This window comes from Sander vitreus, chromosome 6 (assembly GCF_031162955.1).
Source record: "Sander vitreus isolate 19-12246 chromosome 6, sanVit1, whole genome shotgun sequence".
NCBI lineage: Eukaryota > Metazoa > Chordata > Actinopteri > Perciformes > Percidae > Sander > Sander vitreus.
This window is the reverse complement of record NC_135860.1, coordinates 23604785-23676873: the sequence shown is the minus strand read 5'-3', so window position 1 is coordinate 23676873 and position 72089 is coordinate 23604785. Positions and strand designations below refer to the sequence as shown.

Genomic DNA, 72089 nt, shown 5'->3' with positions numbered 1-72089 from the left:
TCACAAGTGTTGTTAAGATGTTTTTTAGGGGGCCCAAGATTTGTAACCTTCCTGTGTTTGGTTAAAATAAGGTACACCATAGCATATGAGCCAGAGAGCAAGTACTTCCACCAAGACTGTACAATCCTCTTTATATTATGTTGACATATTCTGGTAGAAACCCAAAATACAAGACAACCTGAAAATGAGCATGATATGGGACCTTTAAGCCCAACTCCAGTATAATAGAGGTTTACAGTACAGAGTATCCATCCCTCTTAGCATTGTGGCACCCCCATAAATGACCAGCCAAAACTGAATTTGTTACACAACACCGAGAGGAAACAGCATGAAATCAGGTAGTTCTCAAGATCCCATATTAGACATCAAACAATGTTCTCAGGGTTCAAACAATTTTCCGTTTCAGCGACCACATGTCCATTCACTCCTGTTATTGTCCATTATTCAAGGAAGCTGTTTAACCCATGTCCGTGACTATGGGTCAGTCATTCAATTAAAGAAGTAAATCTTAAGGAATCAAGCTGGAATAAATCCCGCTTCCCAGGTGAGTCCAATTCAAGTTGACCGGCTCAGGCTGCGGTCACAGCAGTGCCCCTATTCACTCGTTTGCTGGGTTTGGTTCACTTGGCTGTAAACGGACACCATTAGCTGCTCGGGTTGTTAAGCCACTTTAGGCCAATTAACTTTCCTTTACACGCAAGACGCTCAGCTGGAATGCGCATGTTTGAGTTTTGAGAAAGAGAAAATGGGGAGGAAGACAGAGATCGAGATGTGGGCATATTTATTTCACATTTTTACATTTACACTACATCTTTTGATCTTGCATTTAGCTTAAATTTTATTATTGTGTAGTGTTTGTTTACTAATTAAAGACTGGCATGGCCATCTATTGGTGCAGAGGTTACCACAGTTAGTGCTATGGTATAGATGAGAAAGCCATAGGGAGTGAGTAATGTTACCGTCTGGCTCAAGGCCGGCAACAAAAGCGAGGTCACACACAGATAGATTAACCAAAAAGTAGTTTATTTAACTAAATAGACTAATAACACAACTTAACTCACATAAATGTAATGGTGGGGTGTGTAAGTGTAGAAGACATTAGTCGTGTTTGCCATGTGTGGATGAGTGAATGAATGGAACGATGTGTGTTGTAAAGTGCAACAAACCAAACAAAGAACAAAATGGTGGATGGACGCAGCAGGACCAGCTGAGAGAGAGTGAGACTCCCAGGAGGGCAGTCTTTTATGCCTTCTGTAAGCCACGCCGAGATGGCCATGTGCAGACGACCCTCCCAGCTCCACCTACCCGCCCACTCCCAGTACCTGCAGACAAAGGAGCAGAACATGACAGGCAGGCAGATTGGGAGGGGTCGTCACAGTAAGGAAGGATAGGGGAATGAAGAAGGAACAGAGAAGCAGAAAGGTCAGTTGAGGTGAAATTGAAAAAGTTAAAGCAAGTTAGGGAGGAGTGGGAAAGGAAGAGGAGAGGAAGCGAGGCGGAGAAACAGAACTTTTGTGTTTTCATTGTGTATCCCAATTTGCAATATTTTCAGTCTTACTGGAGGATTTTTCAGCATCCTGACATGCCTACACTGACTAAATGTTCCCTGGCACTGTTCATTCAATATCTAAAAGACATAAGGGGAAAAGCGAAATGAAGCAGGTTTGGAAATAAGAGGTGAAAGAGGTGATACAGATTGTGCTTTCAGATATGTGTCTTCCTACTAACACTTTATTTCTTGCTTCTTGTGGAGTGACATCACTGAAATAGGATGTGAAAGTTGAAACTGTAAAATAGAGTCGGGAAATCTGTAATCAGGGACCAAAATGAGAACACAGACAACAGATAAAGCACTAAAAAAATGATGTGGCTTCCAAATAACAGATGAGAGAGGGGAAGACAGTGAGAGTGAAAGAAGAAAACACTTTAATGACTCAGTGAGAAATAAATAAAAGAACAGGCTGAAACAGCAAGACAGAGAAGATGGGGGAAAGAAGATATAGTGTTCTTTAGGAGATTATAGCCTTACCCCCAAGCCCTGCAATAAAACCTTAACAATGAAAAAGAAAAATCTAAACTATTTACCAAATGTATCCGCAGCACTGTTTAAAGCCCAGTCTTAATTCTACTGCTGGATGCATGTCAAGTTCCTACCAGACAAGCAAGAAGAGGCTCTCTGAAACACTATATACACATAAATGAAAGGGGAAACACACCCTGTAATAGCCAGCACATTGCAACAGATTACATGACATTGGTCTTGAATACTTTAATTACAGACCAACAGCACAAGTGCATCATGCATATGTAAACCACGTAGATACACACTGAAACCAGGAGATTAGAGGGGTATATGCATGTACAAATGACTTGACTAAGTGCAGGAAACAAAGTATCAGTGACAAAGTGTATAGTTGCAAAACAGAATAATGCAGCATTATGATTTGATACAATGCAATGCTTTAAACAGTAACTTTTTGTCAGGCATGTCTATACTGCTGCACTTAATAAGCCACAAAGAGAGCATTGTTACTGTGTGCAGTTTGTTTTCCTCCAGTACTTGGAACCATACTGAAGTACATTTAGGCAACAGCCTTTTTTTTGGCTTCATGCTGTTTTTTTTAAGTTGAATGCTTTCTCTTTTTCTTCCTCCTCTTCTTCACTGTGGCTTCCTCATCCTGGACAGTGAATACGCTTTCATGCATACATTTGTCCATTTTCCCATGCTTATCTAAATCTGATTCATGGTGGCAGCAGGTTACATTATGTACAGTACATCTCCCTAGCCACTCTCCCAGGCCAGATGAGAAAATAGTACTTAATATAATAATACTTCCAGCATGGTCTGCCGCAGGGTGTCCTCCCAGTTTGACCCATCTGGAATACCTCCACAGTGAAGTGTCCAGGAGGCATCCTAATCAGAGGCCTAAATCACCTTAATAGGCTCCTTTCTATTCAAAGGAGCAGCGGTTCTACTTCAAACTGCCTCCGAATGGCTGACCTCCTAACCCTATTCCTCAGGGTGAATCCTGCCACCCTGCGAAGAAGACTCATTTTTTATCGCTTGTATCCACAATTTTTCAGTTAGTATAGATCTCGTGATCATAGGTGAAGGTTGGAACATAGATCAACTTGGAAATCAGGAGCTTCACCTTCAGGATCAGCTTCCTCCTCACCTAAACAATCCTTTACAGCGTCTGCATTTCTGCTGACGCGGCACCAATCTGAAACTGTCTGTCTAGAAACCAACTTCCACCTACACCTTTGTGACATCAGCAAGACTGCGTCCAACACTTTCTGTAACTATCTGAAACTGACAATCCGACATGTATGCCTACTTAACGCAGCGATTAAGCAGGAGAGAAAGCAAAACTCTCAGGCTCTCTTTATTTATTCGTCACACAACAATTTTTAGGTTGAGCCCAGTGACACCGTGACAAAAATTCATTCCAGACGCTTGTATGCTTGATCACAATCTTTTGGTCACTACCCAATGTTCTTGACCATAGGTGAAGATCGTTAAATCGAAAGTATTACTACAGTATTACAGCTGATGAGCCACCAATCCGCTGGTCAATCTCACGTACCATTTTTGCCATCACTTGTGAAAAAGTACTATATGTGAACTGCCTTGCTTGGGGCAGTTACTTGCTCCAAACCTGAAGTTAGCAATGCACTGCTTTCCAAAAGAGTACCAAGGCCTCAGACTTATAGGAGAGACTGTCATTCCTGCCACTTCAAACAGCCCCAGTGCACACTGCAGGTCATAGTCTCATTAAGCCAGTTAGCCATTACATCATCTGCATATACAGCGTGTCCATAAAAATCACAAACAGACAAACAAGACACAACTTTGGTGAAGGCACTTGACTTCCTATTAAAAATACGGACTCATTTTGTTCCTAATGACGCAGAAGCAATGGACAACGTCTTATAGCCCTAAACAACTGTACACACACATACACACCACAAGTGCCACATAGTTACGGGTAACACCTGAAAGCAAATAGAGGATTTAAAAGGGAACCTGCCAGGAACCACTCTTTCACTCTCTTTGCCCCCAATTTTCTCTCTCATCATTCTCATTTCTATTCTCTTCTTGTCCTCCTTTGCCTGTTTCATTTTATCTTCACGTCTCAACTCCAATGTCTTCATCCTATTCTCTACCCCTTCATTTTTCTTTTCCTTTCTCCCCTCTCCACTTCACCTAACTCTACTTACCTCTCTCTCTAATCACTTTACCCCTTTGTTTTGCCTCCACTATCTCTCTCTCTCTCTCTCTCTCTCTCTATCTATCTATCTCTCTCTCTCTCTCTCTCTCTCTCTCTCTCTCTCTCTCTCGCTCTCTCTCTCTCTCTCTCTCTCTCGCTCTCTCTCTCTCTCTCTCTCTCGCTCTCTCTCTCTCTCTCTCTCCGCTTTCCTTTTTCTCTCTCCTTCTGTTACTTGAAGCCATATGGTCTGATTGTAACCATGTGTGTGTTTGGAGATTACAGTGGTGGCTCTGTCAGACTCTGGGAAACTTTACTATAACACATAGAGGTGGCACCGACACACACACACACACACACACACACACACACACACACACGCATGCATACACTTGCATCATGCCAGAGATAACTCAAGAGACAAAGAGGAAGCCATTTCAAAGCTTCTCCTCCCAGTTCATGTCATTGTGGTAAGTATTTTCATATTTTGCTTTTGTGAAGTGACAATAGCATAAACCACAAGGATTAGTGTTTCACAGAAATGGGGTGATGAATCGTCTGGTATACGTCCCTCTTCCTCTTTTCATGTGCTTTGGGAAAACATAATAGTGCCAAGCTGTGTGCATTGTGTGCTGCTGCCTTGCTCAATTAGAAAAAATGCTGTGTTTGTATTGCAAAACAAAAGAATTACGTAGATTTGAAATCAAAGAAAGCTGAGTTAAACAAGGACGAGGGGTAAGATCAGAGGGAGTGGGAGAGGACGAAGAACAGTGATCTGGTTTCCTCCTTGTAATGACTTGTAGGATTTTTAGGCTAAACAACACACTTTTCTCCATTAAGTTAATGGAGGGAGATGGGTGCTTAAGAAAACACTGTGTAATAGTGTGTTTGTATGTTCTTCATCTGAGAACTGCTGCTCCTTTGAGTAGTGTACAGTGGAGAGATGAGCCAAAGAGTTTATAGTTGGATTCAAGCTCCTCACCAGAGCCAATAGTAGTATCAGTGTTGTTTAAAAAGCAGAACCCCACTGTAAAATAACTTAATCCAACACAAGGTTTGGTCTTTCTCTGTGTATTTACTAAACACAGTGAACTTAATTGACCTCTAGCATCTCTGGACTCAATTAGGTGCTCCTCTCCTGAGACTGAGAGAGGGTCTGTGCAGGAGCCTTTTCCAAAAATTGTACTCTGCTGTACTATTCTACTCTTTGTACGGTTTGGTGTCAAGCTCTTAGAGACTTCAGCAAGGTACTTTGCCAGAACACATTGTGGGAGCACAGCTGTGACAGGATGCTCTCTTCATCCCTTCCTTCTCCTTGTGCTCTTGTAACACGTGCCGTATATGAAAATAGAAAAGTCACAATCATTTCTATCGCTCCTCCTATTCATTTGCTCTATCATGACTATATCAACAGCTGTGTCATGGTTGAACCTGAACGTGGGAAGGGAAGTCGGTTTGAGCTTACGGGGGTGATAACTGGATTCATAAAGTCCCACTGGATGAACTGTCTGTGAATGCATTGTTAACAAACAGACTATATTCCAACTGTCTACTGTCTGAATGGGTCAAAACTGCTCATCGGGGAAGTACATGCACAACCTACACACACACACACACACACACACACACACACACACACACACACACACACACACACATACACACACACAAGCATATTCACAAATGCACACTATAACTCGCCACATCTCATGTAGACTACAACATCATTACATAGTGCAATCTCCATAATTTAACGAGGCAACAGAAAAACATTACAAAGGGCCTATTATTGTAACTGTACACCAGCCAATTGGTCAACTGACCGTTCAAGTCACTCCATCCCTCTTAGTTATGGCGTTTTTCCATAACATGGTACCTGCTTGACTCGCCTCGACTCTACTCGCCTCACTGTTTGTCCGTTTTCCATTGCAGATTTTAGTACCGCCTCAGCGTGGCTGGTCGTCATAGCGGCGCCGCAGTAAACTGCTGTGACCTAACGCGACACACACACAGAACGTGGAAGGTGTGTTGTTGTTGCCACAGCCAGAAGACAAAATAAACACAGCTGGCTAAACTATTTAAAAATGGCGGGTTTGTTCAGGACACCCCCCTCTGTCGCTTTCACGTCACCTTTTGGTATCGGTTCAGCTCGCTTGGAACCTCGACTGAGGTGGTACTAAAAAAAGTACCTGTTAGCAGGTACCAGGGACTTTTTTTCGTAATGGAAAACCAAAAAAGGCGAGTAGAGTCGAGGCGAGCCGAGCAGGTACCACGTAATGGAAAAGCGCCATTACTGTTGCTACACCTAAGCTTTGCTATCTAGCTTCACATTTGCCGTTTACAGTAACTGTGGCAGATTTATCACTCGATTGGATTTTTAAGCAAGCAACACAGGTCCCTCACACATACTGTAGGATGTGCCAGTCCTGAACAAGGCCTTTTCTAACGTAACAATTAACTCCGCAAAATGATGTAGTAAGCTAATGTTATGCTACCCCTCGATGGACAAACAGTTAAATCAAGATATGAACAGAAGGAAAGCCCTTCACTGATGTTATCCTGTAGACAGAGGAGAGGAGATGATGTCCACGTCTGGTATTCCCTCTGTGTGTTCACATGCACACCATTCATTATGGGCCAAGACCACACACTGATACTTGAACCCAATGAACTATTGTGACAAAGTCTTCTCTAATTTAATTTATTTTCTTTAATTCTACCTTCTTTCTCTCTGTCTCGAGTTCTCAAAGTTGTTTAAAATTTCCAGTTCCTTTAGTGATTCTAATCCTGTCCTGTCAAGTAAAGAAATAAGTAAAAAACTAAAACATACTGTACAGTGCTATTTTCACCAGAGCAAACATAATGGTTGAAGATTCTGTAAAGATATGCTTTAAATTATATAAATGTCTTTCAGTGAGAGTGGTTATAAGTCTGTTTTGAGACGTTATATTATAAGCTAAGCTAATTATTAAATGCACTTAAAGTTGGAAGCACTTCCACCTTAAATGCGCTTCAAATAACAAGCGGTCCAGTTCAGCCCAGGAGGTTTAGGGAGCCCACACAGGAGTGATTGTCCAACCATATGGCACCATCTAGTGACCTTCTAGTTTAATCACATTTGTATGTTCATACCGCCAGCATTCCTCAGTCAGACCATGACTGAAACAGCACTGTGCACACAAACAGACTGCTTTTCCATTATCAGAACAATGTATATGTAAAAATAATAAAGAATGTTCTGACAAAATGCCTGCCTGCTCTGACCTGTGGCGGTGACATCTGACCCTCAGCTGTGAGGTGGTTGATCTGTCCGAACTAGTCTTAACTGTTTTGGCTCTCACTGGTCAAGTAGGGAGCTGCTTTGTTCTGCCTGGCCTATGTTCTGATGGACAGGTTCACAGTGTAGCGCTGAATATCCAGACTGGCAAGAAAACATCTCTTTTTCATATTCTGATTTTTTTTCCCCCTTCCTATTGAGTATTTCTCTGAGGCCTGTGGGAGACTGAGGAAGCTAGTGACACCCTGTCAGCTCAGTTGCTGTCACATACATGTAAAAGGAGAAGAAGATTGTTGTTTTACAGAGCCCTGGCCAAGTGATCATCAAAGTACACCTTTGTGGATGAAAGCATGTATTGGAGATAAAGAATCAAGACAAAATTGAACCACTCCAAGGAATGATTAAACTGACGTCAAGGGGATAAATAGATCACTTTAACTCATTCTCATAGTTTGTAAGGGCATTTTCTCTAAAAGGATCAGAGTGGATGGGGGGACAACTTCATACACATAAAAGACACAACTCTTTCTTTTTTTTTGGTCACACAAAAAAAGACACATTCTTAACCTTCGTAAGAGATGTCAGGGCCAGAAGAGACGTTAAAAAACCTGAATCCACAACATAGTAAAACATTCTGCAGGTAAAATAGTCCTTCAAAACAAGGTTGGTGAAATTTACACTGCTCTTGATTAACTATGTTCTGATGTTCCAGCATTTTCCCTTTATAATATGTTTTGGAGACAGGCGATGTATCAGCTTTCCTTTTATGTTTGTTTTCATCTAGCCAGGGGAATTTGTCTTGATGTTCTGGTCTGAGAGCAAGTATAGTATTGAAAAATACTCACGCAGAATATCTACAACAATATACTCAGTTTGATTTATGACATCAGGTAGCTACACTACATTTGGTCAATCATAAATCGAACAAGCTAGCTAGCCTACTAGATAAATAATGGCTAAAATTAGATAAAGACATTGCTTGCACAAACAACAAGTATTATCACCTTTTCTGTGGTAGGCAGCTGGTATTACTGAGCTTCACCATTCTTCATATTACCAATCCAGCTAGCGTCACTATTTCAAATGAACCCAAAACTCCCAGCAGCCAGAGATGCCTAATTCTGCTAATGATGCTTAAATTGTAGTGGCAGCATTGACAATGCAGAGCAGATGACTGTACACAGTTATATTCAGGTATGAACTGAATAAACCAGATTAGACTTGAGTAGCCTATACAAGTACAACACGTTATGCAACGCATTCAATCTGCGTTACCTTTTGCATATGTGATATATATTATGTATATATTATGTCTAGTTTGGATGGGTTATTATTCGCTTTGATTTAACTGACAGATGAAACATTGACACCAGTAGATGATAGCTGGAAAAGAAGAAAAAAATGTGTATATGTATGTGTGTGCATGTGTATTTGTGCGTGTAAGTATGTATATATGCATGTATGTGTATGTATACTTGTATAAATAAGTGAATAATTATATTGTTTGTATACAAGTACAAAAGTAGAAAAATGGGGTAGGGTTTTTTTTAACTTCTTCCTACTACTTTTTGGACGTGGGAATCCTTATTTGAATCATTTACAATAATTTTGAAAGAAACGTTTGAGTATTTTGTTTTTGTTGGTTTTCATTGCTTGTGCTGAAATGTACATGTTCTTATTTATCTTTTATCTTTTTATTTTTAACATTCAAACATTCAAAATGAACTAAACTAAACCAAAATCAATCTCCATTATCTTAAGGCATAGGAACCCTGGTGTAAAATGATCTTACCATCTCTGCCATTATATGTTGAGGAAAATCAATTAGAAAACTTAATTCACTCAATGCCTAGTCTGTTTAAGTAATGTATAAGTTACACATTACTGACTCTGTGTTTACATGAAGACATGCATAGACACCTGGCACAAACAGAACTAGTAGGCTTTGTCTAATAGTTTCAATGGTGCAAACTGCATAACAGTGAGCATATGTGAACATTGGCAGCACGGTGGCTCAATGGTTAGCACTGCTGGCACACAGCAAGAAGGCACTGTTGAGTACTGGGATTTAATGTACTTTCTCTGTGGAGTTTGCACATTCTTCCTGCATTCCATAAAGAAATGCATGCTAGGTAACTCCTGCCATTGCCTTTGACGTAAGCACTGGCATTACAACTGGAGTTGGGCTCCAGACTATGGCTGCCCACTGCTTCTAATTAGTAAGGAATGGTTCACTGCAGAGGTTACATTCCTTGTATGTGTAAATGTACTTGGCGAATAGAGGAAATATTATTATATTATTATATATCAAATCTCGGCCACTGATCTCAATCATTCTTTTTTTAATTTGTCTCTCACAAGTTCCCCAACTGTATGATGTACAATACTAAAGACTGAAGAACCTCTTCAAGATGAAACATTCACACGTTCTTGCTCTTGAATCCTTTCATCTTCAGAAAACAAATCACTGCCTCAGAAACTGAGTGAAATCAGTTGATTAGGGTATTTTTTTAGAAACCGCATATATATAAACTGCATATCTGTTTTATATATATATTTATATATATATATATATATATATATATATATAAATATATATATATATATATATATATATATATAAATATATATATATATATAAATATATATATATATATATATATATTTATATATATATATATATATATATGCTTGCAAAGCACTATTGATGCATTTGCTTATCAGAATCAGAATCAGCTTTATTGGCCAGGTTTGCGCAAACAAACAAGGAATTTGACTCCAGTTAATCTTTGCTCTCAAAGTACAAAACTCATTTAACATATAAGAATATAAAACAGAAGGACAGTGAGAAATATGTTTTAAAAAATACTGTTAAGTATACAGTATAACAATACAATAGAATTTAGAAATTTACAAAAAATATACAATAACAATTGAAGAGAGGGAAGGAATAGTGCAATATCAGTATGGTCTGAGATTTAAGATTTGAATATAAATATAAATACAGTGCAAGGCAGTTCAGTGCAATATTAATAACAATTATGTAATCGTAATATTGAAAATATACATGAGGTAGATGAGCAGAACAGTGTTGATTGACTTTGTTCAGTGTTACGGTGTGGGGGGAGGGGGGGGGGCTATTTCTGAGCGTTCAACAGAGTGACTGCTTGGGGAAAGAAGCTGTCTTTGTGTCAGCTGGTTTTGGCGAGCAGTGCCCTGTATCGCCTACCAGAGGGAAGAAGGTTGAACAGTTTGTGACCAGGATGTGAGGGGTCTGCAGAGATTTTTGCTGCCCTTTTCCTGACCCTGGACCAGTACAGGTCCTGGATGGAGGGAAGGTCAGCTCCAATGATCCTCTCTGCAGCCCTAATTGTCCGTTGCAGTCTGGCCCTGTCTCGTTTGGTGGCTGACCCAAACCAGACAGTGATGGAGGTGCAGATGACAGACTGAATGATGGCTGAGTAGAAAGTGTTCAGCAGCTGCTTAGGCAGATTAAACTTCCTTAGCTGTCGCAGGAAGAATAACCTCTGCTGGGTCTTTTTCTGGACAGAGTCAATGTGGGGAGACCATTTTGGGTCCTGTGAAATGGTTGATCCCAGAAACCTAAAGGAATCCACAGTGGACACTGTGTCGTTCTGTATGGTGAGGAGGGGGGGACTTCTCCTAACGTCCACTGTCATCTCCACAGTCTTCTTGGGATTTAACTCCAGGTGGTTCTGACTGCACCAATGGACAAGCTGTTCCACCTCCTATTCCCTAAGGGCTACAGGCCACATGTCAGCAAACCTTTATCCTGCTGAAGTGTCCATGAGCAAAAGAATAGCTTCCAAGTCCAGGGTCACCACGCTGTAACTGAACCAGGGCTCTAAGCTCTGTGAAAACAGACTTTCTTAGTTTATTAAAATAACACTTTCTCTGTGATCCTGTAATATTTTTCATTCATGAATGACACTTTGTATTGTTTTGTGAAAACCAGAGGCATCACTGCAGTACAAATGTTCTACATGACTCCACCATAGCTACATGAAGAATGTGATGCAAGGTCAGAATCAATTCTACAGAGGATCCAGTGGAGGTCAGTGTTGCGTGTGAGCTCACTGAGCCGTCTGTGTCACTGTCTTAGGTCACTTCAGGGCAGTTTGTCTCAAAACAAACTCTGAGTATCAGCTGACCTCAGTGTAACCTTTCTGGATCCAGATGTGAGTGTGTGTTTCTGTGTGTGTGATGAAAGGCGGGGATGTATGCAGTTTCCCCACTGCAGATCAGCTTCCACTTGAGAAAGCACTGCAGCAACTCCTCTCACATCACATGCACTACGTTCAGAGAGAAGAGGGAGAGGAAAGAGGGGTGGGCGGGGTGGGCGGGGTGAAAGAGGGAGGGTGGGGCTTTTGGGGTAACAAACGCCCCCTCTGATAGCCTACTTTAATATGCAATTAGCTCCAAGCGAAGAGGCAGGCAGGCATCATCAACACAGGCACAACTTGACGGTAACACGGCGCAGTCCATTCATTTTTAAACCAGCAGGAATGCTTAATGGAGCCACAGGCACTCCTCCTGCCGTCTGGACAGAGTTGGTTCACTTTACTCCGTCTGTTTCTGAACTTTTCACGGCCATAACACTATGGACCCGCCATGGACTGACACTGGCGCTCCGATACGGCATGCAAATACGTACTCTGACGTCGGCGATCATGTGGCTTTTGGCGTAGATCCTCCTTGTGATCGCCAATTTTTTCTTTCCTGTCGCCTGTTGTCTGCTCGATTATTGGACCGCTGCGAGAGTGTTTGAAACAGATTTGGCTTATTTCTGGGTCTAGCAGTCGCGTCGCTTTGGGATTGTACGCACTACCTGAGCATCGCGCCAAAACGGTGGGCAGGTAAGAAATGGATAAACTCTTCCTCTGTTTTCCTAATGGTTCGCCACGGCTTCCCCCTCAGAAGTCTCTCAAGTTAAAACGGCATGTTGTTGTTTTTTTTGTTGTTGTTGTGTCCCTCTCTTGGCTTGCTCTGCCCCTGCGTGGCTCCCAAACACCCACACGCCTCTGTATAAATATTTTAACTTGTCTAGCCGCATGAACTTTGCCTGCCCCTGTCGTTTACACCTGCGTGCTGAGACAATGTGTCCGCCAAGTTGTTAATTGGACGTTTTCCCCCCAGTGTTTAAGTTTCACTTTGATGCGTTGTGGCGTGGTGAGAGAAGGCAGACAGGAGAAACATCGTGTCTACTTTTCCTCCTCCCCGTGTCGACATAACCAGCAAAACATGGCCGTCCTTTGCCGACATGTTGTTACGTCGATGGCGAGAGGGGGAACATTTGGGGAGAGTGTTTTTCTGCGCCCCACTGTCACATCTCGGGCTGGCCGGTGGAAACGGCCGTTAAACTCCGCACCGCCGCCGGTGTACCCGCTCACAATCAGCGGCACTGAGGTTTGAGTGCAACTTTTTGAGTCCGACGTTGTTTATACTTTGATTTGTGCGACTCTGTGATGTAGGCGTAACGTTACCCCTGGTGATGCCTCCTTCCCTCCGATACCACGGCTCTTACTGCATGCAGACAGACACACAGTCAGTACTGTAGCATAGGAGCTGATTTATATCCTGCCATTGCAGTAGGCCTTCAACTGCTGTGAAAAGTCAGGTATGGTTCCTTTTATTCAGAATATCAACTTTGGTAATGAACCCAGTGTCCCGGACTGTAGGCAGTGTGTTGTGCTGCACTCCTCTGGAGGCAACACACTTAAGGAATAGTGTAACCAGTAAAACCATTTGAAGCGATTGTGGTTGTTTGATTTATGTCATTGCGTTGCATACTTAATGTTATCATGCACTGCATAAGATAGCATTAGTCAAGTCACGGAGAAGAGATATGAACATAAACAGATACAGGATGAGAATTGAACCCACATAATTATAAACATACTCCAGTGCCATAGTTCAAACATGGGGATTGTGCTTGCTCCTGTAGGCCAATGTATAGCATCTACCTAGTTTTCTAGTTTATTCCACCATTGTGTCATGCAACAGTCAATTTTATATACAGTAGCCTACTGTGTCTTCTTCTTCTTCTTCTTCTTCTTCTTCTTATTATTATTATTATTATTATTATTATTAATAATAATAATAATAATAATAATAATAATAATAATAAATAAATAGGTGTATTATTGGGAGACCATGCCAAAACGTTTCTTCAAAGTCACTGTAAACTTTTTGTATCCATCAGACCTGAGTCTGATTCTATTCTAACCTTACATAATTACCCTATATGACATAAATGCAGCATATACACCCACAGTAGAACTAAACACTTTGAAGAGACAATATCCTGGTAAAAAGAGCACTATTAGTACATACCCTAAATTGAGGTGTCGGAAGAGAAAATGTTGAATTGGTGCATTCTACAGAATACAACACATTTACAGGCCAATACACACTAGATGTATGTTTGGCCTGTAAATGTGTTGTATTCTGTGTTACATGTGGACATAATAATGGTTTGAAAAGAGTCTGTCAACGACATACTCGTAAGTACTGCTGATGATGACATTAAAATGAAAATGATAAGCAAGAAAAGAGTAACACCTGACTATGACAATTCCATGAATGGAGACACTCCAGCTCCCTGTGCCACTTACAATTAGATATAGACTCTGACAGCATGTACAGTAGTTGAGATAAAAGTAGCATTTTATATCTTACATATTGGTGGTTGTGATAAACAGCCCCTAACACAAATTTACTATACTGTAATTGAATGCACCTGTTCACCAGTGCACAGTCTTAGACCTCTGACAGGTCTACACACTCCGTTCCTACAGGTGGGCCAATTCATTGAAAAGCATTTTAGTGTCTGTTATGGATATTGCTTTTTTAAGTAAAGCTGTCAACCCATACATTCTTACTGTGTGTCTGATGAATATTTTGTTCATTAGACAACATTCCCCTCATACTGGGATGACCCACTATGTTGTATTTCTAAACATACCTTGATCAACAGCCCAACAGAGCTCAGTCTGTAAAAGACGTAAGTGATTTTGATCACAGTGCAGTTAACCCCCCCCGTCATACCCGTTACCAGCAATTCCTCTGGGTATAAACTTGGCTTCGCTCACTAAGCCATGCACTCTTCCTCTTTCCATGTGAGTAGAAATGTGGCTCATGTTTGTTCTTCACATGGTTTCCACGTGTGATCTGCCAAATCAAAGATAATGTTATATAATTTAGAATGACAACCGGCTCATTTTTATTGGTGGCAGAACAATCAAAGGGTTTCTGTTGATAAAAGTAGGCCGTCACGTTTCAAATCACATACAGTTGCTTAGCGTGTTGTGTAGCCAAGCTTTTTTTGCAGAACAACGTAGGGAATACAGCCAAAAAATAGGTGTATAAGGTGAATTATGATTTTGTTGCTTGCCCAAACGAATGAACTGTTAGCAAGTCAATGTACTGGAAAAGAAGTGGTGAATGTAAAGGAAGACTATTTAAAATCCCTATTCTTGTCCAGTTTGGGGTATATAGGAGGAGGAGTTGTTGAATTTACAGTTTTGACAGATGCAAGATTAAAGCAGTTTAAATATTTTTTTGGGAAATATTTTTTCTAGGTATTGCTTAAGGGATTAGAGAAATGGACAGATGTCTCCACGCTACCTTGTTGTCTAGGCTATAACGTTAGTGATTGCCTCATCATTACTACACATCTTTTGAAGAAGTGGCATAAAAGATAAATGTACTCTCATTAAATCGCCTATTTTTCCAGTCTTGCTCAGCCATGCAGTGTTTTCTCAATGTACTGTGACCTCTTTAAAATGTCACATCCAGCTGTGAGGTGATCCACTCTATTTGTTCTTAGAGGCGTTTATTCGTTTACTGTAGTCAGATGGTGGAAAATGAACAAGACTCAGTCTGTCAGATTCTTTTTAGAAACCATTGGTATGGTCTGACAGTGAAGAACGTGCACTACAGTCACACTTATAAATCACGTGCGAGATCTGATTCTTGACAGGTATCTTACCGCCAGATGTTGCATGTGTCAGCCATGCTATCGAGAGCTATTTAAATTGTCTGATTGTCCGTTTCTGACTGCTAACTGGAACTAAGCTGGAGCAGAAGATGACAGTGAAACAATGAGAAAGTATGTTTGTTTTAGGTACATTAAAGTGGAGAGGTAGTTCTATTTCAGTGCTGTGAGAGAAAGTATATGTGGTGTGTGTGTGCTGTAAAGTTGTCATAAGTAATGATTCTTTCTAGATACTATATGTTTAAAACAATACAGTCTTCGGTATACATTTGATATTAACATTTTCAACCCAAGGCTGCACAGATGAAACAACGGGCAAGAAAATCAACTTGTCCTCAACCTGTCACTATTATGGCATATGTGTGTTCTGACAAAATAAATGTTATATAAATACAGTTTATAAAATCAAAATAATCTGAAGCATGCTAACAGCATAGAACTTGCTCTTGACTTTAATGGCTTTTTTTTTTTTTTTAAATAATATATATATATATATTTTTATTTTATAGGAGTATATTCATGTGAACAATAATACACATGTTGCTTTTTTGCTTTGTATGAGACAAAAAAGTATTGGTCCTATATTTTTTGTTTGTCAGACCTCTTTATTTCATGTCTGGCTGTTATTTTTAGAGTCGTGCCAGCTGACAGATGGTTTGTTTCAAAAGTTGCAGTTTTTAACATTTATCAGAAACATCCAGCATTTCCTAACTGCACATTACACTGCCACATCCAATCTTGAGCTATATACTCATGGCTGTCTGTTCTCTTGGTGAAACATTGGAATGAGTCATCGCGGGTTGGAGGACCTATGGGTTGTTGTCATCACGACCGGCCGTGCTCAGCTGGGCTTTGTGATGACATCAACATCAACGCTACGCTGTGTTCCAGTGTTTTCCGGTTCAGGTCCCCTCTCGGCTGTGCCTCCCACCGGCTTCTCAGACGTGTTGTTAGGTGACTAAGGCAACCACACACATGAGCTCATCACCTGTAGGTGTGGCTGAGAGGGAGAGCGTGATGGAGGGAAGGAGACAATTAGAGGGGTGTAGCTGAGGGGTTACATAGGGACAGAAGGGGAGGGAGCATGAAATCAACACTGTATGAGAGAGTACGCGTGATGTCTGAGAGAGACAGAGTGATACAGTGGAAGAGACAATTGAGTGACACTGCACGCGAGTGACGAGAGAGGAAGACGGAAGTAAGAAGCGGATGGAGACTAAAGGTCCACTTGCATCTTAACTTGTGAAGGCAATTGTCCACATTGGTGTCATGTCAGTTTTTGATGTGAAAGGCTGCGAATTGCTAGCTCAAGACTTAGTTGGATTCCTGGAAATCTTCAATTGCAGCCTTAGTGGAAATCAAAGCAGAAACATTTCCAGGTAAAGTACACAACAGGTCACAACGCTCTTACATTATGATGTGATTTTTATGTGCCCATGAAGGCAATCCCTCTTACTGGTGTTCTACTGGAGATGGTGTTGCCAGTGTGTGCACATGGAAGTGATAACAGAAAACTGCAGTTAGCATATAAAGAATTTAAGGTACGTCTGTGGTATTTAACATGTCGGAAATCCAACCGGACTAAAGGTGTCGCAAAGAAAACCAGCGACGTCGAGCGAGCCAGAGAGTGACAAAGAAAAGAAAGAAGACACGAGAGACAGAATGTCGAAGCGGTGTGAATGAGAAACAAGAGATGGCCTAGGAGTGACAGACTGCAAGAGAAGTGTGTGGAAGAAAGAGCAGGTACACTGGACCCCATCATTAGTATCTGCAGTTGGTTGTTTCATAAGCTGTGTATTTTATTAAAGACTCCCCTGCTTTATTGCTGCATTGATTATTATCAAAGTCTATGGGTGCAAAGCAGTTTGTAGAGCGGTGTGCTTCTGCATGTGTAAGCATGTATTAAACTCCCCCGTGTTCATCATCCAGAGGGCTCATTTCTCGTTGCCACTGCAGTCTTTTAGAACTTGATGGTGCTTCTGCGGTTGACAAATTAAATCCTCTGCTGAAATTCTGAACACAACGACCACTACAAGCAAAAGTTAGTTCCACACCCTTGCAGGTCGTTCATGCCTGTGTGAGCATGTGTGCTCCCCTTGTCCCATCCCACTGTCCTCCAAAATTCAAATTCAATTTTTTTTTGGGGGGGGAGCGGGAGAGCGAGAGCTTTTTAAAAGGCCTTCTGCACTGCACCACGTCAGCCACTGGCACAGCAGAGACACACCCCTCCTGCCAGCGTGAGACCAATGAGGAGAGGCCGAAGCTATTTACAAGCCACACCCACTGCAGGGAAGGCAGAGATTGACAGGTCGGAAATCCGGCCCCGCTGGAGCACCAAATGCTCGCTGAGGCTCCAACTCAAAAAAAGAAAAAAAAATACAGAGCTCCAAAGTCTCCAAGCATTCTCATTTGGACTCAAGACAGACATCCTTCTCTCCCTCTCATGCATTCACGCACACATAAAAGGACATACTGACAAACCTAAACATTATAGCACATTGCATTTGCAGTGAATACAACGTGGTAACCGTTGGACTGACGTTTTGCTGAACCCCTTCCCACATCCTTTGTCACTGTTGACCTCATTTGGAGGCTGCTGGCTGGGTGCAAGATGACCCTTGCCCTACTTTCACAGTGCATTACTGTAACCAAAAACTCCCAAGAGCATCATTAGCAGTGGTTTAAGCTCTTAAAAGTTGACATGGTGAAGAACAAGGTTTCCGGTGGAGAGCAGTGCTCTGTTATACTAATGTGGCTAGTTGTGCATAAGGCCATTAGTGAGAGTGGAAGAGGAGAATAGAGCTGGACAGCAAAATCAAGTCAAGGGGGGCTATTGCCATGGAAGCTAAATAAAAATGTGCAAGAGGTATGGTTAACCCCTGTATTATTCAGTTTGCTGTAATGAAACACACCCCATCTGCTTTTCATTCCCACTCACAGCCCTGGCGTCAAGTGAATGCTCGCTGACGTGTTGGCCTTCGTCATTGGGGTCATTTTGTGAGTCTATATGGGGTTGCAGCAACAAACCGAATTGCCCTACATGTTACATGACTGTGTGTGTTGGAGACACATCAGGTCCTGATGTTCAGCCAGCAATGCAAAATCTGAGCCTACCATAGTTTGACTTTCATTTCGTTTGCTGTCGGTGACTATTAGGTTTGGAAATACATTCAGATGACGAAGCAGTTGGTAATATTTTACATGTACACTGGCTTACGCAAGGTGCTAAGAATGTGGACATGAGCAGAATTAGTTATATGGTGTAAACCTGCAGAAAAAGTGAATTTGGGATGGATTTTAAAACATCGCTGCTGTCCTGACACTAATGACCTCTGCTGGGTTTCGGCTCCTGGATACAAGCGCACGCACGCTTTCTGTTGGTTACAGTGTTACTATAGTAACGCAACCATCAGCAGCAGAGTGGGTGACACTTGGATATTTTTAAAGCTTGCCCTGTGTGTGTGTGTGTGTGTGTGTGTGTGTGTGTGTGTGACAATACACCTGTGTGTTCAGACAGGTCTGACAATGTGAGACTATATGTGTCTGTGTTACGTGAACCCGAATGAACGGAAGACTTGATTCTTGATCCAATGCGGTGTAGTCTGCTTGACAGTGTTTCCATCATACTGTATATAGGCCACTGTGTCTCTTATATTGTAGGTTAAACAAGGTCACAGCAGTGATGACCAGTCTAGCTTTCTGTTACTTAACGGACTAGAGCTGCAACTAACGATTATTTTCATAGTCGATTAATCTGTTGATTATTTTCTCGATTATTCGATTAGTTGTTTGGTCTATAAAATGTCAGCAAATGGTGCAAAATGTGGATCAGTGTTTCCCAAAAGCCCAAGATGACGTCCTAAAATGTCTTGTTTTGTTTACTGTCACAGAGGAGAGAAGAAACTAGAAAATATTCACATTTAAGAAGCTGGAATCAAAGAATTTTTACTTTTGTCTTAAAAAATTACTCAAACCGACTAATTGATTATCAAAATAGTTGGCAAAACAAATTAATTTAAGAGTTGACAACTAATGGAATAATCGATTAATCTTTGCAGCGCTTCCACGGAGTAAGTTCGGCAACTTGTCACAAAAGTTGATGGGTGTGTGATATTGCAAAAGTAGCCCCTGCCCCTTTTTAGTAGATTGAATAAAATAATTCAAGGGAAAAGTGCTGGTCTAAAAAAGTGAAAATGTGCAATATACACAATTTGCTGATGTGACCAAATCTTGTTCAAATCAAAAGAGCATATCTAAAATCTGCTTTGTCACTCTGATACATATATCAGCGTCAGTGTATCAGCCAATAAGTAACAAGAAGTTGCGAAAACAAAAATAAGTTTGAAATCATTTAGAAACATTGTCGCCATTAGTTTATCCCTCAGAGAGACCTGACAAGATTATTTCTCAACTGTGTAGAAAAAAAAAAAGGTCCCGCTCAGTACATATCTTGGTAACAGTTCTTTAATAACTCAAATTTAAAGAAGTTTAACATTTTAGGGCAATACACTTATTGGCTTTCATGCAAGGGATCCTTATTTAAAATGTTTGTTATGTTAAGTGTAAAAGAAAATAAATATGATATACTGATAGCATCTTTTGTATTACTCACTTAATATCCGCATCGGCCTCAGAAAATCCAGTATAGGTTGGGCTCCAGTGACAAAATAACCATTTTCATTGCTTATCCACGTTCAGTCTTTATCACAGCCCAGCAAAAGTAACGCTGCTCTGTTGCCAGGCAGAACCTACCAAGCACTCAAACACAGTGCAGCACTGCTTTGCTCTAGAGGAGGCACGTGATGAGATTTAAATCAATTCTGCGACGGTCCCAAATTCTGCCTCTTCCACCCCTGCTGGGACATGTTGTATTAATGGTGGTGGTGCTTCTCCTCACCCACACAATTCAGACAGACACATTGTCCTCCTTGCTGCAGTGGCTGACTTGTGGACCAGCAGTCAGAAAGGGAAAACTCACTCCATACAGCAATGCTCCATAAAGCAGTGTGCACTCTCTCTGCAATATGTTTTGATTACTTGTGATATGAAGTGTGTGATCGAGCTTCAAAGTTTTTGTTAATGTTACAGCAGTCAGTGTTTCTGCAGCTTTCTGCAGGTTTCTATGCTGCGTTCTTGTCTTGTCTTGTGCTGGTTATTTTAGAGCCCTGGTGTTACTGGCTGGTTTGTACTTCATGCATGGCTTCAAGTGCGGGAGCTGCAGAGGTTGCCATCCTGACTGCCTGCCTGAAAACTCTGGCACTCATTTGGCTGTGTCTCTACATTTCATGAACTTGCAAGAGACTCAAGTGTATTTGATCAATCTGGTTGCATTATATAATTTTATATTTACTGTAGGCCTGTAACAAATATTACATATTTGTCTAAATGTGTACATAATCGCAGTATTAAGTAGTAAGTTTTGGAAGGGGAGTGAAACAGAGGACATGATGCCTTACATATCTCCATGAAACACAGACAAGCCTTTAACCTCACATATGTCTTGCTTTTTAATGTGTCACTGACAATAAAGCAGCAACCTTTGACCTTAACGTCTGAGCCACAGGTCCTGTAGTTACTCTAGTGATCCATAAGAAAAGTTTTTCTTCCCAATAATTACATCACTATAAACATCATGACACGTTTAGCAGAAACAGTTGGCATGGGGTATGTTGGTTCAGATGTGTCACTCCCCTTCCAAAACTTCAGTTTCTGAGAGCACAGTCTGAGTCATATGCTTCCCCCCCAACTACACTTTGAGATTACATCAATAATGCACAGAAATGGGAACCGACAAGAGTGTGCTGCTGTGACTCATCTGTTTAGTGTTGTTCTCTTCCCACTGCTCTTTGGATAGATATCCTTCCTATAGCACCACCATATTTCTGTTGTATTAGATCATCTGTCTTCAGACATTAGACCGGCTCAGTGGTACGAATGGTTTGAATTGATTTCCCCTGTGTTCTCTCCAGTATGCATGCCAGGGCTGATAAATGTAGCTGCTGCCTGGCGCCATTAAAGGTAACTCCTTTTAAAAAAAAAAAAAAAAAGAAAAAAAAAAGATGGCTCCACTAATATAATGCACCAATCAGACAGCCAGACAACTGGCGAGTACAGATAGACGGGCAGGCAAGGGGCTGCCAGGCTGGGTATTCATACAAGTTTAATGAGCATCAAGACAGTAGGGAGTTTGTGGCTCAAGCACAGCGCTCACTCTGCACAAAGATGCTTACCGGCTGACTAGGGCCACGTCCACACTTACCAAAACAATCTTTTCTTTTTTTTACCCGTCTTCCCTGGATTCGTTACAAGGATTTTTTGCATCCATACGGGTTCAGGTGTGAATGACTCAACGCGCTAACTTCATATTCCAGGCCTATAGGCGGCGCTGGTTCTGCTACAGAAATTCACCAAAACACGGAGAAGAAGAGTTAACTTCCCATCATAACATGACTAGCTAGACTAACGTTCTCTTAATACATCCATCGACTATAATAACTTTCACCACTCCTCATTTTATAAAGGCCTCCGCAGGAAACGTGTCTTTGTTTACATTGTATAATGTGCTGTTGGATTGCTTTTTATTTTGCAATTCTGTCTGCCATCGGACTTGATTGCAGTGCGCTAGCTGGCAGAGCTAACTAGCGGCATCGGCAGTCAAACAAACATCAATGATCCAATGTCTTTTTGATAATCTACACGTTTTTCTTGCAGTAGCTTTTCTACAATAAGCCGTGGTAAAAGTTACTATAATCCGTTCAAGGAGTTGATAAGCAGACAGATTAGCTAGCTAGCTTCCACTTTATAAACAGCTAGCTAACCATAGCAGCTAACGTTAATGTTACGTCGCTGCTGTAGCGGTCAGCTACTTTAGCGATGTTTAACGTTAGCTACATAACGTTAGCAATATATCTTGTGTAGAATCCAGGACCGGCAGAGCAGAGGGAAGTGTCAGGGAGCAGAGACAAACTATTTAGCTAGATGAAGTGAGCTGGTTTGACCATTGAGATGGGATATGCTCGCTTAGCTTCACCACAGTCGTGTGTGGTGAGAGATCGAGGGGTGTGGCAATGACATCATCGATACGATAAATATCCGGCTTCACCATCCAGACGAAGCCAAAAGAGAGCCGTTTTCGAATTTTTTCACCCTGGGACCTGGTTTCCAAAAAGTGTTTTCAGGCAGTGCGTTTACTGGATTTGTGTGGACGAGGGGCCCAAACGATACTAAAAATGTGCGTTTGCACCAAAAAGCGTCTCCGTGTGGATGGCCCCTAGGTTAGACACACTGAAGAAAAGGTGCGAGACTTGACCAAGGTTATAAAAGCAGCCGAGTTTGAGTGCAATCATTTGTTTTTGTACTCGAAATAAAGTCAAAGTAATGATGTTAAAAATGTTCAGATGGCTGACTAATAGTCTGAAACATTAGTTTGAGCACATTTCTTTCAGCTCCACAGCTGAGATGTTTACAGACAAACAAAAAGAACAATATGTGTCTCTCAGGGACACCAAATGATTAATAAGACTGAAGCCTGTTGGCAAGGTTATTATCAAGGTATTATACAAGTTATTTTGCTAAAGTTAGTGTGACTGGTGAATAATTATACATTTTCCCAGTTATTGATCACACACTGTACTAATTATCTTTTCCATGATGGCATTCAGTGCTCCCAAGCAGCCAGTAAAGGCAGCAGGAGAGCGGCCCCTCTCCTGGTAGAGTAAAGAGAGGAAGAGGATTTTGGTGCCAGTGTAGCCTCAGTGATCAGCACTCTTTGCGCAGGCTTTTCTCTTTATTTGAGACACAGTCAGCTCACACGACTTTAATTCAACTGCATTCATCTGTTTATTGTGTAAGATAATGTTCCCTTTTCTGAGTCAGCCTCTGCTCAAAATCATGTCTTGTTGTAAAAAAATTTTCTATCAAGGACTCAACAAGGCACTTATTTAATATGCAAACCAGTGTCTGATGTCATCTAGTCAGTTGTGGCACATTTTTGAGGAGCCACTGGTAGCTTTTATGAGTTAACAGTGACATTGTTAAGCTATATAGCAGTTGTGTTTTCGGCTTACTAATATAGATGTTGCATAAATGGAACTGCTCATCCTTTCTCCCTCTACTTGTGTGGGTTCAACACACCAGTAGGAGGTAAAACACTCCAGCTACAGCGCTCTCTCTTCCGTTGTGCTCACAGTCCAGCCACTGTAGCCCATATGCACGCACAGAAAGTGTTCAGGCTGTGTCAGCAGTGAGGCGGCAGAAGGTCAGCAGGTCGTGTAAAGGGGCACTTGAGATGCAGCTGACAGATGCATCTCATTCAAAATTCTTAACTTCCAGCTAGTTTCTTCTCTATTCTGTGACAGTAAACTGAATATCTTTGAGTTGTGGACAAAACAAGACATTTGAGGATGTCATCTTGGGCGTTTGGGAAACACTGATCCACATTTTTCACCATTTTCTGACATTTTATAGACCCAACAACTAATCGAATAATCGAGAAAATAATCAACAGATTAATCGACTGAAAATAATCGTTAGTTGCAGCCCTAGGACAGATAATGAGTGTGTACCCTGCAGTGTTCACACAATGTGTGTAATCATCACCCAAAACAGGGTTAGTAGGATAATCACAAAGCTTGTAACGTTTTGTTTCTACGGAAGCAGTAGTTTCTATGTGCTGTTCATGATTAGCTCTGATTATTTGAGTGAAGCTGAATAAACCTCACAAACGCATGGGAACAGAATGGGAATCACCAGGCTTTCAAGGCACACGGCCTGTCGGTAATGTGTGCAAGATTTCTCAGTTCCAGTTTTTTTTCTCTCTCTCTCTCTAAAAACACTGGTGTTCTGGTCATTCCTGTATACAGTCTCTGTCAGTGACACTGATGTAGCAGCTACTTGACTACAGCTCTACGTCCACGGTTGCTATAGCGACACCATGGCAATGAGTCTGCATTCTAATGATGCCTCAGTGGGTTGTATGAGGAGTTGAGATATCTCGGGACAAAGAGTCGACTAGCGAAAGACACCCTTGGAGCCTTGAAGGGTACAGTGCCATGTGATTGATGCATAGCTGCCTGGCTGGGGGGCCCAAATGAACCATGTGACACGTTGGTGTGACTAAAAACAAAGATTCTCTATAACTAAAGATGGCGCATTACACACTAGGCCTGGACGATAAATCGTTATAAAATCACGATCTCGGTTCACCCCTGTTCGCAATTTAATTTTTAAATGATTTTTTTTTTCTCCAATTAATTTATTGAAAGCATTTGACTGACATGTTTTAATTATGTAAAGACATGTTCAGATAGAGCCTGTATCAGGGCCATATTTAGGGTTGGGCATCGTTTGAATTTTAACGATTCTGATTCCAATTCCAATTCTTCCTTTGGATTCCGGTTCTTATCGATTCTCGATTCCGATTCTCTGAGGGGTGGAGATGAAACGGGTCACATGCTTATTTTCACAAATAAGAGGAAAGTTTTATTTTGATTCAATGTTGGTTTGCAGTTTTACCGGGCTTTTTCAATGTAAAATAAAGCCACACTAGAGCGCTGCTTACTGTGCTCCATGGCTGCAACACAACAAGCGCCTGGCTGCTACGGAAACCAAAACTTGCGCATGTTAAATTGGGAAGCGATGATCGGATTTGAAACCAAATCCATTAAACGATTCCAATAAAGAAACGATTCTACTGGAATCGGAATTTTTGAAACGATTCCAAGTAGGAATCGGTTCTCGATGCCCAACCCTAGCCATATTTAGTTCAGTGTGTTATATGTCACTATTTTTGGTAGCCTACTGTACTTCAATGGCCAGTATGTGCTTTATTTTCTTTATTCATTGAAGCCTCTATGTTTACAGGCTTGTGGTGATGCACAATGTGCTATAAGTGCCAAAAAATATATGTTTGGTACTGCCAATTTGTTTTGTTTTGTCATGGTTCATGTGTGCAATAAACATTACACTTTGTGAGAAAACAATCGTGGCAGAGAATCGTGATATCAATTCTAAGCAAAAAAATCGTGATTCATATTGATGAACGTGACAGTTACAACACCAGTTACCGTCAGCGGAGTGGATGTTTTGGCCTATATAAAAGGAGTTATTTTCAGACACTTCCCTGTTTTAAGTTTTATCATAGAGACACACACACCCCTATACTAAAGGGTCCTCGCCTGGGTCAGGGAACCCGAAGACAAGGCAAGAGACTTTGATTTACCACTCAGATATTCCCTTGTTCACGGGCGTTTTAACCTCCTATACAGAAAAAGTATTGCCCGAGGGAAGTTTCTTAACCATATGATTTTCAGTAATACTCACAGTTTAAAGCTGCTCTTCGCGGAATCACCAAAAGAAAATTTTTCCGCTGAAAAATGCAGTCTCCGATGAGTTGGGAAGAGGCTTGCTGTCAAAATCGATCCCCGCTGGGTTGCAACTCGCCCAGCGGTTAAAGAGGAGTCAAAACTGCCTTCCGTAGGGGTGTTCCCTACCGCTTGGCAGGGTTGACGAAAAAGAGAAAAAAAAATAAAAGTCTTCAAAAAAGCACAAAACAAATACGCGGGTTTTGTTCCCTAGTTCAAACTTGAACTCAGGTATTTTTATTTTACTTAAAGCAGAAAGTTAAAAAAGGCAAAAAGCTAAACAGAAAAAGAAATGAACAAAAATGCACTAAGTCCCTAACAGGATAAAAATTGAATGCTCCAGTACAGAGTTCTTTCAGTACAAAATGCCCCAAAAGAGAGAAGAGCCTTTTATCATTGAGTTACTCCTTTTTATACATACATTGACCAGTTCACACCCATCATACCACCAGGGGCGATCTTACCACTTCTTATGGCCTAATAAAGTATCATTTTTTAATGCACCTACAGGATAACAAACACTCACAGGAAGCCTCACATGTGATGACGTATCATATGCTATGCTTTGGTCAATCTTAACAGAAACAACTAACACAAGCGAGTGGTAATGCTCTTCCATCATACATAACTTCTTGACTCCCTTCTCCTAGCAGGGGAAGGTCGGTGTGAAGTTTCATCAGTAGATATGTTTTACATCCGCTCCCCATTCCTTTCACTCTTACATGAACTCGATATACCCCACATGAACTCTTCCCCTGTCTCAGATGCAGTCTCTTACAGGAACACACAAACTTTGTTTCTGCATGAACTGCAGGCAGGCCTTCACATACATCTACACTAAGCAAATGAATATAATGCTGTATAAGCAAATGAATGTAATGCTGTATTTAACATAGTATCTAGCATGATTCTTATTCCTAATCTATTACATTTATAACCTGCAATATGATTTATTTATTTTTATATATATATATATATATATAAATATAAAATAAATAAATAAATAAAAGCAGAAATATAGTTGCAGCTGTTTTGGGGTTTTCAACTGAACGCTTCGTTCAACAATATTTTTCCCTGAATCATGCAGGCCTATTACACACTGTCCCATTGGTATGAAACGGTACACACTTCCTGTCTCCTAAGTGAGCGTGACCTTGTTTGTGTAGTGAACGTCATGTGGATGGATGAAAAGTTACATTTGCATAATATATTTATATTTTCTTTTGCTCACATTAGATTTTTATACCGTTAAAAGCCAGATTTAGCATTAAGAAAATAAGTTCTCTGTGGCGTTCGCACGCGTTAGTTAACTTAAGCCTATCTGTGTTGCCAGATCTCACGAGAGTTTGCTGCTTAGGCCTAACAAAAATAATTGTTTGTTTCCGACCGTCCCTGTCAATTTATGTGCGACCCAAATTTATTTTGTGAGCTTGGGGAAGAAATGATACGAATTAAATAAATACCCAAATAAAAACTTTGAGGCGAACTATAATTACATTTTTGTACAGCACTCTTGCGATGCAAGATGCCTGTTGTCCTCCAGCAATGCGATGTCACCGCAGCGGCATTTAACTTTGCCGTGTCCAGTTTTACGGCAGCAGCAGCGCGAGGACGGCGCCTTCAAGCAGCCCTCACCGGCCAGCTACAGCGCTACTGCGCCGCCGGGGAGCTTCAACATGTTAAATAGGGCAGATGAAACCACTCATGAACTATATGTTGTGTTTAATGTCATTCAAGAGGATGGCAACGTAGCAAGCAAACACGATCAAATGAAAGGTAAACACCCTTTTAGAGTGCTACAACAACGTTACAGCAAGTCCATGTGGCTCAATGGAGGTGGCTAACAGCAGTGAAGCTAATGACAACTTCACAACACAATTAATTTGGATAAAGCGTTGCATTATGGAAGATAGACGGGATTCTGAACAGCGATGCGCTCGCACACACACACACACACACACACCAGAGCCGATGTGTGTGCGTGTTACTTCACGCAGCACATGTAACTGATTGGAAACGATACAGATTATACATTATTTACTGCCACTGGCGCAGATGAACTAACGCTATACTCGTTACTGTAAGTAACCTACAATAAACCCTCCATGATTAAAAAGTCAATACTTATCAATAACCACCTACCTGTTACATGCTACATGCATAAACATGTAGAAACCGATATTTCTGTCGGCGCTGTCCACTCATGTCCACCGTGCTGTGCAAACACAGCTCTACTCTGCAAATAGCGACTTTTTACAAACAAGCTACAATGAAAGATGTCAGTTTGTAGTCTAACGGTTTATCTAAGTTTGCAACGAATCTTGAATTTTAGACAAACTCTTCTAAACTTAGCTGCTGTCTAATAAACGAACCATCCTCTCCACTGGAGTGGTAAACCTGTGGATGTATAAGACCAAAACGGATACATGTGGCTACTTAATATGCACGTGAATGAGCCTCACCAAGTTTTCAATTTGAATTTGAATTATGAAAAAAATAGAGTATCCATCGCTACTGTAAAGAAAAGAAAATCCTACCTATCCCTTGCTGCCACTGGGGAAAAAAATAAAATAAATTCCCTATCAACCCATGACCTCAACTGACAACCAACCCCAACCAAACAATTTTTTTTTTTATGCCTTAGACAGAAACAGGTCTCAAACAAAGTAAATTTTCTCCTGATTTGTCCATCTGAAAATGCCATTTTTGTGTCAGAGGTAGGTGGCAGGGGGTATGTGGCTTGTGGAAAATTGGTCCAATATTTACTTTGGTGACTATGGGGCGAAATAATCGGTCATACATTGTGTTCACATTTAATTCTCCCATTGGAATCAATACACTCGACCCACGGAAATGACTGCACTGTAAGTTGGGTCATCTCGGGTTCTAAGCCATCTGTGCTACAAAGTACAATCCTAACCTGCTGAGCTGACAGAAGACCCTAAAGCCTTACTTATGGTCAGGGCGTATTTACTGTTGCCCCACCCTTTAGCAGTGTAACTGTACATGCTTAAATATGATCATACTGTTAAGTAGGATCTTTGTTTGGTGGGGTCAAACCTATTTCTTCTGTCAATATTTCCTCATAAGCATCAAATATTTAAGTAGTGTGGTATACAGGAGATTCTAATTTGGTGGAGTGCTTTCCCTAATTCTCTGTGCCAACTTGGTTTTATGGGGCCTCATTATGTCTTGATGGAAGAGCACGCTGCTGCATCGACTCATTTTTACTCATGTGAATGAGTATGAAGCCTCTGCATGAGGCCTCCAGAATATCAATAGACTTTCTTTTTTTTTTTCAGCCAGATAAGCTTCTCACTTTCCTCTCATTACTATATTACCCTAGAAAAGTTTTCTCTGCTCACTCTCCCTCAGCTTTTCCTAACTGCTTTTTTTTTCATGGAGGTTTCATTTCAACAGAACTCAAAATAAAAGCTGCTCTTGGCTTTTTAAGATGTCTCTCTGAAGCTGGTTTGGTTGAAGCTCTGGTTTCTCTATTCAGATTCTGCAGCACAATCATATATGATTAGTCTATATTTCTCAGGACAACTTGTCTTACTGTAAGCGGCATACCAACTGAGCTATCAAAGTGTGATGATAAATGTTTTTACTGTACATAAATAGATACTAGCTGGTCCATGTAGCTGAGTTGTTTTCATTTTCAGTCAGGGTGAAGTTGCAAAACACAGCTGCTGCTGCTGCTGCTGCTGCTGCCACCTGAACTCTTCTAGTCTCAGCCAGGTAAAACTGACAAACTCTAAATATAGCAGGTGTATGTTGGAAGTGGCCAAAGTTCATATGGGCTGAAAGATTGTTGCCCTGATTGTGCAATCACTTTTCTTTAATGTCTTAGAAAACCAATATTACAATATAACAAACACTATTTATCACAGCAACGTTCTTACTGATCAGTGAATAGTTAACCCTAATGTATTCAAAATATATGCATAGTTGTTTTGCCAACACCACATGAGATGGGGGGGGGGGGGCTGTCATTAATATACATACTCAAGGTGGCACTCCTGAACAGTTTCCAAAGTTGGCAGTTTTGCAGAAGAAATACTGTAAATGTAGCAGGATTGGAATCACACTGCACAGAAAATACAAGAGCCAGTGATCTTGGGCTTTCATTATCATCTAGGCCTAATCATTGTATCATTTTGATGATTAATCTGATGAGTCAGAAAATGGTGCAAAATGCCCTTTTTGAAGTTGCTAGAGCCCAATTTGATGTATTCATATTGCTCATTTTGTCTGACCAACAGTCCAAAACTCAAAGATACTTAATTTACTGTCATAGACGGACACTAAGAAACATACAAATATTCACATTTGAGAAGCACGAACCAGGGAATTCTTTGCATTTCTGCTTAACAAATAATGTATGCCCATATTATTATTATTATTATTATTATTATTATTATTATCCACTTATTAAAGTTGGTTGCAATTAATTTCCAGCTCTAGATCACATACTACTAATCAGTAACATTAGTATCATCTCTTCTCCATCACGTCTGCCATTTGTTCCTGAGTGTTTTATGATTTATTTGAAATTGTGCCCTATACACTGAGATAAAACACTTTACAATATTGTCTTTTACTCTTTTTTCCTCCAGATTGTGGTTGTAGTGGTCTGGCAGTCGACCACCTGTAGACATCCTGCTCTGCTCTATTTGTTTGTCAGCTTCCTTTGACCTTTTTCATTTTGCCCGCCGGCTGACTGTTCACTCGACTCTCTCTTCTGGATGCTGGCTCGCTGCAGATCCACATGGGACACTGCTGAGCTTAAATAATCCAGCATGGTGGTGCCTTTCTTGACACGCTCTAACCAGCCTGTTTGGTGCCTGCTGCATACTTATTTAAAGGCACTTGAAAAGGGTATCTAAGGTTTTTGCTTACCCATTTCTCATTTTGGTTTATTCTCCCTTAATCCAATGTTTTAGTTGTCTTTACAACCAATTTCTCCACAAAGTGAATTCATGTGGTGAAACTCATATTGGCTCCATCTTTATTTGATTTGTATTGAGTGACTATGTCAGCCCAGATGAGATCTGTGACTCCTCACTGGTTTTCACTTATTAAATGCACTTAAGTCATAGATAGCAGAAGTAGAGGAAATTAAGGTAAAGTAAGGGTTTTTAAAACAAAAGATGGCCAAAATAAAAGAAATGTCCATCTAATGTTAATAATAATCCACATTTCTACTCTGGCTCTACTTTCTTCCATCCAGGTAGCATCCTGTCATGCAGTTCCAGGTCGGCCATCACCGGAGCTGACACTGTCAGCGAGCCCGGGCCTACACTACACCACAACAGTCCCATCTCCACCAGGCCTTCACTTACTCTCGCTCCAGCCACTAATCTTACCCCTGGGGAAGACTGGTCTTCAGACACCCATCCCAGAAACTGTCCTGTGCTCGCTACCTGTCCTATTAAAAAAAGAGAGCCCAGTTCTGTATCTGGGTCCCAGTACGAGCCAGGCCTCCTGGCTATCCTTCGGTGCCTGAAACTGATTATCCACCCGCCCCTCTGTGATAGTAGTCCTGCATTCTGCACCCTGGGCCCCTTAGCCTCCTTTATATCACCACGGGCCAATCACAGGCACCAAGTGAGGGCAGCTGTCCACCCAGACAAACCCAGGATCCATCATCATGTCGAGTCGACGGAAGGCCTCCACTCCCTTAATGATCCGACCAGAGCAGACCATGGTGGAGCTGGATGACGACACCGAGGACGACATGGAGGTACACTCTAATATGTCTGGCAGGAGCAACTGTATAAATAAGATTTCATACTTCCCTGTGAGGAAAATGTACATACTCTTTTTATTTTTATTTTTTTTTATAGTTTTGTGTATTACACTGCACTTAAACACAGTTTTTCTTTTTATAGGATGCATGTTTTTGTTTTTCTGTGTGTTTTTAGTGGATGTGTACTAATTTTAGAAGGATTCACGTCATACCTTTTCATCTAAAAACTGCCTTCTTCCAGACAACAACGGAGAACTATGCTGAGGAGGGACCTATGGAAACAGATCTCTCAACAGAGGCAGAGCCCTCTGTGGAATTAGACCTGATGGGCAAGGCCTCGGACCCTCCCACGGCTCCAGACAAACCAGCCACCGAGCCACCAGACCTCTCCAAGCCTCAGCGCAGACAGCAGGGGGGCTACGAGTGTAAATACTGCCCCTTTTCCACACAGAACCTCAACACTTTCAAAGAACACGTGGACGCCAACCACCCTAACGTCATCCTCAACCCCCTGTACCTGTGTGCCGTCTGCAACTTCAACACAAAGAAGTTTGACACCCTGACCGAACACAACGAGAGATGTCACCCAGGGGAGAGCAACTTCAAATTCAAACGCATCAAAATGAACAATCAGACAATCTTAGAACAGACAATCGAGGGGTGCAGTAACAATGCAGTCATTTACAACACCTCCAGCGCCATTTCTGGCAAAGGGGACGAACAAGGCACTCTGCCGCTCAGCAAACCCACCACAGTCAAGATCGGTAAACCGAAAATAATGGCGTCAGATAATAAACGGACAGATCTGGCCAAGAAACCAATCACAGCGGTCAACGTGAACGGGACGGTCATCATCCCTGAGTCGACTCTACTCAAAGCAGAAGGTCTTTCTCACATCATGCCTTCCCTCCAGCGGCCTCTAAACTATACTCAGGTAGAACACAGTGGAGGAAGTATACTAATGATCTTTTATGTACTATTCCTGTATAGTTACACAAATAGTTTTAAATATATGGAAATAACACTTATTTGTTGTTTCTTGCCAAGAGTTAGATGAGAAAACCGATACCACTCTGGTGTCTGTGCACTAAATATATAAAGCTCCTGTCAGCAGGCAGTGAGCTTACCTTTGCATAGAGGCTGGAAGCAGGGGAGACAGCGAGCCTGGCTCTGTCCAAAGGTTCAAAACCGCAAGAACCCTATCAGCACCTCGAAAGCTGATGTGTGTTGGCTACATTTTTACAATTCAGTATTTGTAAGGATTACTCAAACAAGATATAACATGTTAATTGATGAGCTTTAGTGGTGTTAGGAGGTGTTCGCTTTTTTTTTTACGCTTTAATGCTTTTAAGCTACTTGTTTCCCCGTGCTTCCTGTCTTTATGCTAAGCTAACGGTCTCCTGGCTCTAGCTATATAATTGGCCTACAAACATGACAGTGGTGTCGTTCTTCTCATCTCACCAACGACAAAAAAAGAAGCAAAACTGTCAAAGTATTCCTTTAAATTCTGGAACTGCATTGAAAGTGGAAAAGTCGTTTGTCGAGTTAACATTTGAATGTTTTGCTGGTAATGCTTTTTTATGGGTCTGTACTTTTCCTAATAATTTCCTAGGCTGTCTCCTGGTTAAAAAAATGTCATTTAGTGCTAATTATAAGGAAACAGGAGGCCTTGTTCAGTTGGTGTACTTCAATTAATTTGATCCAATTTAATTGCCAATGTTAACCACATGTTATTCCGTGCATGGCAGGTCAGCTGAAAATGCAATAAATGGAGAATTTGTCTACAAGACAAGCATATCATTTAACATATATGGAGAATAAAGCTACCCGTAATAAATTGATTATTAGTTATTCAAAGAAATTCCAATTCTCCACATACTTGGTATCAAATTGCACAGTTCTTTTCATGATTTTCCTAGGACATTATTAGGAAATTACACGCCCCTAAAATAAAGTGTTACCATTTGGTTTTCTTTTGATTTTTAATAAGCACCATGCTACATTTTGGGTTTTTGTGTGAACACAAAAACTGAATAAAGTACTTGTGGAAATCATTCTTCGTTTTGGGGAAAAGAAAAGGCCATTTAGGCTTACTGTATTGCTTTCTGTATAATTTCAGGTGCCGAAGATCGCAGTGCCCCTCAACACAAGCAAATACAACCCTTCGCTGGACGACAACCTGACGCTCATCTCTTCCTTCAACAACTTCCCCTACCCAACACAGGCTGAGCTCTCCTGGCTCACCGCAGCCTCCAAACACCCAGAGGAGCAAATCAAAGTCTGGTTCACCACACAGAGGCTCAAACAGGGCATTAGCTGGTCACCTGAGGAGGTAGGAGTTATAGTAATGATAATATTTGAGGCACTATGTCAATTATTTTCCCTCAAGTGAGGTTGAGTGTATTTTACCAGGTCTTTTCTAAGCTTAGAAGCTTAAATAAGGCATCACCTGGTTCCCCAAAGACTAAACATAATAATAATAATATAAACTGTATTTCTAGCACCTTTTATGTTTGAAATGTTCTTCATTAACTTGCATTCAGATTCCAAATACTGAGAATAGTTAACATTTTAAGTTGGCAATGGAATGTCCCATGTTAAATCGCTGTAAAGCAATTCATTCTCATTGTATATTGTAATAACCTATGATCAGGTTGTGGGCTTTTGTTACTGATCCATAATGTCAAATTATACATACTTTTTACTCTTTGTTTCAATTTACATTAACAAACAACCAGCTAGCAATTGTGCAGACCTTTTTAGATTACAGTGTCAATTCTTATTTTTGGTATTAACTTACACAAAGTTAATCAAAGAATGATACCATATTATCCATTTAGAAACATGCAATTTCACCAACCCTTTTATTATTTGGTATAATAAAAAAGAGTCCAGATGTTATGAAGATGAAGAAGAGGCGTTAAATCATTTTGGTACTCTAATTACTGCAGGTAATAACAATAATTGTATGATTCAATCCAGAGGTTTGTAGCTTGGCAGTCATACATACAATGTTTTTTTTTTTTTTTTAAACCTACAAGTATAACCAGTGCTTTCCTCCTATGACAGGTGGAAGAAGCCAGGAAGAAAATGTTCAACGGTACGATCTCCTCCATGCCTCAGACCTTCACCGTGGTAGCTTCTCAGCTCAACTCCCAGCCCTGCAACCCGTCTGCCCCCACCGCGGCCTCCAAAGCCATGCAGTCGGCAACGTCTGTCCTGCAGTCCCTCCCCTGTCACCTGCTGGGACAGACCAGCCTGATGCTGACTCCTGTAGCTAACGGCTCCACTGTCACGTGTGCGCCGCTGGCACTCACAGTGGCTAACCAGGTACAAAACCTTGTGCAGAAATGTCAACTTGTACACAAGACGTATGAGATAAAGATGTTACAGTTTTCAATATGGCTGCACGATATGAGGAAAATATGCGATAACGCTGTTCAATAGCATGATAACGATATTACCATACTCAGTTCTGCTGCTTTCAGTATTCTGCTAAAATACAACAAACTGCGTGTTGAATTTAAAACAAATGAAAGGAAATAATTTCCAACATTCTTTTATTGAACAAATTGAACATTGAATTGAATATAAAAGTCAGCACTAAAAACACACATTACAACAGTTACATTTTAAAGTGCATTTTTTTACTGATATTTTCTATCAACCAACACATTTGTGATATTTCACTACCTTTAGCGACATGGTTATTGCGCCAGTTGATATTGCGATGACAATGAAAAAAAAATGATATATTGTGCAGCCCTAGTTATCACCATGTTTACTGCTTTTCTTTTTGATGCTGCCTTTTTTTTAAGTGCTCATATTATGCTCATTTTCAGGTTCATAATTGTATTTAGAGGTTATATCAGAATAGGTTTACATGGTTTAATTTTCAAAAAACACCATCTTTTTGTTGTACTGCTCATTGATGCAGCTCCTCTTTTCACCCTGTGTTCAGGTCTCTGTTTTAGCTACAGAGTGAGACATCTCACTTCTGTTCAATCTTTGTTGGGAGTCGCACATGCGCAGTAATTACTGCTAGCTTGTCAGAAGCAGAGTATGAGGGTGTTCCACGCTAGCAGCTAGGCGAGCATTATAACGTGTGTTACAAAGTGACCACGTTTGTCTCTGAAGTAAAGGCTGGACTACAATAGAGCTGTTTGGAGCAGTTTTCTGTTGGAGATGGTAAGACCCTTTGGGGTGGACTTTGGGTTTTTTCACTTTGTAGGAAATAAAGGAAAGGGAAAAAGCCAAAAAGCATAATATGAGAACTTTAAATGAAGTCATTGTTAATTTCTTACACTACACTGTAACTTCTATTCTTGTATTGACGCCGTTTTAATATTCTCTGTAATGAAGGTTTTAAAAATGTTTAACTGCTCCTCAATGTTTTCTATAAGAAGCACTCTAAATTGCCTTGTTGCTCAAATGTGCTATCTGAATAAAGATGCCTTGCCTTGCTTTGCAGGTGGCGCAGTCGCTCAAACGACCCCTGGCCTCCCCTGTGATCGCCACGGAGACCAAACGGCCCTCCATCATTCAAAACATCTCGGCGCCCATGGCCACATCCATGGCCACATCCAAGCTGGCATCACCCAAAGTGCTGAGTTTTACAGTTGACCCCAACAAAACCGACGAGCAGCTATCAGTACTGAGGTCCAGCTACACACAGTGTCCTTTCCCCGAGGAAGATGAGGTAAGAATAAGTGAGTGAAATGACATTTCTTGTGCCATGTCTTAGACGGTCAAAACTAATTGGAGGGATTTTTTTGGTATTGAGATTTTTGTAGCTGCATTTAATTTCTAATTTAGTGCTACTGTCTTTATTTTTTTTTTTTTCTTCTTTTTTCTTTTTTTTAATACACCATTTTTAAAAACACACACTCTTATAGTTTAATTTTCTGTTGCATTTTGTCATGTGGTAGATCTACAGGCTGATAGAGACCACCGGGCTGTCCAGAGGAGAGATAAAGAAGTGGTTCAGTGAACAGAGGCTCCTTAATCTCAAAGGTATGTGGTGTGATCAGTGCCACACATCTAAAGTGATAAAACATACCCTGACAGTGATTAATCACACATCTTTCTGTAGGTTTTAAACAAGCTAATTATGGTTCTCAAAGGTAGGTTTTGATTGCTTACCCTTTAAAAAAAAAAAGAAAAAAAAAAAAATATATATGTGTGTGTGTATATCCTGAGAAAGCAAATTGTACTTAATCGTAGTCGGTAATCAGTTGATAATGATTTTTTAAGCACCATTAGTGCCATGTGTCGTTTATTAATATCAATTACCCGTGTTGTCTAGCATATTTTGGTCCTTCAGTCTCTCTGCCTCTGTCTCTCTTGAAGGTGTTCCTCCACCTCCAGTGTTGGTGAAAGCAGAGGTGACACCAGCACCCAAAGACGGTCCTGTAAAGAAAGCGGTCCCCAGCCATTTTCCCCTGCTGGAGAGGGTGAAGGGGAAGTCATCAGAACAGCTAAAAGCGCTGGAGGAGAGCTTTCAGAGAAGCGGCGCTCCGACAGAGGCAGTGCTAGGTAAAGCCAACCCCTTTCACAAGCAAATTAAATATATTTAGTAGTGGTTAGTTAAGATTTGGCTCATTCTTATTTTGGTTTGTAGTATATAACGGCAAGAGCGGCAAGAAAGATAGAAGAGAGGGAAGGCATTAACACCCCATCTACTCAAAGTGTTTTGACTTGTCTTTGTGTTTTGACTTTGCACTGAAGAAGAAGACATCTTGTGTCCAGCAGTTAGACCTTTGACATACCTTAAACATTATCCTTTCCAGTTACAGTATTGCTAAATGTGGTGAAAACCACTACCATGTACTTCTGTACATTTAAACAGATGTTATTTTACTCACTTATTTCCTGGTGGTCCCATTCCTGGTCCTAAATCAAGATGCTTCGTGTGAGCACATTATATACATTATATTAACATACAGAAACACAAGACAACACTGCAGGTTTGATATCAATGAAGAACTTGCCAGTTATATCTTCCTATATTTCTAGGATCCGTTTACGTTGTAAAGTTGCTGAGAAAAGATATTACAGAACATTTAAAGGGGAACTATGCAGTATTTTATTTTTATTTTTTTTATTTTAGCTCAATTTACCTTAACTGTACAGCTTCGGTCATTGGAATGGTTATATGACTTTTTTCGAGTTGAATGGTGGTCGTCTCGCTCCCCCCTAGCGCCTGTGAGCGGACAAACAACCCTTGCAACTTTGGGCCGGCAAGCCGCCGGCCGCAGCGTCAGGAAGTATCGCGTGATATCAGGTCTCTCGATGTAACGAATTGCTTCACGGCACTGCACGCATACGCCCATTCAGGAACCGGCTAACAAGGTAGCGATGGAGTTTTTCACACTATCGTCACGGCTGAGCCGGCAAAAAAGAAGCAGAAAGCTAAGAAAGCATTGTCGGAGGACCAGAGAAAGAGGAAACGGAAAACTGACCAAGCGAGCACTCAAGTAAACATAGGAGCTGCCAAAAATCTATTCCGAAGCTGTAGGGGGAACTCTATAGAGAAACCTGCGAGCAAAAAGCGAGAAAACGGCGAAGAAATGGCCAAAACTGCATAACGCCTCTTTAAAGTACTTATTCAAAACTTCAAGTTCAATATCCTCCTCCTCCTCCTCACTGTAACGTAGATGTTAACATTACTTAAAGAAGTCCAGCAGTGTTTTCTTCTATTTTTACTAGTTTACAGCATGCGACTTCATTCTCTTTCACCCCAAAGGAACTGCAGGGCCGCATCTGGTAGGTTCCTGCAGACAGAAATAGCAGAAATGTTTTTAATGAGCCCATTGTTAGGTCCCCTGGAGAGAGACTGAATTCCCAGATTTCCCAAAAAAAAAAAAAGCCCTTCCACTTGGAGGTAACAGAGCTCATCTGACCCATTGAACTCTGTCCTGCTGCAGACCAGCTGGCCCAGGAGACCAGGCTGTCCAAGACAGAGGTGGACTGCTGGTTTTCCGAGCGCAGGGCGCTGAGGGACAACATGGAGAAGGCTTTACTCTCCATGTCTGCAAAAAGCACAGAGGAGCGAGCGGAGCGGCCGGGAGCGCTGCTGAACGGCGCTTCACACGGAGGGAAACCTCTACGCTGCTCTCCTCAGCCACCTGTCCTCTCCTCTTCCTCCTCCTCCTCCCCTCCTGTGCTCGCAGCCTCCTCCCCTCATCCACCAACCCTCTCCTCCTCCTCGGCATCTCCTCCCATCCTCACTTCTTCCTCCTCCTCCTCCTCTTCTCCCCATCCTCCCATCCTGTCGGCCTCCACCAGCCCAGCTCCCATTACCGGCCGCTCGCTCAGCCTGCTCAGAGAGGTAAGAAACTAGGGCTGCACAATATATCCCTTAATGTCATCGCAATATCAACAGGCGCAATATACTTATCGTGAAAGGCTGCAACATATCGTGAAAGGCTGTGACATCTTGCGATGGACACAGAGATTTTTTGTGTTAGTTGAAAGAAAATATCAGTAGAAAACTACACTTTAAAAATAAACTCGTCGTTCTTTTTTTAGTGGTCCCTTTTATATTCAATGTTCAATTTGTTCAATAAAAGAATGTCGAAAATGATTTCCTTTCGTTAGTTTTAAATTCAACAAGCAATGTGTTGTATTATATAGCAGAATATTGAAAGCAGCAGAAATGCAGAACTGCGTACACTTTAATATCTGTTTATTTATCGCAGGTAATATCGTTATCGTGATATTCAACACAGTTATCGCATATTTTCCTCATATTGTTCAGCCCTATAAGAAACGCTGACCAATGAATGTCGACATCGACTCCGATTAGATGGCTACGTATTAAAATATGACACAGGTTTGAACCTTAATGCAGGCTATAAAGATGAATGCAGATGGGCTGCAAAGAAGACAGAGTTGTGACTTTAAAGAGATTAACTGCTGAGGACAATCTGAAGTGAGATGATGTGTAAATTGATTCATCTCGAGAAGGTTTTGTACTACTGAAAAATCTGTGATTGACGCTACATGATTAGAGTTGCTGAACCCACATGAATACATACTGTAAATGTGTAGGATTTTCAACAGGATTCTCAACTGAATTGTTAAAAAATGGCCTTCAACTACACTTCAACTTACTGCTTGAGAGAATCTGGCAAGAATAGACAACAAATGGAAGTAAAAGAACATTTATAGTTGCTGTGATCACATAGTGTTTCAATCAATACAAGTCTGAAGCACTTTTAAACAAGACTAACAGTCTATAGCCATGCCAGCGGCTCTGTGAGACTGTGCTGTACTAGACACAGCAGTGCGTTGAGCTTAATGTTAATATCAGTATGCTAATATGCTCACAATGATAATGCTAACATGCTGGTATAATAGTATACACCATGTTCACCAGTTTAGCATGTTCTACTTTACTCAAGTAAAAGTAGCAATACTCCTGACTGAACATTGCTGACTGTGATCGTGTTGGTCTTGACAGATGTTCTGTCGGACTCAGTGGCCATCTCCCGAGGAGTACAGCCAGCTGGAGGTCCAGACAAGCCTTGGGCGCACCAACATTGTCCGCTGGTTCAAGGACCACCGCTCGGCACTGAAGAATGGTGAAACTCTGGACTGGATGGAAAGTTTCCAAAACCTTGTAGAGGAGCAGAAAGAAGGCCAGGAACAGAACGGCCAGAGTCCTGAGAAAAAACAGAGCGTTTCCTTGGAAGTCACAGCTGGGAAAGGTGAGTTTTGGAAGAGACCTTGGGAGTAGAGATTTAGTTTCTCTTAATATCACGTTGCAAAGTGTTTTAAACCCTTTTTTGACTTTGTGTTTTCTCTGTTCACGTTTCAAATTCTACAGCCGTTGGTGCAGTGGAGGAGGCCGTTGAGAACACAGCAGCTGCTGCAGAGCACTCCAAGCTGTCCGACCAAGACAAAGTCCAGTGGTTGACTGACAGATTAGCCCACAGCGTGACGGACCTGAGCCGGACCAGACCGGACCAGACCAGCTCGAGCACTGCTGACAAAGGGAGGTGGGTGGAGAGAGGGAAACGGATCTTTTCTCCTATATTTTATTCTCTAGTGGGAGATGTTATACAGACAAAAAAAAAAAAAAGATCAGCTCACTGCCAATATTTGATTGTTTTTAAAGGAATATCTGAGGAGTTATTTTAAGATTTGTTTTGTGAAAACAGTCTAAAAATACAGCACTGTATGGGCATCGCAACTCACGGATGCTGAATTACTGCATTTATATCAACTAGATATTCCTGCATGGTTTATAGCATTGTTTCTCAGAGTCATTCAATGTGCACACCAAAATATTGCTTTGCTTTCTAAGGAGTCTGTTTGTGTTTAAACTTTGTCTGCTTCCTTGCCAGGTGGGTAAAGGTGACTGTGGCAGTGGGGGAGGAGAGTGAAGCAGGAGTGGAAAGACCGAGGCTGGCAACAGACACGGAAGTTCTGAGCTTGGAGCAACCTGGGAGGGTCATTGGTTGACGGTAGGTGGAAATATCCTTCAAAAGAAAACAAACAGGCTAACCCGTATTTTCCACCAGGTGCATCTGTGCTGCTGGTACGGCTGCACCGCGGTTTTGTTCCGTCCTCCGCCACGCGCCATACCACACCGGGAGTGTCTCGAAGCGGAGCGTCTTGCCTGCCCGACTCACAGATTTTACTGTCTCTACAAGTACTTTACATGACAATAACGTGTTTATTAAGCTAGTATCTACCTTCCACTCCAAGCACTCTTGTAATCAAGCCCCCTGCCTTCTTTTTTTCTGGCGTTGTCCTTTTAAAAAGGATCTGTGATGTCTATTATGTTTTTCCTGCCCGGCTGAACAAACGCCCTGCGGCTCGCGTGAAAATACCGTAGACCTGGCGCGTATCTTTAGCGGAGCGGAGAGCCGCTTCACACACGCTTCTGGGATGCGCCGTGACGCGGGTTGGTGGAATATCGAGCATTGACTTGAATAGCCGCAAGTGGTGGTCGCAGCGTTTCCGGAATGCAGCGCAGACGTGCCTGATGGAAACTAGGGGATACACTCGAGCAACTCTTTTCACAACATTTTGACTTTGTCTGGAAGAGATGGATTTTGATTTTGTGCGACTTGTCTCAAATAGATAGATAGATAGATAGATAGATAGATAAATGGTGAATTGTTCCTTTTAAGAGGCCCCAGCTGCCGTCTCCAGCTACCCAGGAAGTTATTAGGGTGTAATTACCTCTGATTGGCCCAGGAATGGCATGCTGGGATGGCAGGATGATATTTGGACCCACACCATCATTAGCATCAAAGATGTAGACACACACACACACACACACACACACAGATTGTTGTCACAGGAAGGCAAATGGTGTATTTCTAATATTCTGCACCTTGTATCTAATAGTTATATGCAAAACCATTATGAAGCTGTTAAGTATTTCTGAATTTCTCAGTGACCGTCGCAAGCATTTGTTCAAATTGTAATCTGGAATCATTATTAATAAAAAAGAGAAATGCATTTTCACACAGGTGGGAGAAGAGTGATTTTTTTAATTGAAAAGTGAGCCCATGTGTTCACTTCAGTCCCCGTTTCTGTCCGGTTCTGTTCCAGATCGAGTAAATCATTGACTGCTGAGTCACCGACCATCATGCGACGACTCAAGATGTGGACTCGGTAATGTAACTGTCTGCCTGTGATGTCATCACAAAGCTCCAGCAGGGACGTTGGAGTTCCACTGTTAAAGCACTGACTGATGTTTGGTGCAGATGGTGACATTAAGAGGAGTGCCAAAGCTGGACTTGATGCATTGTTCTTACTACTGTTCATAATTTTTAAAAAGAAGCACCCTTGTAAATATTTTTCTGTATTACAAAAAAAAAGGTTTGTACAGTTTTACTGGGAGGGCAAGTTTTGTTACATTTTTTTAAAAGAATAGTCATGACCGGTGCCCCAAAACCTGGAATGTTTTTGTTGTGTTGTTTAAGATCAAAGTGTATGATAGTGTGTTATTCGCTGAAAATCAGCCCTATTTTTTTGAAAATCATACCTGCGCACTACTCATTATGAGTAGTCTTGGAGGGCACTTGCATAATATATTCCTGTGGTAGTGATCGATAATTACATCTCAAACCGTTGTGAAACTTTTCCTTTTCTCCTGCAGCATTGACTCGCACTTGCATACAATTATGCTGATGAAGGTGAAGATCACTCCGAGGTGCTCGAGACGCAGCTAAAAGGAGCGACAGTGTTTTACATAACATGTATCGAGATGATTAATCACATAGAGAAGAGAGTGGAGTGTCTGTTTGATCGCACCATGCTGCCTTTTTCGGCTCTCTTTACGGACATTTGCCGTCTGCTTCAGAACTGGGTACAGTACGGACCGGTTACAGTGATTTCAGCTTTTCACTTTGTTTTAAAAATTCAAAATAATCTTGATTGAACTTGCCAAGAATATTTAGGTAAAATAGTTTTTACGCATGATAAAACTGAAGCTCCTGCGATCTGTAAACGAACCATTGGTGTTCTCTCTAGTCTTTCTGGCTTTAGGAAGGTCCGTCTGTTCAAAGCTGCATTGGGTTTAGTTGATTTCTGTACAGTCGGGTCACCTGACGTGGTTGTTTATGAATCTCCTGAGTAATAGAACTTAGACCTGTGCTGAATTATTTTTATTATTTTTATTTTTATTTTTTTTAAACGGCACAAAAAAAAAGCATTGGAATATCACAACCGCCAAAGCTGTCATGAACTTATTGCATGTTCATTTTAAACAACTCATTTTCAAAAATGATTTAAAGGGATATTTGTGATTCTATGGGTCAAATTGCAAACGCTTGCAATATTTGTGCAGCAAAAAAAGAAAGTTGAGTTGAACTGTCATTTAACCCTGGTTTGAACAGCAGGTGTATGACTGTTTGCTGGCTGAATGGCTGCTGCTGCTGCTTTAGTTTCATGTTCAAACAAGTATCTGGGATACTGTACATCCGGTTGGTTAGAATGGAAAACTGCTTGCATTTTTCATTTTGTACTTTTAAGTCTGCTGTAACTCAATAAATACACAACCAACTGTAAAAGTGTCTCCCAGTGTAAATTGTACGCATCAAGAGTTAAGCTTGGAATCAGTGAGATGCTCTAGGCTTTGCACTGGCTTGTCAGGTCACCTAAGCTTTTTGAACTTTATATCTGGGTGGAACAAAACGTGTTGATGCGATATGCTCCTTCAGGTATCTATTGCGCTCCTCCAGGTATCTTCGTTGCTGTTTCGACTTCCAATCAGCTGAAATGAAGGTGTGTGCGTCAGCTCCTCTGTAACCTACGTTTACCCATTACACCCTTCTATGCATAGGTTTGTAGAGGCCTTTTAAGTGTATCTTCTGAGCATAATTCCAGGTTTATGTGCACATTGTTCAAATGCAATTAACAAATTCAACCAAAACTGAGAATCAGAGAACATCTGCATAAAACCAAACGTATGACCGGCCAATAAAGCAGTATATATTGTATATAAAGCTGAACCAATTGGTCAATAAATCGACTGACAGAAAAAAAACCTAGTTTGATAATATTTCAAGCACAAATTCAAACATCCCCTATATCACACACTTCTAAGTTGTGAGGAGTTTCAGCTTTTCTTTGTCACAATAAAATAAACATCATTGGGTTTTGAACTGTTGTTGGACCAGACAAGAAAAGCAGTTTTCACATTTTTTTTTCTTCCTGGTATTTATAGAACAAGTGATCAATGACAAATTGGCAGATTAATTAATAATGAAAATAGTTTGTCAGCCATAATTGTATATTGTACATATAGTCAGTGATTCTCAACCAGCCACACTGGCACATAATTGGCTGTGCTCTCCTGACGCGAGAGAAGAAAATCCAAGTGTTGCATTAAGGAAACAGGGATAGAACAATAATTACACCCTTAGACTCGCTCATCCTTTCAATAAACAACTGTTATATTTACAAAATAAAGTCCCATCTTCACCCTATTTTGGTTAAGATCAGATCTTAAGACAAATATCCGGTCTGTGCCACACAGGCTTAAAAAACATGTTACACCCATGTAAAATCAGACCTGGAAACAGTGCTCTCTAAATAGCTTTGCCCATGTTCTGCTGAGAGCACACTCCCAGTGCCTTGGTAATTACAATGTAATCTGATATGGCATCACAGAGAGAGAGAAGGGGAGAGGACAGGAAACCAAGAGTCAAAATCAACAGCGTGCTGGTGTGCAGCTGCAACATCTCTTGTCTTGACAGTCCGAATGCGAGGAAAGGAGAGGAGGGTAAGGGAGGGGTGAAAAGATGAGGACAGAAAGGAAGAATATAAGGAGGGGAGATCAAGAATCACATTTAAAAAAAAAAAAAGTCTATTCATATTTCCTTCTACCTGCTTCACATGGGCAGTAATAGTAGAGCTGGCTTTACTTGGTGAGTTGAGCTTAAGGCCAGCGTCTGAGTCCTGCTGTGTGGGGGCTGTCAGGGTTAAAATGCGTGCCTTCTCAAATGTCATCGTGTCCTTTAAAACTAAACATGAATGTGAATTAAATTGTAAGTCAAGGTATTTGTCCTCAAATGGAAGAATGAGAAAAAGCAAGCACTTTAACCTTAAACAATCAACTGCAACGCCATTTGTTATTGGGAGCAAAAGAGCGGCGGGGGTAGAGGGGGTGTAGCTCTCTCGCTCCTCTTGTCTCTGCTCATTCACCCCCCAGGCGGAAGCCTTGGCCCCAGTTGTAACGCCCTCTTCCTCCTCCTCCTCCTCCTCCTCCTCCTCCGGCCTGCTCCGGGGCAGCTGGTCTGCTGGGAGGGACTCCAAAGCCCGACACCCCCCCCCTCCTGTTAGGGAAGAACCGATACCTGGAGAGAGGAGGACAGAGATGTGCAAAGGGATGAGGAGGACGGGCGTTCACATACTATCATTAAAACATGACATTTGTAAATTCCTATTAAATGAGTAGAAGACGTAGTAGGGTTGTTGTTGTTTTTTGTAGTTTTATGGGGCATTCACACCCAAAAAAAGCGATCCGGCGATTTTCTGTGGGGGGGATGGAGTGTCAATGAAATGTGTTCTTAAACCCCCCAACAAAGCACAAGTAGACTGTTTTCCGTCAGATGTTTTATAGAGTTTGCCGTTTCTGACCGCACTTGAAGGCAGCTTTATTTCACAGAAAGAAAGAAAAAAAGAAAAGAGACGAGCGAGACATAGCGAGTGCTTTGTTGTTGCAGGAAACATCCAGCTATTACACAAACTCCAGGGGCAGTTCAGTGCTTGTTTCATTTTTTACCCTAAAAAAAGCAATAAAGGCAGTGATGTTTCCTGTTTATCACACAATATTTATATTCCTGTACGGGATGCTCACACCGCCTCAAACCATAGCTGAAAACACACAACAACAAGTCTGATCGTCTGTTACATGATTGGCCACCGCAGCGTTTCACTCAACTTTTCGGCACATGCCCACTGCGTTTTTTTGAGTGCCCCCCCTGCGGCAACCCCCGCCGCAGCCCAAACACACTACCCCCGTTCAAAATTAATGGGAAGACCTGTGTTTTTGCCAGACAGTCGGATGGCTGACGCAGGCAGTCTGAACCCGGCCTTATCCTGAGATCTGGTGATATGGCAAGGCAGGTACCGACAGCTTTATAACAAAAGTCATAAATAACTGTCAAATTGGATAAAAAGAAAACAATACAAGTGGTCAGACAAACTCATCTTTTCATGGCTGGGCGAGCTCCTGAGCAACTCTAATGTCCATCTGTTAGTTTGTTGGGGTAGTATGTTTCTCATATGTTGTCTGCTGTGATCGCTCTGACTTGAGTCGCCTGTTATCTGTCACTGCGCATGGGTGAGTAACCAGTTTACCCTCTCGGGATACATTTTTAATCTAAAATACTTGGAAGTGAAACCAAAAGGGAATGCAAATCACTGTTCATTTCTTTGTGAAAGCACAATGTACAGATGGTTTGAGTTGAACCAGGAAGCTCTGCAAGACCAAATGAACATTTATAACAGTTTAGGTAATAATATAACTTTTTTTGTTTTTGTCTTCCAGACAAGTAGTTTAGGTAATAAAGACGAGCTTTAGACATGTTTAAATCCTGTCCGATAACTTATCTGGTTGCCCTGTGCTTAGCATTTTAGAGCGAGCATTTGACTTTAGCTCAACATCAACCGCTGTGGATACAAGTGGAAACATTAGCTAACATTAGCCAGCCAGCTACTGTTCATAACAGACCAAGTAAGGCTGTAATAGCAACAAAAAAAAACAGTGGGTTGGAATAAGTAAGGCTGCGTTTTATTCCTTATGAATTCAACTTTTCATTTGTAAAAGGGTATATGTTGTACCTTTGTTATTTCTTCAATCAAAAGTAACAGTCTTGCTTTAAAGCTGTGTATAGCACACCCTCAACATCCCCACATATCAGCAATGAAGTTGGTGAGTAAATTGTTTCAGCAAAAAAAAAAAAAAACATGGCCTAAACTCAAACGTTGGGGGTGGGGGACTTACAAGAACTCTGGTGTGGAGAGGAAAGCGCGTCCTCCCAGGTCCATGGGGTATTTGAACATGAGGAAGAAGTAGAGGTGACCCACCAGGTTCCCTGTCAGTTCATTCACAAATCTGCCCAATAACGGCAAAGAGAAGAAGATGAATCAAACCAAATAATATTACACAGTGCTAGTGTAACATGTACACATTCAGTTCAAACACAGGCTGCTTAACAGCATATTCCCTACTTTGGAATAGAGAAACGGAGCCCAATCCTTATTTCATAGAGAGACAGACATTTATAGTGCAGTGCATTTGAAATACAACTATTAAACGGTGTCTTTGATCCAACTAATCAAAAATAGTTACTTACGAGCCTCCGATGATGAAGTTGAAGACCAGGATGACCCAGGGTAGATAGTGCGCCTAGGACAGAGCAACAGGAAATATTAATATGACTCCTAGAAGTAGCCTCACATTGTGGTAGTAAATAATAGTCCATACCATAGAAACATGCTATTTTATGTGCTCATAGATAGAATTGTATAATTTGTAATGTAACAAGGCTTGGTGATAAGATATGTGGTACCTTGAACCGTGTTCCGAACCAGAAGGACACGATGGTGTCTTTGTTGAACTGAGCCCAGACATAGAGCACTGACATGATCAGTGGGATCATCAGCAGCTGGTGATAACAACACAAACAGCAATATATAAATCCAACCAAACGGCATCAACAAGACAGCTGTGTGAAAAGGTTTCCTGGTAACTTTTGGTCACCTCAGGACCTGTGTAATATCACCTAACATCTGAGGGGTGTCTCATAAAGGGGGCTCCAGAAAGAATGGGGGCCCCTGGTTAGCCCACCTGGTGGAGCGGGCACCCATGTATAGAGATTTACTCCTCGACGGCAGCAGCCGCAGGTTCAACTCTGACCTGCGGCCCTTTGCTGCAGGTCATTCCCCCTCTCTCCCCCCTTTCAAGTCTAAACTGTCCTATACAAATAAAAGGCCTAAAAATGCCCAAAAAATAATCTTAAAAAAGAATGGCTAATTGGGGGGGAATCGCAAATATCGTGATTTTTTTTGCGATGATTTTTAGAATCAATTATTTTCCCTAGAAACAATATTTTTAATTTTTTATTTTTTTTACCAATGATTGACCTTAATATTTTGTGTTTATACGGTACCGCTGACGGCGACTACATCATATCCGTTTCCAGCAGAACAGAGCGAAAGCAGAAAATCCATGTTCTGTACTTCTTTTCAAATGAAATAAATGTGATGTGCATTCTTTTTAGAAAACAAACAGTTTTTAGAAAAGTCTCATGATATATTGTCTCTAGAAGTGTATTATTCAACTTTTGTTTTTGTTAAAGAAGGAAAAGAAAATCGCAATACTCAATACTGTCGAATTGCAATACTTAAAAAATACTAAAATCGCAATAAACGAAAATCGCAACACAAATGGAATCGGCAGTCATGTTATCGTGAAAGAATCGAATTGGGACAAAAGTATATCGTCCCAGTCCTAATGATCAGATGAAGTCAGGTCAGGTTTAAGAGCTGCTTTACGTGTAAGTAATATAAATTACATTCTTTGTATTGTAAGTGCTGAATGTACAAGACATATGTGAAAAAATATGAGCTCGAATTTGAAGTACACAATAAGTGCAGCCCATGTCAAATGTGGCATTTGGTAACTGCAAACTTCTTCAAAGTACAGCAGTAAGGGGGAACTTACAGTGAGGAACTTTTGAGAAAACAGTTTCTCAATTAGATTAGATTTTTTTTAGATAAATTGGGATTATTGTAACACTGGTTAAACCTGAGGTGAAGCGCATTTCCCAAAATGTCAATCTTTTTCTTTAAGTAAGCCTAATTTAACGGAGTCATCTTGCATTATGAAACACTCCCAAGATCTCAAGTGATAATAGTAAACAGGTGCTTTATGCCTTATGTACAGTATACTGTACATCATTTCATGTTGTGGAATGAATACAGGGAGAAAGAGGAGGATTCTCACCCGCATGTTCATCAGCATCCCAGTTATCTATAGCTAGAGTCAAGGACAACAACCTCGTGGCTCAATACAATCACAGTTGGAGCCTTAAGATTAGAGCAGCTGGTGACTGGAAGGTTGCCAGGTCCAATTCCCACACCGGCTGACTGTCAACCACCACTTCTGCCTCTTCCCCTTGCGTAAGCCTAACCTCCCACACTTGACCTTCTCTCTTTTTTTTTCCACAATTTGCCTTGTTCCACAACTGAACACTTGGTTTAGATCAGGTTTAAGGAGAACAGGATTTTGCTCAAATCTGTCTCCAACAAACTATAGGCTAAATGCCTGTGAAAAAGTCAGAGAAGCTGACAATCAGAGCTGAACTCCTGACAAAAACGACAGTGTGGAGATGTGGGCCAGGCTGTACTGCTTGTGCTGCATGTGACCTAGATTAGGTTTCTCTGCTCTGCAGAGGGAGACTGACACTGGGCCACTGGCACAGAGCCACCCTGACATGGCACTGTGCTGCAGAGAGAGAGAGAGAAAAGACAGATGAGAGAAAATTGCAGAGGGGCAAAGGAGGCCGCAGAAAGCTAGGATCAATGGTAGAGTGGAAAACAGGGATGTAACTTTATGTTGAAGGAGATTCAAAAAAAAATTTTAAAAGGAGGTTTGTAAAGGGTTTGGTACTTTGTGGTGCCAGTTAAAAGGATACAACAATGCAGATCCAGTTGAAGAAGAGCATGAAGACATAGTCTGCAGGTCTGCCATCAAACGCCCCTGGAAAACCATACCAAGAAAAAACATTAGCATCCTGTGTGTGTGCTGCATGCGTGTAAGCCACTGAGGCCAGCAGTCTCACCTGTCTCTAGTCGAGTGGAGTAGTGGTAAAGGAAATACAGGTTGACCATGTAAAGAAACCCAGTATTAGGAGTTATTGGGAAATACAAGGTGGCAGTGACTGGTCTCCAGAGCTGAAAGAAATAGAAGAGACATTAGTCTAGAAATCAAAATACTGTAGCTGTGTTTGGGCAGAGATCCAGACTTTGAAGGCTGTGCTTGTAACACACATGAAGTCTCGTGTGGATTGTAAATGATAACTTCTAAAGCACTGAAAAAGTGGCCCCAGACAGCTGGTGTTCCTCTGCAGAGACGGTCACTTCACAAGTAGATTCAAAATGAATACAGCATTTAAGAGGCGGTTTGAGGGCTGATGTTAAATTACTATTAATCAAGGGGGAAATGACAGGATATAATTACAACATACAAGACTGGAGTGAAACAAATCGTAACGGTGCCTTGGTTACAACTAGAGAATATGCTGCTTGATTATTATTTACGGGTATTGTCCATATTTCAACAACAGATTGATATGTATAGGTATTTAGCTTTACAGCCTTGGAATTTGGAATAAACTTCCACTTAGTCTAAAAACTGGACTTCTAAAGCCATATAAAACAGCATAATAGTTAAAGTGATGCTAACTGTTTTTTTTTTAAAAACAGGACAGGAGTCCTCTTTCATGTACCATCACAAATAACAGGACTTGCAAGATAGTGAAATTGATATGGTGGAGGAAACAAAAAAACAAGGGTCTATAAACAACATTCAGGAGCTTATAATATTGCACTGACTGAATATCCATTTAGCAATAATGAAATTAATTATGGTTTTTATCTTCATCTTCCCTCAAGATTAATAAGCCACCACAGTATGTCACAAGGTTAAAATTCAACTTCTTATTTGGTTGCCAAGCGACAAAACTACTCCAATGTAAATAGAGTAATACTATAATAAGCTATTCAGCTGCAGCACTGCCAGTGTGTTTCTCTGACATATCAGTAACCTATTGTAACTGTCACACCAGCTTGCTCTCTGACAGGTTAAACCGTACACATCATAGAACACTACAGAGTGCAATGATTGTTTAAATAACCACTGGTGGGAGCAGTATTCAAACCCTTTAAACGTAAAAGTAGCAAAGCCACAGCATGAAAGTCATCAGGTTATTAAAAAAATCTTATCTCAGTAAAAGTACAGAAGTATTAACAGAAAAATGTATTTAGAAAAAGGTATCAAAAGTGAAAGCAGTAATTCTGCTATATTATGCTTGTAAGTGGCACATGAGTTTTACACTTTATATATTAGGGGTGTGCAAAAAAAAATCAATTCACATTTGTATCGCGATTCAAGCTCTACCGATTCAAAATTGATTCATAGAATTCCAAAAATCCATTCATATTTATTTAAAAAAAGAGATTTTTTTTAATTTTTTTTATTGTATGTCTACTGCAATCACATGGGAAGAGTAAATACATTTACATACTATGAATCGTTTTGTTTTTTTTAAATCGAAAATTGATTTTGAATCGAATCTTGAGCCTAAAAATCGATATTGAATCGTGACATTTTCTGAATCGTGCACCCCTATTATACATGTTATATTAAATTGGTTGTTGTTATTGAAGTGTTAACGAAGCAGCATTTTACTGAATGTGCAGCTAATTTAATCTACTTCATATAGTGTTGGGTAGTTTAATCTCGCAATGCATATTCTATAAACTGACAATATATCTTTAGGTAATATTGAAGTATTATTCTTTAAATTAACCAGTAAAGGCAGAAATACATTTTAAGTTTATTTTAGTTTAATTAAAGGAGCTAAATACTTCCCTCTGAAAAAAGTAAAGTAGTGCAGTACTTCAGTAAGTGCACTAAGTAACTTTCCACCACTGCAAGTAAGTAGTTTATGGAGGCTATTTCGCCCTAAGGTGAGTCTTTCAGGATACGTATTCACATCCCACCTCCTAACCTTGTAGACACTGTGAACCAGACAGTGTAGTGATATACAGTAAAAACGCTGCCTGGAGGCCTCATTACAGTGTAGGAAAGTCCCTTTACAATTTGTCCAAAATACTTTCTCCGCCTTGTGGCATGCACAACGAGAGCACCTGAAAACTAACTGCTTTTATTTCACCAAATACCGAAAATGCAACACTTGTCTCTAGTAATTAAAATACATTTTTGAAATAACGATAGGTATATCTGCACCTTTTTTCAGTGTTGCTAAATTAAAAGCATTTTTGACAGCATCCGGAAGTCACAACCTCCTGCGTCTCGCCCTCTCATTGGCTGTCACACAGCACAGGCCTGCTCAGTTAGCCTTGCTAGCCACCTGCTAACTAACTGACCACATCCAGAACACAACATAGCATGTATCAGCTACTCCAACACACATACATACATACATACATACATATACACACACACACACATACACAAGTGAACAGAGACAAGATGAACTTACATGAAATCTGCTTAAGACCAGCTCTGGAAACAGCATGAGATTCCTGAAATCAACCAGTCCTAGTTTTCCAATAAATGGAACAACAATCGAGGCAGCAAACCAGTACCGGGTGATGAGAGGGATGCTTTTGAACCAGTCCCCGATATCCGACATCTTTCCATATGATTACTGCCAAGTTATAACCATGAAACAAGAGCACCTCTCTAAAAATGAGCTAATATTACCAAAACACTGCGACCCCTCGCTGTCTTTATTTCACAAGTGCTCACTGCTAACTTTACATGACGTGGCTAAAGGGAGCTAGCTTTACTGATCCAGTCGCTGAGGTCAGAGCAGACACATCCGGTTATGCTTTTCAAAGTAAATCTATTGTGCTATTTCTAGGGAAATAAATGTTTGTCAAAATTGAACAGTAAAATTAAATTCATAAGGAAAAGCATTCGTTTTATAAGGGCTGTATTAACATTATTCATATATTATATATATCATATTACAATTTTAAGCGTGTTGCTGAGAATAATTTTATGATGTGATACACCCAGTGTTGATTGATTTTAGAGAAATACTGCAAACATTTCTGTTCAGATTAATGTAAAATTACTCGCAGTTAAATTCACTTAACGTTAGAGAATAACTAATTAATTCAACCAGAGTGAATTGGCAGTTACCTTTCATCTTTGTGCTTTTCACCTTATTCTTATCAAATAGTATTGCACTGGTCATAATAAATTGGGTTGGTCACACTATAGGGATGTTGACAATGGACAACTTTACAATAGATGCAGGCAACACCAATGAAGGTCTGTATATTTCTTATTCATTTTGTCAAGTTGTGGGTTTGTATATTTATCTAGTTTTAATACATAATTATGTATTTATTTATTTTAAAGACATGGTTTATATGATGCTCTTGGTTTGAAGAAAACATGTTAGAACCGGATGTATTGTTATTATCTCACAAACATATTTTGATTTTGCTCTGCATTTATAGCACTTCTTGTAAAATTCGTCGAGGGTCGAGCCACTAGAATGGAATGAATGTAAATAAGAACAAGCATAATGATTACTGAGGAACAATGCTGAGGCAAATGATCCCTTTTTATGAAACCTCATGTTCTCACTTAAATACATAACTCAAATGTTAGGTTTCAGGTTTTTTGTGGTCCATTTTGAATGAAGATTTATATCAGAATAAACAGGAAACAGGGTTGATCTGACTTACATGTTTGCAGCAATGAGAAAAAAGAGAGAAAGGCATGGGTGAATGAAAGCAACCATATATATCGTCCAACGATTTGAAAAACTTTCATTTAAAATAAAAAAAAATTTAGATAATCATCTCAGGTGTTTTATCTTTTTTTTCCAAACTGACAGATAGACCAGATGAAAAAGGAAGAACAGAACAAAAACAAAGCCACAATAAGATATAAGGAAGAGATGAAGTTAGAATATTTTCTTTTACTTTTTTTTTTTTTTTGGTCTTACAACTCCATGTGCTCAGTGAATGAAGGTGATACTGATCATTATTCCAAAATCATACAGTTCATGTTGGGTTGAAAAAGCACTAAAGTTATTGAAATGCTGTGTGCAGTAGTAATTGCTGCACTTGTGACTCCTGGCAGCTACAGTATAGCCTACCTCTTTGTGACCAAACCAAAGGCAATGTGAGAGTGAGACACAGACTACTTCAAAATGTATTATTTGCAGAAAAGAAAATACCTAGAAGAATCATATACTGTACATACATAATAAACTAAATTAAAATATGTACAGGTACATGTATATACCACATTTCATTGAGTGTCACTCTCAGTTTAAAACATGATATCTCTGCACGCCTTGTGTTATAAGCATAGAATTTAGTAAGTTCAAAACTGTTTTGAACTACAACTCCCATACTGCACGCCGCTGTATATCTTTGACGTCAATTTTGGGCGACAAAATAACTCCTCAAACCAAGCAAAATCTCCTGAAACTGTAGTTATTTCAACTGTTAGCGTAGCGTTTGATAAGCATTTAAGGGACTGTTAAGCTCCGATATTTCTAAATGGTGCTGCTCTTAACGTCCTCTCTGGCCGTAACTTAAAACTAAATATAACGTTAACGTTACTGCATGACCTTTCAAATTTCGCGCTGTTTGCTCCGCCTTTAATGGGGTTAATTTAGCCAACTAGCCCGTTAGCTAGCCATGTTACTGTAAACTGGGGCAAGTCAAGTAAGGAGGATATTATTTTGTATTGTAAATGTTGTTTTATGCTCTGAGTTTCTTCAGACTTCTTTAAAATGGAAGTGACGGACATCGGAAACAAAGAAGAGGGGAAAGTCTGGCATCGAAAACCAACACCAGGCAAAAGGTAGGGAATAGCTAAACGACGCTTGAGATTAACGTTAACGTTAGTTGTCATGTGCACCTGATACTGCGGGGAGTGACACATTTATCTGGATTATGCTGTAAAATGTCTCTGTAACGCATACCTCTGAGCCTAAACTAACGTTAACATTGGATGGTTCAGTCACACATGTTGCATTCCTCGTACATTCATTAATACAATTCAAGTATGATACTGTACATACTGTATACTCCCAGGGGATGCCTCTTTACATTTTTGTTCATGGTCAGCCACTTTGTTCAGGGTGTAATTGTAACCACTAGAGAGCAGCCATGATTCAAGTGTGTTGCTTTTCATTTGAGTACTATCTGGGTGTTGTTTGTCTTCCTTAGTGTGTTAGTGACGGTGGTCCGCACAGCTCAGCAGGCCAAGACGGTGCGTTTCCTCCATGTGGCCTTTGACACCACAGGAGACTCCTTCCTGGCTGGAGATCACCATGGCAACATCTACGTCTTTGACATCAGTAGGAACAGGTGGCTGACTGCTTGTGTTTTAAGTATTTCTTTATCACTATTCTATTTTATTAACATGATTTGCCTTATGGCATGTTTACGACTATTATGGTCCATATACAGTCATAAGCCCACATTTCGTATATATGTCATAGCCTCTTCTCTCACCTGAATGTGTTCTATTTAGAGCAAAAAAATATGGTAAAACTACTTTTATCTTCTTCCCAATTGATCTTCTCATCTACAAGGACATGATCCGATGATCATGTTTCAAATATAACTGTGTCTTCCTTCTGTTTAGAGCAGAACAAAGTGGTCTCAATGTGAGCGAGTGTGTATGTGATCTTGTGTTTGTCGTTGCTTCTTTCATGGGGCAGATTTCGTCTGGTGCAGAAGACAGGACAGGCCTGCACTGCTCTGGCATTCAGCCTTCGCAGGACCACAGAGTTCCTTGTGGCTCTGGCTGACTACACCATCAAGTGCTTTGACAAAGGTAGGATGAACACATCCACACACATTGCTTCGTTCTTTTCATAGTAACTTTCAGGGGTGTACCCTGTTTTTAGGTTCTCAGGACTTTTTCCACACAGGTTAATTTTCAATGACACTTGCTATTAATCACCTTATGTATGCAGATGATTTGGTAATCATTTGCCCATATAGTGCTGGGTTATAACAACTTTTGAAGGTTTGTTCTCCGTACAGGTTGGGATTTCAATAGCAAATATAATGCAAATAAGAGATTATGATTGTTAGAAGTAAAGAAGGCAGGCCTGATTTATTTTGATCTGGTACTGCCCTTAAAGTGTGTCATGAGATTATATATCTTGGCCATCATATTGTTAATGATGTATCAGATGATAAGGAAATCAACAGACAGTGTTGCCAGATGAATGCTCAGGCTAATGTGCTTGCACGTAAATTTGGCATGTGTTCTGCTAATGTTAAGGAAGCTTTATTCAAAGCATTCTGTACACCACTATATACTGACCACTTGTGGCGGTCTTACAGAAAAATGAACATGCAGAGACTGAATGTAGTGTATAATGATGGCATGAGACTGCTTCCAAAACAACCAAGATGGTGTAGTGCTAGTCAAACGTGTGTTAGTGTTGGTGTGCCTACCTGTTCCACCTTAATAAGAAACCTTATTTATCGATACATGTGTAGAATGTCTGTCTGTCTCAGAAAACAGAATTCTACAAGCTTTAGGCCACATTGATTTTAGCTCTGTCAGGTAAACATGTGTGACTGTGGAGCCATTGGCGCTCCGGTTTGTATATTACAGGTGAAGGTTGTTGACCTTTTATTAATATATATGAATTGTACTGTATATTTATTGCTATATGTTTTTAAATATTGTCATTTGTAATGTACTGTGGACTTTCCAGACACAAAGCAGCTGGTCAGTTGGATGCGGGGTCACGAGGGAGCAGTTTCGTCCATCTCTGTCCACAGCTCAGGCCGCTACGCCATCAGCACGTCGTCAGACACGGCTCAGCTCTGGGACCTGGACACCTTCCAGAGAAAGAGGAAGCTCAACATCCGACAGTCTGTTGGCATTCAGAGGGTAAACATGCAAAATGAAAGCAGTTTTTTTTTTTGGTTAATTTGAAGCTGTTGATATACTATATGTCTAGTGCATTTATGGTATGCACGCACTAAATGTGCTCTTTCTTCATTGTTGTCATGGCCCACTGTTGTTTGTGTTGCAGGTGTTTTTCCTGCCTCTCAGTAACACCATCCTCAGCTGTTTCAGTGACGACTCCATCTTTGCTTGGGAGAGCGACACGCTGATCTGCAAATACCAGCTCCCTGTCCCCGACTGCGGACCCAAGATCTCCTACAAGGCCTTCGCTGTCACACGGTCTTTCACATCACAACAACTAACTAGCACATTGATTATATAGCTTTCCAGTGTAGTTCTTCGTTACTATATGTCCCACCCTGCTTGGCTCTAAACACTTCATAAGCACAATAAAAAGTAAATAGGGATCAGAAGGCTTTATCAAACACTGATATACCTGACTTGTGTTGGCAGTGATGGTAAGAGCCTTGCTGCTGGTGGGCGCTCCAACCTGCTGCACCTGTGGTGTCTGGACAGCAAACAGCTGATCAGGGTGATTCAGATGCCAACGCAGGTCCGAACCGTCCGACAGCTGGAATTCCTGCCCGACAGTTTTGACGGAGGAGCCAGCCAGGTACACAGACAACCGAGGAATTTTCACTCATCTCCTCTGTTCACCTGCTATGGAACCTCGTTTTTACACATCTTTGACATCACTTGCCTGGAACAGGCCCCGTCTGTGTATCTGTACATGCTAATGAGCCCATCGTCTGTTTCTGTATCTCTGTATGCATATGTTTGCACTTTTATGCACCTGCGCCCTGTATAATTGAGACTTTTCTTTTTGCCTCTGTAGACACTAGGTGTACTGAGCCAGGACGGCGTGATGCGTTTCATTAACATTCACACCTGCAAGCTGCTGTTCCACATGGGTTCCCATGATGACGCCATCACCACGGCGGCGGTCAGCCCTAACGGCCGACATGTTGTGGCCATCATGGACAATGGCAGCATCAATGTCTACATTGTTCAGAGTCTCACACAGGAGGTCAACAAGGTGACCGTCAGTTGTGATAATTGTACAAAGATGCACAATGGAGGAGTTTTCTCATTTGTTGATTATAAGATATTGATCTGCGTTCATATAACGCATTTGTTTGTGTGTGCCCCTCCCCCAGCCTCCTCCCTCCCAGGTGGCGGTGGTCTCTGGCGGTGGAGCTGATGATCAGGACTTGTCTAACCTAAAGGTCAGGGTCAGGTCCGAGGCGGTTCAGAGACCAGCCAAGAGCTTGGGTAGGCGGACACAGGTGAAGGTACTCAGACCCCCCGCTGGGTCTCCGGCTGAGGATAAAGAGGTGGGAACGACACGCACCATTGTTTCCTATACATTGTGTTTTTCTTTTTGCAGAGTGATGTCAAGTTTTATGTATCATAGATGTTCCACAACAAATACACCCAAAGCATTTCCCTTGCTCTAACCAGATGCATGAGTGCGTATTTAATACTGTGTTGCGGTTTTGTGTCCGTCAATAGAATGAACTACCTGCCGGTCTGAATAAGAAGAGACTGGTGGCTCTGCTCAAGGCGTTTGGAGAGTATCCTGCTAAATACAGGTACATATTACTTTCATGCATGCATCTGATGAATAAAAACTGCATCATGCCAACTTTTTAACACCTAATGTAACATTTACATGATTCATTTGTGTATCTGTGTTGCAGGATGTTTGTATGGCGGTCTTTGCTGTGTCTCCCAGAGAACCATGCGGCGTACAGCAGTCTGACTGATAAAGGTCTGCATTCAGCCTACCTCACTCTGAATGATAAATACCCCATCAAAAGTCACAAGCTACAGAGGGGACTGCAGAGGTACGCACACACACACACACACACACACACACACACACACACACACACACACACACACATAATCAATTGCAACTCATTATACGTATTTTCTTCTTTCTGCAGAATATAAATGATTTTTAACAAATTAATTATTTAGTCCTTTCCTGGGCTCCACAGGGTTTTGTCTGCCTTCGCTCACTGGGCAGCCATCTTTGGAGAGGTGGAGTACCTTCCCCTGGTAGCCTTTCCTTTCGTCAAGCTCTTCCAGAACAACCCGATGCTCTGCTTCGAGGTGGTGGCCACTGTCATAGGTACTTCATGGTTGTAATTATGAAATGCCATTTCCCCAGTCAACACAATATTATGAATGTGTATGAAATTTCAACTACACACATTTGAAAGCTTTTTTTGTGCCTTTTTTTATGCGTAGAGAATGGCACTGCGACATTCACATTTTTGCAACTCTGGCTCGGTTTATCAGGCATCTGAATGTCTTGAGTCCAAGTCTTGTTGTTTGTCTGTTGAATACTCCGGTGTTTGGTTGCACAGTGAATTGGGGTCAGCATTGGTTCGAGTACTTCCCTAACCCTCCTCTGAACATCCTGAGCATGGCGGAGAACGTTCTGGCTCATCATGACAAGGAACTGCTGCAGCACCTGGTGGACTGTGGCATCACCTCACAGGTAACAGCTGTACGCAGCTACGCACAGCCGGAGGAGAAGAGTGGACGAGTGGTCAGAGACAGGCTTGTCCTGGAACTCCATGTGATGTGCATCTCTATATCATTTAGCTCTACGTGTGGCCCCTGCTGGAGACCTTGTTCTCAGAGGTTTTGACTCGCGATGAGTGGCTCCGACTCTTTGACAACATCTTCTCCAACCATCCGTCGTTCCTGCTCATCACCTGTGTGGCCTACATCACCTGCTGCCGTGAGCCTCTGCTGCTCTGCTCCCAGAAACAGGACTTTGAGGTAACTCCGTCACGCCCATAGTGAGTCGGGAAATGTTTCCGTCTCTCCTCCTCCATCAAATGTTTTCTCCTGTTTCTTTTGCTTCCAGTATTTTTTCCACCACCGCAACAACCTGGATTTGGGAGCCATGATAAAGGAAGCGTACCGGCTCATGGGCAGCACACCAGCTGACATCCATCCCAGGACTATGCTGTCTGACTTCACACCGCTGACCAAAGGCCAGTACCCCGTGTTCAACCACTACCCCCAATTCATAGTGGATTACCAGAGCCGGGAGAGGGAGAAGATACGACTGCAGGAGATGGAGTATCTCCGCGAGAGGTGATATTACAAGATAGTAGATCCACAGTGTTAATAAGATAAGAAATGCTAAAACTAGCGTTAGATAATACATTTCAAAGCCATTAGTGAGAAAATATCCAAAAGTGTTTGTTTGTCTCATCAGGCAGGAGGTGTCGGCTATGCACGCAGATTTTGTGCGTCGCCAAGCTAAAGAGGAGGCCTATTATGCACAACAGGTAGATATTGTTTGTCAAAATGAATTCAGCCATAGATTTGGTTGGAATTGATTTTGTTTTGCCTGCTTGTAAAGTTAACCTGTATGTGAAACACAAGCCTGAAATGGAATTTAAGTGAACTGAATACTTTGACTGATTTGAACACAGGAGCTGCTGCAGAAGGCTGAGGAACAGCGCAGAAACATCCTGGCACAAGAAGAGGAAAAACTAACACAGCAGAGGGCAAAGTAAAAAGCACCAGATGCTCGCACCTCCATAGTTGAGTCATGAGAACAAAAGAACGATGCAGATTTAGCAGAATTGGTTGCTGACACTGCTCCGTCCTCTGTAGGTTGGCAGCCATGAAGAGAGAGCTGAAGGTGAAGGAGCTACAGCTGCTGGACGAAACTAAAAGACGTTTCCTCAAACACCAACAGGACCTGAGAGCCTCGCAGGTCCAAAGACTAGACCAGGAGATCAGTAGAAAGGTAACCTGGTGATTACAATGTAAGGTAGTCTTTTGTATGAAGGAGCCCGCTTTAGCCATACCACAGATCCCGAACTTTGCTGCTCACTTTATCATGGGTAGTGTGCCATTCATTATTAGCATTTTTTTTTCTACTAAATAATTTTCATCATGGATTTAATAGCCCTCAGTTTTGAGCACTAACCAACCAATAATCTTTATGTTGTGCTACAGATGGATCTCCGGGAGCGAGAAACCGCTGCAGCAGTCCAGGATCTAGAAGTCCGACAGATGGAGCTGGAGGCTCAGAGGAGACGACTCGAACAGGTGACAAACAGCTTGCATTCTTGCAGCTTTCTCTCTCCCAGCCTCCTTCCTTTGATTCATTTCTCCCTCCCTTCCTCCCTCTCTCTCTGTGACCATTTATACCCCAATGATGACTCCCCTAAATCTAGAACGCATTCTGCAGTTGAATTACCTAGAAGCATAAAAGGAAATGTGCTTTCTCTTACTGGACGTTAAGTAGAGGTACAGGTCAGCCTCTAAGTTTGAGACTTTATAGTTATAGGAAGTGAAATCACTCATGGTTGTACCTAATTCAAGAGTGTTGTAGCCTCCTCTAGACACCGCCTTTTTAATCATAATCAGTGAATATCACACACATATACTGCATTTAGATTCTTACAATCAACCACTGAGGTCTGTAAAATAAGCCATTTTTAGATGATGTAATAGTCACCAACACATCTAATGACATCACGTTGTCCTTTATGATTATTGTAATAATTGTGAGTCTGAAGTTTTTTTTTCCGTGACCATTTCCCTCAGCACCTGTTTAAGGAGCAGGAGCGATTGGGACGGGAGGTCGAGGAGGAGACCGAGGTGAGGATGAGGAGGGCAGAACGAGAGGGTGATAGCTACACAGAGCTGCTACACTGCACAGAGACAAACATGCAGGTTAGTGACACATTCCAATATGGAGCCCGTGTAATAATCTCGACAAAAGCACACCATCTCGATGCACTCGAAAATTGGTCTGACTTTATGGGAAACTATCACGCTAGCCACAAAGGCATGCAAACTCTAATTTTGGCACAGGTACCGCGTGATCTTCTCCTCTTCCTCTATCCGTTAACTTTCTATAAAACACACACACACACACACACACAGGTCCTGGAGGAGTCCCTGGCAGAGGCGTGCCAGCTGGGCTTGGACTCTGACTGGCAGAGAGAGGTGGCGGAGCGCCTGCAGCAGGTCGATGCCGAGCAGGAGAGGAAGAGGGAGAGACTGGCAGAGCTTCACAGGCAAACCCTGGCAGAGGAGGAGAGACTGGCTGACACCATGAGAGATGTGACAGGAAGGAAGGTGACTGAGCAACAACAACAACAACAATTGACATGATGTATTGGCTTGACTATCTACAATTATTGTGACATCATTTATGGGCTTTTCTGTTACCTGTAATATCAGTATTGCGAAATTGGTTTTAAGATTTGTGTTCCTTGCTGAGAAACTTCATATCTGACCAATGTCTGAAATACTAATTATGAAACATCACGGAAGACAAATTGTAGGATTTGGAAAATTTAAGCAGTTTGCTTATCATTATTCAATTAGACAATACGTATTTGTTAATTTGCAGTGGGATGAAGTGATGAGTTCCAGAGCCCAGTTACAGGAGCAGCAGCCGCCCCGGTCTACAGCAGACCAAGGTATTACTCCACATATACACCTGTTGTGTTTGTGGCCTTTGAGCTGACCTGTCCGTTATCCAGACATGGATCTAATATTTAAGATTCAATTTTCTTTTATTGTCACACCTGTTATACAAGTACAAATGTGTGAAAGGCTTACGCTGGGAGCTTCCATTAAAGTGCTCATAATTATGCTTTTTGGCTTTTTCCCTTTCCTTTATTGTGTTATATATCTTTTTTGTGCACGTTATAGGTTTACAAAGTGAAAAAGCCCAAAGTCCACCCCAAAGGGATTCACCATCTCCAACAGAAAACACTGTTCACAAACTGCTCCAAACAGCTCTATTGTAGTCCAGCCTTTACTTCAGAGACAAACGTGCATCACTTTGTAACACGTTATAATGCTCGCCTAGCTGCTAGCATGGCACTCCCTCATACTCTAGAACTGACAAGCTAGCAGTAATTACTGCGCATGTGCGACTCTCAACAAAGATTGAATAGAAGTGAGATGTCTCACTCTGTAGCTAAAACAGAGAGCTCAACACATTGCACAGCAATGTGCAGTACAACAAATATATGGTGTTTTCTGAAAATTAAAGGGGTGATAGAATGATTATATAGGGTATTTCACACTGTTCCTTAAGGTGTCCTAATAGGGGATGTAACATTGGTTGGGCTGAAAATTGCCCGAATGCTATTTTATTAGGCCCTTAACTACCCTGTGAATATGGCTCTATTTGGAACAAGAGCTTTTCTTCCAAATATGGTATGCTCATGAATATTTAGATGAGCTGCGCGCTGATTGGTTTGAGCGAACCCCATAGAAACACATTGGAGACGAGACAGCAGGTCTCATATTTCAGACACTGCAAAGGTATACATTGTTTGTCGGGCTATTTCGTTATTAAATTCACTTCTGAGACTTTTTTAAGCGAGAAATCAACTATATAAAGCTCAAATATGGGCCATTTTACAAAAATTGATGTCTAATTGCAAATTTGGTAAGACGTGTCGGACTTTAGGAGCTCCACACAGTCTGACGAGAAAGCGGCAACCTCCATACCCAGTTAAAGTCACCGTTTCTCGGTTACTGGACGACCGGGGCTCTGCGGAGCTGGCTGGCTGCCAGCTGCTGGCATAACTAGAGTATATTTACAGTTTGAATTTCGTCACGCCACTTATATAACATCTACCCCAAGGTCTTATAAAGCTAAGAATGGTGTCCGATTTCAATTTAATGCATTTTTGTGAACATTAGCTAGGGATTTCGTTAGCTGCTACTGTCCCTTCAATCCTATGGGTAAAGATCGCGGCTAGCTGCAGGCCCTGGAGCTCCATCAGGGCCTCGGCATTTTGTAGTCCAGTAACCCAGAACCGGTGACTTTGCGCGGGTATGGCGCGCCGCGGGCTTCCCTTCGTGATGCAGATCCAGCTAGCTCACAGCGAGCCGGAGTCTAGGAAGTAGGACACGCCGGGCGGCGAGGCAGCACCGGCCGCTGTCACGTAGCCTGCTGAGACTCCTGCTAAACTGCGACACACAGTCGGACAAAATTTGCAATTTGCCATAAATTTTCGTAAAACGGCCCATATTTGACCTCTACATAGTTGATTTCTTGCATAAAAAAGTCTCAGAAGTGAATTTAGTAATTCAATAGCAGACCTCTGGAGATCTGCATGACCTAGCTAGATTCAGAAGACTAAGCTGACCTCAGGTCAGTGGTGTAGCCTATGCAAATGTTGGGGCGTGACAAAGACTAGGATTTGGGATGCTTACGTCAGCTTTTAGCTTTGTTGAGATTCGCCCGTTTTCAGCGGCAGTTTCAAAATGTGAGATTTGCAGAGGATAGGGGTGTCAATGGGATTTTGAGCTTCTATGTATGTTCTATTTACCCACCGAACTGTCGTTATTCAACTATGACAAGGTAAAATCGGTTTTGCATTCTATCACCCCTTTAAACCACATAATCCTATTCTGGTACAACCTCTAAATAAAATTATGAACTTGAAAATGAGCATAATATGAGCACTTTAAAGAAAAACAGTAAGTAGTAAATATAAGGGAAATGTAATAAAATAAGTGCATAACAAATAAGTGAAAGGGAAAAAAAAGTAAATATAGAAAGGCTATAAAATATAATAGAATAAAATATAAGAAGCGATAAAAAAATATCTACATTCAAGGCCTATTGCACACAGAGTAAATATTGCACAGGGGGTTGAATTATTCAAGAAGCTGGGTGTTGCATATGGGTGTTGTAATATGTGTTTGCTTTGTGGCAGACGGCCAGAGACAGACGGGGGTAAGATCCTTGTGTTCGACCAGAGGACTTCCTCCTAGAGGCAGTGCCACCACTGGCGTTAATGTTGGAAGCAGAGCTGCAGGTCCAGCAGTCAGACGCAACCTTGCCACCAGCCCAAAGCAGGCAGGAACCAACATGGTGTGTCTGAACAGCAGCTCACCTTCAGAGAGCACAGCCACCAACTGTAAGTCATTCATTCATCAAGTAGATAAGGCTATAGGCTTGTGATAGGCTAAGACTATATCCAAAGGTAGTCAGTTTACTGCTATTATATAAGGCTGGTAAACGCATCAAATCCCATTGGAGGAGCTGGAATCGTTAAATGTTTGCCATTTTTGCTTGAAAATTGACTTTACACGTTTAATTGATTATCAAAAGTATTTGCTTAACTAATCCACTAATTGTTGCAGCTCTACATAATGTGAGCACCATTACCTTGAGTTTCTGTGGCAATAATGTTCCTCTTTGTGGTTATTTCTTTATTTTGTATCAGTTTCCCTGGACCGAGGCCGGGCCCAGCTAGACAGCAGCGAGAGACAACTGCTGAAGGAAGTCAGAGAACTTAGACAGAAGCTGGCGGCCAGAGCCAGAGAGGGCAGCTCTGCCTCCTCACAGTCTGTCCTTACACTGTCCTCTGTCTCGCCGTGACCACAAACTGCTCTCGTCTTCATAGTGTCACAAAAACATATTCTTGCCTCAAGCGAGCAACAGATACAATGACTCAGACTCTGTTTACCATTTTCCAAGTGCTTATATACCATCCTTTAAACTACACATTATTAACGCAAATAGAGTCAACTATGTTGACTGCGCATCATCAAACACTATCTCATGAATACCCATGTCTTTCGTTTAAGACACCAGCCCTCTGGTTCCCTGTGAGGACAGAAACGGGTGCTCTGATGTTGCCTCATGTGATGTGCACATGATTGTTGAGCTTTTGTCACCACTCTCTAAGATCCAAGTCGACCATCATTCATGGCTGGGTTCTCTGATAATATTCCTGCAAGCAATGGCAGTTTCATCCATTTTAACTCAAGTCTGTCTATGGCCACTCCAGAAACACACAGTCCTATATAACTGGTGATAGATGTGACCACAGTTACAAACTGATGCAGCCTACAATACTGTCGGTACCATGTCTAACTCGGCTGTACGTGAAACATCTGTTAGTTCTATAGTGTCAGTTTAACGTCTTGTTATACAAACTATTATACCTCTGAATTTGTTATCATACCACATTCCATTTAATGTTCAGTTGTACACTTTATATTCATGGTTGTCATTTTTTTTAAATATTTGCACTGGTGCTCCATTTAGATTTTTTTATTTCAATACAATTTTGTGTGATTTGTCTTATTTAAAACCTGGTTTGGATAAAATGTTTTAAAAAAAAAAAAAAATCATGATTTCAAATTTTGTTTCATTTTGCCTTTTTAAGAAAAGACCAGATTTGCTCTATACAGAATGCATTGGTAGTGTATTACAAACAGACAACATGCAATACACAAATCTAGTTCCTCAGGGCTTCCACTACAGGCTTTATCAGTTAGATTTCACTATAATGTGATATGTTTTGATTGGATATATCCGGGAGTTTGTTTCAGGGTGTTCATGGTCTGTCTGCTTATGTCAAGACAATACGTAACTTGTCTCTTTTCATAAACTAGATAGGTAGGACTCTGCTCCTCACTGGGTGTGCCTGTGAATGTCTGTCTCTGTCTTTTGGTCCTATAGTCATCCAGGTGTTGTTTGACATGAGCTAAAATGACAGCCATCCCCATTCCTGTCACTCATTCTTTTCTTTCCCTCCACCCAAAGTTGATCTGTCCTGACGTGCTCTAAATCACTCTCAAGCCCTGGAAGGAATACAGCAAAATCAGTCGATCATTTTCTGTTCTATCAGTCTGAATCAACAACCAAAAACACACACTTGGTACACGAATATGTCTTGAAGCAAAATTTCACGTCACACATGATGCTATGAACTTACATATGAATAAATATTTCTTTCTCAGGAGCAGCTGAGTTTCTAACAGCTGTCTAGCCCTTCCTGTCTTTTCCTATTTGCAGTCACTTGCTGCTCCAGTTCTACCTGATTTTGCCTGTAAAGCGTCCTCCAATATCAGCAGATGACACACAGCGACATGCGTAGCAATCAGTTAAATCATTTCTTTAAGCTCGACAGATCCCCACTCGCAGTCTTCACCATACCACAGATAGGCCGTTGCCACACTTTCATAGTCTTGCAAACATTTACAGCTGTTTCTAAGGCCATCGGCCGTTTGTGTATTCACACAAGCAAGTGAATAGAAAAGCATATTTCCATCCCAATTATTCCTACTGCCATTTGTGGAGAGTACAATGCTTTGAAATGATATTTGGTGTTGGAGACACTGCAGGCATGTCTGTGTTTGCTCTGTGTCTGTGTTTGCTTACTGCTAGGAGATTTACCTGTTTGTTCTTCATTTTTTATGTCTTGTCATTTTGTGGTCTTTTTACACTTTTTTGTTTTGGTGATTGTGGTACAGTTTGAATGTTAGCCTCTGCTGAGGACTGATGGCTAGCCTACCAGTTTGCAGCATGCGCATTAAAACACTGAACATACAGACATACACAGCAATAAACACTGCAGTTGAATCAAAAGTATCCGCATTTTACATTGTAATGAGCAATGTACTTCAGTAGTGGTAATTTGAGACCTAGTGACGCAAACTCAGAAAGTTTTTGTTCTTGTGTACATATTCCAAACAGCACCTTACCTTTGTGTCAAAGGTAATTCAGAGACTAACATTTCCAAAAGCCAAAACACATTCGTAGAGTATTGACTTATATAAAAATGGCATTTCTCAGCCACTTTAGAACATCACCCTGTTAAAGATATAATCTCACTACTCTGTGCTGCACTCAACCATAAAATGGCCCAGAAAAACAATCCATTGACTATTCCACAGCCTTTTTTTTTATAGCCAAATTCCAACACAGTTTATGATTCTGAAATGAAACTCAGACATGGTAAGGCAAAAGAAAATAGGATTTGCAATTACCAGATCTTTAGTTTATTTTGGAATTCTGTTCATTGACGCTGAGTTGTTATGAAGAAACTCAGCAGCAGCTTGACTTTGCATACAAGATAAGGTTCAGGAGACATTGATGACTCAGAAGCATCAATGAACTTGTTTATTGTGTAGTCCCATCCCAAATCTGAAATATCTCTTCCTGAAGGCATACTTAAACCTAGCTGGAGATGTTAAGTTTAGCTAAACCATAAATGTAAACAGAGATATTGCGGGGGCTGTAAACACACATCCTTACCGTAACAATGTCAGCTTGACCATACTGCAGTAGAGCCTATTGGTGTGTGCATACAATTGTGAGTATGTGTTATGTGTGAACTTTCTCTTCTGACCTGGGTGGGATTGTAGCATTTGAGCCAGTACTGTCTTACCATACAGCTGTTACATCTCCCGTCATCTATGGAGACCTGGAGTTGAACTACTGCTCTGCCAGAGATAGGTTATGACCTACTGCTGTTATGTTGGACACGGACCTGAAGGAGACCTGAGGTAAGCTGGAATTTCCACCACAGCTACATTGTTTTGTTCTATATTGCATGTCTTTTGCTCTCAGCTGTCACCTGTCATCACTTATTACTGTGAAACAGTATTGCCCTAAGCAGGGGCGGTTCTACCATTTGCCATTTACCTCTCAGTGTGCTTCAACTAGTAGTTCATTCACAAATGTCAGAGACATGCAGGCAACTCTCATCCACGCTATGACGATCATGCGCAGATGCAACATGGACCTGCTTGTGGTTCTTCTAATTGTCAGATGAGATAATTCTACATTTTAAAAAACCAAACTACACTAAAAAAAGACTTGCATTTAAGTCCAACATCCATGGATGACAGCAGGGCGTCAGCGCCTTGGTACTGGAGATCAAAATCCCTGGGGAAGGTGAGGCGACGGATTCAAGACCTCCGCATCCCTTCTCCCTCTTGCTATGACTTGATAGCCAGCAGACCGGCGTTGGACCTGAGCCATAATGAGAGCGCCCGGCTGGCAGTGGACTCCCTGCTCAGCCGCGGCTTAGAGGGATACCACGAGGTGTTGAACGCAGAGGGAGAAGTGGACTTTCTGTCACAGCTGGAGAAGATTTACATCCTGGAAAATGGCAGGGATGGAAATACAGGTTGTAAGTGTTTGTTTTTACATTGTGATGTATCCTTTTCACACTACTATTTGCAGCCTGTTGTGTTTGAAAACATAAGATAACCATCAGATTCATTGGATTAAAAAATAAAAAAATAAATAGCTGGTCGTATTACTTTTTCATCGCTTCTTGCATTACACAGCTGATCCTGGTGCATCTGATGAAAGTGACACAGACTTTGACAGTTTGTCTACTGGATCCCAGTCTGCCACACAATGTCCTGCAGTGTCCACAGACAGTGATCCCATTTTGGCAGGTTTGGAACTGAGCAGCCAAAAAGGTATTACAGGAGTAGAAAACTTTTATGGAAGCAAGTCATTTCCAAAAAAAAACTACTATTACTCTGCTACTAGTAAAAAAAAAAAAAAAAAATCTGGTGTTTTAACTCTTGGTATTTAAAATCCTGCACAGACTTTGGTGTGTCAGCCCAATGTATTTGTACATGTTAAATCAGTATCCATTCTAATTTTCTGCCATCTCTAATTGTGTTTTTGTCCCTTCCAGATGTAAAGCAGACTGACCCTGCCCTGGATAAGCCAGATGTTGAGGTTTATTTTCAGTTTGACAACAGGGCAGCCAGCATGAAAGACCTGGTCAGAGAGTTCATCAGAAAGGCTGGAATGGTGTGTGTATGTGTGTGTGTTGTGTGCTGTGTGCGTGTTTCCTTATGTGAAAAAAGGAATATGACGTGTTTGCCTGTACATGTGAGGTATGATAGAAAATGTTAGTATTGGATCTTGTGTGCTGAAAAGTCAGATACACAGTGAGTGATATGTGTCTGTGCATGTAATTGCTATAGTGACTGACATCTTTAGACGTGTGTGTGTGTTTGTTTAGGCCCTGGCCATAGTGATGGACAGCTTCAGTGACGTAGAGCTGCTCTGTGATCTTCTCGAGGCGAGCAGGAAGAGGAATGTGTCTGTTTATCTGCTGCTGGATCATCTCCACCTGAACTTGTTTGTGAGCATGTGGCAGGAACTCAAACTCAACAGCAAGAACTTTCCTGTGAGTCTGTTCATCTTCCTCTTTCCACCCCCTGCCTGTCTGAGCCTTGCTGCATTCTGTTTGGTGGTATAGCTAGATAGATTTTTATTGTCCCATGAGGGAGATTTGTTTTCACAGTCTGACATGCACATGGCAATATACACGGAAAAATACATCAACAGGTAACACAGAGATAGGTATATAGACACATAGAAACAACCACATTTACAACTGCAACACCGGATCTATACAGTCAGCGAGATAGTTTGTTCAGCAGTGCAATGGCAGAAGCAACAAAACATCTGCCAAAGCGAGTCCTTCTACACCTCAGAGTCCTGTATCTGCGACCAGATGGCAGCAGTCTGAAGTGTGGATATAGAGGGTGATTGGTGTCATTGACAATGGTGAGGGCAAAGCGTGTGATGGCTCTATCGTTCAGGTCTGAGATCTTGGGTAAAGGGGAGCTGATTATTTTGGAGGTGACGTGTGTGATCTTGGTGAGTTTGTTTTTGTTAGAAATGGTGAGCATGCTGTAGAAACAGGGCGAACAGTACAGCAGGGTATGTTGGATTATGCTTTTGTAAAGTAACAACAGGAGGCGTGGGGCAACAGAAAGTGCTCTGAGTTTACGGATGACAATGTAATCTCTGCTGAGATCGTATGTGGATATCGGTAACGTGTTGATTGTGTAAAGTGAGTCCAAGGTATGTGAATTTATTGACTTGTTCTACTGTCTTTTATGGATGAAGACGGGAAACAGTCCAGTGTTCGGTGCGTTAAAGACCAGTTCTTTTGTTTTGCCTATATTCAAATTGAGGTAGTTGTCAGTGCACCACTATATGAAATGAGAGATGGAGTGTTGATAGGCTGTAATGGAGATGTGGTCATTGAGTAGACCCAGTATGGCAGTGTCATCTGAATAATTATAGTATGTGGTGGTGGGTGAGGAGCTGATGCAGACACTTGTTACAGGGTGACTAGGGACTGAGAACACAGCCTTGAGGGGCTCCGGTATTGTTGATAATGGATGAGAAGAGGTGGGATATTGAGCTAGTGAAGTTTCTTGATCATCTGGTGCCGTTGAATCGTGTTAAAGGTGGAGCTAAAGTCAATGAATAGGATTGATGCAAAGTTGCCAGGGGAGTCCAGATGTTGGAGGAGGGAGTGAAGGAGACATGCCACAGCATCCTCTGTTCCTCGCTTGGCCCTGTAAGAACACTGATAGGGGTCCAGCTGTGGTCCAGCAGCTGACAGGATGGTGTGCAGAATCAGTTTCTCCAGGCATTTCATCGCTATGGGAGTGAGTGCAACAGGCCGGTAATGGTTAGGTTCAGATGGGCGGGTTTTCTTGGGTACCGGCATAATGTTAGATGTCTTCCAGAGGGTAGAAATCGATGCTGTCCTGTAGGATTCTGAGAAGATGGAGAAGAGGATGGGGGAGAGTTCCATGGCACATAGAACTCTCTCATGGATAGAGGGATGGATGTGACGTCAGCAAGATCCCTCCATCCATCTTCATTAGTGTCATTTTTAGTAACTAACCCTCCTCCACCTCTACTAACCAACGAGCCACAGCAGCACACAGCGCAGATTATCTGACTTCCTGTTAGATGCAAACCCTGGACACATGATACTGCACATGGAAAGCAACATACTGCTATTTTGGTCTCTTTGGTTGTTTTTTAGCTCTCTTTCCCAAGCTGACCTTTGATATTCAGCATAGGCGTCAGAGTCTGCTAGGAAAAGCAGATGATTTTTTGAGAATACAGCGCTGCTACTGATGCATGTAACCAAAATGTAAATGACTGTGATGCACTGATGTGACCTTTAAATAACATTGCAGTTGTATTTCTTCAATACTATCGTGGTGGTGCTCTGTATAAAACATATATTATTATTTTTTTATCTTTAGAAATCTTTAATTTGCTGCTGCGATCACCAGCTACTTAATATGCAAACATCAATAGTTTAACTACACTGGGTGATGAAGATAATTGACTTTTTATGAATGTACCAATTTACCAAACTATCAAAACAGCTCAACTTTTCACTGCCTTCGAAAATGTGCTTTTTCCCCTGCTTCCTGGAGTGAAAAACTAACAAATGATACATTGAATAATTAATTAAGAATTGGGGTGTGTGTGTGTGTGTGTGTGTGTGTGTGTGTGTGTGTGTGTGTGTGTGTGTGTGTGTGTGTGAATAGAAACTGTCAGTACACAGTGTGGGTGGACAGACCTACTGTGCCAAGACAGGCAGGAAGCTGACTGGTCAGATTGCTGAGAGTTTTATCATCTCTGACTGGACTGAGGTGCTGACTGGCTCATACAGGTACACA

The 72089-nt window shown here is 41.3% G+C and overlaps 3 protein-coding genes across 3 annotated transcripts; 2 read left to right on the top strand and 1 right to left on the bottom strand.

Annotated features, from left to right (window-relative positions):
• The first annotated feature begins 11978 nt into the window (after positions 1–11978).
• zhx2a (zinc fingers and homeoboxes 2a) lies at positions 11979–42401 on the top strand. Its single transcript, XM_078253536.1, has 13 exons — positions 11979–12362; positions 31097–31609; positions 31857–32549; positions 33735–33947; positions 34685–34945; positions 36087–36314; positions 36544–36628; positions 36965–37150; positions 38542–38945; positions 40080–40326; positions 40446–40617; positions 40966–41085; positions 42185–42401. Exons 2-12 carry the CDS (start codon positions 31517–31519, stop codon positions 41081–41083), a joined length of 2700 nt encoding a protein of 899 aa, XP_078109662.1. The 5' UTR covers positions 11979–12362; positions 31097–31516; the 3' UTR covers positions 41084–41085; positions 42185–42401.
• A 1-nt stretch (position 42402) lies between these two features.
• derl1 (derlin 1) lies at positions 42403–52698 on the bottom strand. Its single transcript, XM_078253537.1, has 8 exons — positions 52375–52698; positions 49930–50041; positions 49783–49847; positions 49092–49118; positions 47656–47751; positions 47440–47492; positions 47088–47198; positions 42403–45435 (listed from the first exon to the last, which is right to left on the bottom strand). The coding sequence occupies exons 1-8, from the start codon at positions 52525–52527 to the stop codon at positions 45276–45278; spliced, it is 777 nt and encodes a 258-aa protein (XP_078109663.1). The 5' UTR covers positions 52528–52698; the 3' UTR covers positions 42403–45275.
• A 1584-nt stretch (positions 52699–54282) lies between these two features.
• Positions 54283–67175, top strand: tbc1d31 (TBC1 domain family, member 31). Its single transcript, XM_078253535.1, has 23 exons — positions 54283–54728; positions 55097–55237; positions 55594–55709; positions 56608–56786; positions 56932–57083; positions 57258–57417; positions 57640–57840; positions 57962–58138; positions 58317–58396; positions 58505–58651; positions 58808–58941; positions 59180–59313; positions 59421–59600; positions 59689–59921; positions 60046–60118; positions 60266–60345; positions 60450–60585; positions 60798–60890; positions 61392–61520; positions 61734–61928; positions 62206–62275; positions 64538–64741; positions 65051–67175. The coding sequence occupies exons 1-23, from the start codon at positions 54658–54660 to the stop codon at positions 65203–65205; spliced, it is 3240 nt and encodes a 1079-aa protein (XP_078109661.1). The 5' UTR covers positions 54283–54657; the 3' UTR covers positions 65206–67175.
• The last annotated feature ends 4914 nt before the right edge of the window (positions 67176–72089 follow it).

Bases quoted from the DNA above. Each gene is read 5' to 3' on its own strand.
- tbc1d31 (XM_078253535.1), top strand. From the start codon at position 54,658: ATGGAAGTGACGGACATCGGAAACAAAGAAGAGGGGAAAGTCTGGCAT. The intron at 58,652-58,807 runs GTACGCACACAC...TGGGCTCCACAG, and splicing joins CTACAGAGGGGACTGCAGAG to GGTTTTGTCTGCCTTCGCTC. The intron at 60,586-60,797 runs GTAACCTGGTGA...GTTGTGCTACAG, and splicing joins ACCAGGAGATCAGTAGAAAG to ATGGATCTCCGGGAGCGAGA.
- derl1 (XM_078253537.1), bottom strand. From the start codon at position 52,527: ATGTCGGATATCGGGGACTGGTTCAAAAGCATCCCTCTCATCACCCGG. The intron at 49,848-49,929 runs GTGAGACTGCTG...ATGGTTTTCCAG, and splicing joins CTCCACTCGACTAGAGACAG to GGGCGTTTGATGGCAGACCT. The intron at 49,119-49,782 runs GTATCCTTTTAA...CTCTAGCTATAG, and splicing joins TCAACTGGATCTGCATTGTT to ATAACTGGGATGCTGATGAA.
- zhx2a (XM_078253536.1), top strand. From the start codon at position 31,517: ATGTCGAGTCGACGGAAGGCCTCCACTCCCTTAATGATCCGACCAGAG. The intron at 33,948-34,684 runs GTAGGAGTTATA...CTCCTATGACAG, and splicing joins TTAGCTGGTCACCTGAGGAG to GTGGAAGAAGCCAGGAAGAA. The intron at 34,946-36,086 runs GTACAAAACCTT...CTTGCTTTGCAG, and splicing joins CACTCACAGTGGCTAACCAG to GTGGCGCAGTCGCTCAAACG.